Genomic DNA, 72,089 nt, shown 5'->3' with positions numbered 1-72,089 from the left:
GTAAAATTATTTATGTTGCGATACTAATAACCATATTAAATCAGACTTAGCAATAGTGCAATGATTAAATGACTTTAACTCACAGAATTGGTATTTTTGTAAATAAATATGTCGGTCAGGGGTATTTATGTAATTATGTATTTTCAATAATTCGGATTTGGCCCAAATTAATTAGTTAGGGGCTTAATTGAAAGGCTAAAAAGAAGTTTGGGGGTCAAATTAGAATTCTGCGGGATGAAATTGTAAGTAATTAAGAAAGTTGAGGGACCAAGTTGTAATAAGGAAAAGTTCGGGGGCCTAATGTCGATATAGAAGGAATGGAAGTCGAGGAAGAAGAAGAGAGAAGAGATGTCGGGGAGAGAGGGCGCTGAGGAAGGAGTCTGATCGGGCCGTCTGTCCGGGCGCGAGGCTGGGCCGTCAGTGGCAGGCGGCACCGAAAGACGGCAGCTCTCACACGAGGAGGAAGATGGCCAAAGCTTCCTTGCCGCCGTGCGGGCATTTTCGGCGTCGGTGGTCGCTGATCTTGGTGCCGATCGACTCCTCTCGGCCTTGGCTTTGTTTTGGCGGCGGTGGTGTCGACAGTGGTGACCGGAATCGGAGGTTCACAGTGGAGAGAGAAAATGGAGGCAGCCGAGGTTTTTGGGCATTTCCGGCGAGGTATGGAAGATCGGAGGACATATCCCGACTCTCCTCAGCTCAAGCTTCGCGATGGCACTGGTTTCGTGGCGATCGGGCTTCGTTTGCAAATCGACGGCCGTGATCGTCTGTAAATTTCTCCGGATGATCGGGTGTCAGATCGAAAAATCGGAAGCAGGGATCTTCATCAGCGCGTCGTTGTGAGTCCGATGGTGTGTCCAGATCGTCGATCGGACTCCGGCAGCCAGAGGCGAGTCGACCAAGCGTCTCGGTAATTTTCTCTAGCCGTTGATCTTGGAAATCCTTTGATTTTAAATTTGTGTCTATTGGGTTATATTGGGTATTTGATGATATTTGTGAGTCAAAATAATTTTCTGTCAGTTTGCCTCCCTCGTATTTTGTGCTGTGTGGCGGAGTCGGGAAATAGTGAAGTTTGGGGACCCGACTCCCGTTGTTTAAATTGTTGGATATTTGGAGTATTTTCCGGCAGTCCTGGACCCGTTTTACGGGGGTAATGTTCGTGTTGTAGGGGAGGTTCACGGGATTTTCGGTAGAATTCTCCTAGTCGAGATTCTTAGTCGATCCTAGGAGTCTAGACCTAGGATTAATGATCGATTGTTTCAGCGTTTTGATAAATTGTTTTCCGTGATTAGATGATCTGTCTGTTTGGCTCGCTCCAACTGAGGCACCGGAGCAGAGCTAGGAGGTCGTCCAATTCTGTGAGTTAAAGTCATTTAATCATTGCACTATTGCTAAGTCTGATTTAATATGGTTATTAGTATCGCAACGTAAATAATTTTACTGGATTATTAATTATTGAAGATAATATAAGTATTATTATAGTAATGTTATAATAATACCAAATATAGTCAGTTTGCCATATGAGTTGCCTGATGTCTTACTCTTAATTGTTAATTGTTATTTTGATATGGTTGAATGATTTCATTATACAATGATATTTATTATATGTGATGATTTCGATTTGGGGATGTGGCTTTCGTAGAACATGCCGCCTGATGGGTTACATCAGGACCGCGTGCGCACCGGTAATGATCATGGACATGTAATAAGATATTTATGGGTTTGCCCTGGTCGAGCATGGCTCTTTGGGCTGATTTGTGTAAATTGCCGGAGGTAAGGTCCCTGGTCGAGCATTGCTCTCGGGGCGCCGGCTTATTTGGATACTTAAGTGACCAGACTAAAGGTAAGGTCCCTGGTCGAGCATTGCTCTCGGGGCGCCAGTCTTATTGGATTAAGAGAGCCGAATGACTACTAGATTTCTTATTTGGATACTTAAGTGACCAGATTGGAGGTAAGGTCCCTGGTCGAGCATTGCTCTCGGGGCGCCAGTCTTATTGGATTAAGAGAGCCAAAATGGCTGTTAGAATTTGGGTTTAGGGTTCTACTGAGCCACTCGTCCCGTAAAAGTAAAAATATATTTTTATTTATTCATTTATTTATTTATTATGGTATGATTATAATATGGATTGTATTTACGTGCATGGTTGATATATTGATTCGAATGATTAACATTTTCTGTGAAGAAAGTAATAGGGTATGATTATGGTATGATTATTTGATTATTTGATTTTAACTCACTCTAGGCGGTCTCGTTTTCTTATTTTTTAGATTCGTATTTAGTCCTCTCGCGACTCTTATTCAAGTATCCGACTCCTTCATCATCGGGTGATGTATTTGATTTGGTATGTAAATTGGTAAATCTTAGATTCTCCATGAGTAGTAATTAGTAGATGTATCGGTTGTAAATTTTATGAGTTTCGGGTCTCGCCTAATTTTCCCGCGTATCAAGTATTTATGTAGAATGTAGCTATTAAGATAATTTGTGGTTTTAATAATATAAATTTGAGATGAGATTTGTTTAAGTCAGTGAGTGTCAGGCTTACTACGGGTTTCGGTGGCCTTACGCCTACCCATTCCCTAGTGCCGGTCACGGGCCCACGGGTGGGGTCGTGACAAGGAGGGTTGTAATAGCTAGATTTAATTTCCTATACTTTATTTTTGCTTTATTTTGGATGTATGTGTTGTGAATTCTCGGCAAGGATCGTACAAAAGTAATAAAGTGAGAGGCTTGAATTTATGAGCACTGAAATTAATTAGCTAACTAATATCTAACAATCAATATTGGATTAAAAGAAATAAAAATCAACCTTAGTACTACTTTAAAATAATTAATTATATTCTAGCTAACTAAAACAAAGGGAGAGATTTAAGCGAAAGGATTACTAGGGCTTTTGATCTCACTTAGATCCTATAAGGTTTGCTTGAGGTAATTAAAAGAACCTAATGTGCTATGTGTCACTCACCTAAATTTATTAAGTTAACCCTTATCTCTAAGTGATTAACTCTTACCTTTAATATCTAAAGGATTCACTCTTTTTTTTTTAGGGAAACCCTCACTTATTTCAGCCAAGAAATACTCACATCCTACAAAACTTAAAGGCTCACAAGGCACAATTAGGCAAAAGAGTAACACTTAGGGTCTAAGAGGCATCTCTACCTAGCAAAGTTCCAAGATAAACATTTCATCAAGCACCATGAGTGCATACCTCTCAGTCAATATGACTTAATAATTAAATTCATATTTGTTGGCCAAATAAAAGAGATTAGCAATTATAATATAAATATTGAACATAAACATAAAAAATTTCAAATTAATTAAGCTCAATTCAAAACCTAATATTCACTAAGGTAAATTGTAGCCCTAGTAAGGAATTAGTTGTTCATCCTCAATAGTGTAATAAAAAAGAGAGAAATCCAGGCATCCAAAGTCATTACAAGCTTGAAAGACATAAAAATGAAAGATTGAAGAGTTGAAATGAGATGCAACTAAAGAGTAGAGAGCAATATTTCTCCAGCTCCACTTGCAAATATTTTAGATTAATCTTTCTCCTTTCTAATCGTCTTCTCAAGAGCTTGAAATCAATTTCCAAAATAAAAACCTCCAAGGAAATCTCTCAATTTTTCCTTTTTGGTGTAGATTTTAAGGTTTCTTTTCTTTCTCTAATGGCTATCAGATGTTCTTGCCCCTCTAAGTGTCTAAAAGATGGGTATTTATATGGCACCTTGCAATTGCGCACGTGTCCTTTAACTAAAATGAAACTTCCAGCTTTACATGGACCATGTTGATTTTGTGCATAATATGACATGGACCATATGAAAAGCTCTAAAGTTGAAACCCGTATGACATGGACCATGTCGGTTTCTCTTTATGATTCGATAGGGTTTGTGTCACAAAACAGTAGCTTCCTAAGAGAACGACAAGGACCGTGTCATTTCCCTTCATTGACCGATATAGGCCTTGTCAAAACACAATAGCTTTTCTTTAGAGTGACACGGGCCATGTTGAATTTGTGCATAAAGTGACACGATCCATATTGGATGCTTTATCACACAAAATCTTGGATTCTTGATGCATTCTTGTCTCTTCTTGCTTATCCTTTCTTTCACATTCTTTTTCCTCAATTTTTCTTCTTTTGCTCAAATCTACAACAACGAGAATGAAAAGTGTGAGAGTAGTCATATTCATCTTAATTTGCATCAATTTCTATAAATTTTGGTGCCAAATATATCTAATTTGTATGTGAAATAAATCCAGCTTAAGGGTGTCCTTTTGGTGCCAAATAGATATAATTTGTAGGTGAAATAATACCCTTACATCAAATACTCCTACGCTTGGACATTTGTTTATCCTCAAGCAAATTGAAAAAGAATCACCACCAATAGGATATCATGCAAAATTTATAAAAATGAACAATTGTAAAGTACCGATTGAGTTTTTTCCAAAAGTTTTCATAATTGACTTCCAATGAGGGTGTTATTGTTTTGGAATTAACTCACATATATCCTCAGATATAGTTGATTGTTCTTATGCAGAATATTCACAAATAGAAAATCAAATCCCATATCGACAAACTCTAAATTAATTCCAAAACTTATATGAGAGGATAAAATTACTTCTATCTTAATAATGACTATGGAAGAGCGAGATAAAACTAGTGACAATGGTTAAAAAAATCCAACTCTCATCAACCTCATATGCTATAGGTGACAACCTATCTCCACTAATGTAAGCACTTATAAAGATTAAAATCAATTAGGACCAAAATCGAAATGAAATTACGTACAAAGTCACTAATAATCTACTATTCTTTACAAAGTTAAAATGGCCCCTCAATCCACCTATTAGCATACTTGATGCTAACCGTTTGATTAGACCAAATTTCATTGACTAGCTCAGGAATTTGAGAATAGTTCTCAATTTTGTATGCAATTAAGTCGATCATATGAATTCCTTAAAGGTCAAGGAAGGTGAAGGATCTCGTAAAATGTAGGATCCTTAAAAAGGATAAGATAGTTCTCAAAATTAAGAATGGATCAAGTGTTGCTACAGTTGCCATAAGAACTACTTATGTTATTATGTAAAATAATATTAAAGCATTGCTTATATGTACCTAATGTATAGAAAAACATCATTTTACTTTCTGCTTTAGTAGTTAAGAATTATGAATTCAGATTTATAACTGATGTTTGTCAAGTTCATTTCAAAAATGAATGTATTTCATATGGTACCCTAACTAATGGTCTCTATTATTTGAATTTATATGTAAATAAAATTGGAAACACATAATGTGAACATAAATGTCATAGTAATCAAAGAACTAAATCTGAGATACTTGTGACATCTAAGATTAGGTCATATTGTAGAAGACAAAATCATTAAATTAGCTAAAATGGGATTAGTAAATTCCATTGGTTTTGAACTATATTTGGCATGTGAAATCTTGTCTTTAAGGTAAAATGATAAGATCACCCTTTACGGGATAAGGGGTATGAGCCTTAAATGTTTTAGGACTGATACGTAGCGATGTATGTGGACATTTTAACATTATGGCTCATGGTGGTTATAGTTACTTCATTACCTTTACTGATGATTTATCATGGTATGGGTATTTATATCTTATGAAGTACAAGTTTGAATCTTTTGAGAAACTCAAAGAATTCAAGGCTGAAATGGAAAATCAAACAGGCCTAAATATTAAAGCCATTTGATATGATCGAGATGGTGAATATTTAAGCATTGGTTTTGATAAGTTCCTAAAGAAACATGGCATTGTTCCACAACTTACTCCCCCTAAAACACCACAATTGAATGGTGTATTCGAAATGAGGAATCAAACCTTATTAGACATGGTATGATTGATGATAAACTTTACTAATTTACCCACTTCTTTATGGGGATATGCCATCCTTACATCATTATACCTTTTGAACAGAGTGCCTTCCAAGTTTGTTTCTAAAACTCTATATGAGATATGGAATGGAAGAGAACCCATTCTTAAACATATTAAGTTTGGGACTTTCCAGCTTTTGTGAAAAATCTAAAAGCAGAGAAATTGGAAGCTCGATCTGTTAAAGGCATATTAGTTGGGTATCCTAAAGAAACAAAGGGATATTATTTCTGTCTTCCCACTAATATGACTATTGTTATTAGCAAGATGCTTTATTTCTTGAAAAATAATTTATTCAAGATAGTAGGAGCTAAAGAAAGATAGAATTTGATGAAGTGTCATCTAAACAACAAATCAGTCAAGAACCAATTAATGAACCAGCGCTTATCAACCCTGTCATTACATTATCTCGAAGTTATAATAGAAATTCTCATCTATTAGAGAGATATGGCATGCTTTATGGGAATGTAAAAGAGTTGTTCATTTATGGAGATGCAGATCATATAGATGATCCTACTAGTTACAAAGAGGTAATATCAAATATTGACTATAGTAAATGGCATGAAGCAATGAGATCAGAAATGGATTCCATGTATAAGAACGAAGTCTAGGATCTTGTAAACCCTCCTGAAGCTATAGTACCAATAGGGAATAAATGGGTTTATAAGAGAAAGATTGGTTCTGATGGGAGGGTTGAAACCTACAAAGCTAGGCTAGTGGTGAAAGGGTATTGCCAAAGGAAAGGATTAACTATGAGGAAACTCTTGCCTGCAGCCATGTTTAAATTCATTAGAATTTTATTAGCCATTGCTACACACTATGATTATGAGATCTCGCAGATGGGTGTCAAAATAGCCTTCTTTAATGGATACATTGAGGAGAACATCTATATAGACCAACCTAAGGGTTCTGAACCCAAGGGTACTCATAATCAAGTATGCAAGCTTAAGAGCTCCATTTATGGCCTTAAGCAAGCTTCAAGGAGTTGGAACATTCATTTTGATGATGCAATCAAATTGTTTGGTTTTATAAAAAACATGAACAAACCATATATGTACAAGAAGGTTAGTGGGAGTGCTATCTATCAGCACCCTTTTTCCGGATCTAGATATTGAGGGAAATATGGAAAACCCTGTGATGAAAGTTATTGCCTTCTCGAGTTTTGGAAAATAAAGAAACACAAATCCAAGATAAGGTTAAGGTTAATCCATCTGGAATTACTTTCCAAAATCAATTTGGACTCAATGGTCAAGAAAAAAATTTTGAGGGTCAAAATGAAGGATTTCACAAATTCAGGGACCTAATTGTAAATGTTTTTAAAATTTTCCTTATGTAGAGCGAGACAATGCTGACTGGGGATCTTTCACTTCGATGTCATTTTTCTCAATGATATTATGTCCAGATATAGATTCTAGAAGGTCTTTGGCTATAATCATGAATTTTAAGTGATGATTATTTAAATTTAAATAATTAAATTTGGAAATTTATGAACTTATTTTTTTAAAGAAATAATAGGAATTATTGTTTACTTTGAAACTCTACCTCTATAAATAGAAAGAGGCATTTAGGGTTTCGAGGAGGACATTAAAAATATACTCAGAGAATATACAGAAAGAAAAAGCAAGATAAAAAGGGAGAAAATTATTGGTCGTTCTTTATCATGTAGAAGACTAAAGAAACACTAAGAAAGAAGGACATTCAAAAAAGAATCTTTTCTGGAAACCTTTTCTAATTGATAGAAGATTTTCAACCTCATATCCAACACTAGATTTTCAGCCAGTCTTTGATTCAACTGCATCCTCATCACTTGAGACTCACAAAACCATCAACTACAGTGACAACCTAAGGGTCCCTCCAAAAATGCATCCGTCATCATCCTAAACCAGTTTCTTTTTTCTTTTTTTTTTCTCTTTCTTTTAGAAACATGATTAGGCCTATTATTGTTAGTTTTTTTATGAATAATATTATTAGATTAGGGTTTTCTTATGGATCTGCATGTTAATTGAGTTTTGAAATCTAATAACAAGAACACTATGGTTTTGAATATGATAATTTTGCCAATTAGGTTTTTGAATCTAATTAGACATATGCAATAGGATTAATGATTAGATTTAGATTGTCATCATGATCCAGTAATTAAATATTTTTTATAGGATTACATGATTAATTTACCATGTTTGTTTATTGTACTTCTAGTTTCTAGGGTTTTTATCATTTTTTTAGGGTTTTGATCAATCAATTGATTTATGTTGTCTTTGTTCCTTTTCTATTTTATCTCTTTTATATCTAGTTAATTTTACTCTCTATGCATTTGAAATTCGACTCTAGGGATGTGAGGAATATACTAACAAATCAGAAAGCCTACTTGGAACCCCTAGAGCCCATCGGCTCTATACTTAGTACTGGTTGGCTGTGCAATATTTTGTCATAATTTTTTTGATGTACTTTGTGTACTCTATTAGATTTTTACATCTTTTTATTTAACAGTTCTAGGTGTAGGCCGAGTTGTAATAACTAGGTTAATTTCCTACATCTTATGTTGTTTATTTCTTACTTACTGTATGATTAAATATGTGTTATGTGATTGATTCATTAAAACCGGCCACATAGACTTATGATTAAAATTAGACCTAACATGAACATTGTAGTCCAATAGGCTAACCAACATCAATTGTGCTTAAATTCTAAAATTTAAGTAGACTTAGTGGGCCTTTGCATATTTTAGTTAGGATTGGGCTTTATTAAAATTAGGTTTACAATGAACAAGCCTTATCATAATAAGTGGTCTATTAGGTCATAAAGGTTGGAAATCAAAAGCATAATATGTAATTAGGCTAGACTAAGTGGACCTTGTATATAATTAATTAGTGAAATAGTCTAACAACTCCAATATGGGCTGGGCTTAAATAAAATGGACTAGACCTAGGTGAACTACGTGTGTTATTTGGTATGCCTGTGTATGAATGCTTTGTTTATAGGGAATAACTTGTTAAACAATAAAATTAAAGGCTAATACACACACACAAGGAAGTTGCCTTCCAAATCCATTTCTAGATTTTGTGGGGTAAGCTATGGAATTTGAGAAATGCCACTCATTAGTAAAAATGTCCAGTTGATTACCCGGGTGGCAACTCCCATCTCCATGCTAGTCTCAATGACTAGTTAGCGTGTTCCAATTAGGTTGAAAGGTCTTATAGTGCCATAGTCGCTAAAGATACTTGGGTGCGTGCCCGAAACTGCCGCCCACAGTGGTGACTCTACTAGGAATAAGAGAAGCTGATTTCAATGTATGTTTATTTTTAATTTTATTATTTAACAGATTATTCTTACATCACTACACCATTATCACACATTGTACACTTTGGTCCCTATAGCCTCAATGGTTTTGGTTAGTGGTTCTTTAGTTCCCTCGAAACCCTAGAATTGTGACACTGGCTAACCATCACTTATAAGTAATGGGTGAATTTTCTTTGTCACTTGGACCCTTGAGTGGGGAGACGAGCCAAAGAAGAACACCTTTTACTTGTAGGAGCCTTTTATCCTTACTTAAGACTCAGCTCATAGTAATGACTGTAGCAATCTGCCCGAGGAACCTTATTGCTTACTATATAAGATGTTTTTTCTTATAAGTATTTTAAGCCCAAGTATTGAAAAGCCTTCACCCAAAAAAGTAGAACTAGGCTCTAGGCCCAAAATACGCAGGCTTTTATACTTACACTGAGAAGCATTACCTTATTTGTTTAAATCTGCTTTAAGAGCTTCTAGCGTGCTCGTAGGACCTACTATCCCCTGCTGATAGGAAGCCCATACCTAAAATCCTAGGGAAGAAACACTCACCATGAACTGCTTGTAGGAGTAATAAGGTCAGAATGATGAATTGTATACTATTGTGAATGCTAACCTCTTCTTTCTCTTTGTGCATTGCATGTGCATCATGCATCTCATGCATAACATGCATCATAATAACGTTTGTCTTTAGCTATATAGATTCTCCTGCGGGTTGGAAGAGACAAGAAAATGGGAGATTGGAAAGAGTGTTATTTTGTGTCATGGAATCAAAGAAAGATATTTAAAAAGTATCTTCTATGTCTTACTTATTCAAGAATCAGAGTTGTGCTAGAACACCTTGAAAGACCAAGACGACAAGCTATCGAAGTGATGGCCAATAAAAGAGCTAATATATAAGACATTAAGATCTAAAGAATGCCGTCATTGACAATTTAAGGGGTGTGATTCAAGAAGAGCTCTAGCAACTCTTAGTTCGGATGGTTACAAACCAAGCATCAGTTGCTGCTCCCATCGTGCCAGTTAATCCCCATGTTGCTGTTGACCCGATTATCGTTACTGTTGAGACTGCTGCTACCACTACAACTGCTACTGTTGCTACGACTAATGCTAATATTGAAGACCTAGATAGAAGGGGAGTGCCTCAGAATTTTTGGGACTTTGATGAGTTCATACTAGACCAGGCTAAGAGGGAGACTACCCTTGCTACCATTGAAGCTATGACTGGCTTGAGTGCCTGCTTAAAAAAATGCAGGGTATGCTAGAAATCAAAGGTTTGGACCCTATCAATGAATTTAAAGAGCTAGTTTTGATGAGAGAAGATAAGCTGCCTGCAAAGTTTAGAATGCCTGAGATGAACAAGTTCAACGGGACTAGTGACCCGAAAGTTCATTTGAAGCACTATATAACTATCATGGGAACTACTCAACTGAGCAGGACCCAAATTGTCAAGCTGTTTGTACTATCGCTTGATGGACCTGTTGTCAATTGGTACCACAGTCTGGAAATATCTGGAAAAGCCGAATGGCATGATTTATGCAATTCTTTTATCAAATAGTATGACTACAACACTCATTTGGAAGTTTCAATCAGGGATCTCGACTCCATTAAGCAAAAGTCAAATGAGTGCTGCTCTGATTTCTTGACCAGATGGAGGACTGATGAAGAACAAGCCCTTTAAAAAGGACCAAGTTCATGTGGTGGTCTTCTTCTAAGATGGATTGCAGATGATGAGCCCGAAAACCTTCATGGACTTATATGACGATGGGCTATAGGTCGAGAAAATCAAGAATGACAAAAGAAAGATTATGAGAATTGATCGAAGGGCAAACTACCAGGCTAGAGGGAGTACAACCCTAGATGTGAATGTTGTGCAACAACTAAGAAAGTTCTCTAACTTCAAACAACCTCTCTCTGAGATCTTTCAAAGATTGGTACAGAATGGCAATGCCCCAACCTACTATCCTAAAGAACCCTCCAAACCCTAACGCAGCCGGATCCAAACCCAACACCTATTGTAAATTTCACCAAGCACCTGGCCACCATACTGACAACTACATCCAGCTAAAACATAAAATCCAAGACCATATCAATGATGGAAAGCCCGTTGACCCTGACTAACCTAATGTATATCAAGTCTATAAGTTGCAGATAATAAAGTTTAAGCTAAGAGATTACCTCTCTGATGCTAGAAATGCACTGTGTGCGTTCAATTTTGCTAAAAGATGAATCTCCTCTCCCTACACAAGCTTAAGATAGTTTTGGCAAGAAATTAGAGCAAAAAATCCCAATTGGGTGCTATTTTAAAACTAATTTAGAAGATGAAGCCGGCAAATCTAGAAGATGAGGCCGCCATTTTAGAACTAATTTCACGCTATTTGGTTAAGAATTGGGTGAAAATTTGAAGAAAGAGTAAAAGGGGTTTTGAGAGAAAAGTAAAGGAAAATGGATAAAATGAATGAAGCGTGGATGTAAGGCTATATATAAATCCTGAAGGGTGACAAAAATTTCATTTAGGTCCCCGACTTATTAAAATCACGTTTTAGTCCAAAAGAGTTGGTATAAGGCTGCAGAAGACACATAGAAGCCTAATTAGTACCTCGAGGTGGAAATTTCTAGAAAATTACAAGATAAGTACCTGACCTATATAAATTTTGCTTTAGTCCTTAAGCAGGCCAAATACCAGTATAACTTTTAGAAAGCATCAAAATGAATCAGACCGTACTCCGAGGCAGGAAATTCAAACCGAAAGTACTCGAAAATGGAAAATTATAAAATTGACCCGAAGAGGTAAATTCTTTCCGAGAATGGAAAATAGTTATAGGAAAGTCTCTACAATCATCAATTTAATAGGCATGGTTCCTAATTCAACGGGGTAGTTCCCAAATAGCAGGCGAAGTCCTCAATCTAAGCAAATGAAGTCCTCAACCTAAGCAAGCGAAGCCCTCAACTTAAGCAGGCGAACTCCTTGAAGTTCAAGCGGAGGTGGCCCCCACATTGAATCAATAATCGAATTTTGAGCTTACGAGGCATGGCCTTTACAACTCACATGATATTCTTTTATCATATCCTTGAAATTTATGATTTATCTCAAATTATTTAAATGCATGTATGCTCATAAATTTTGAACAAACCAGGGGCAGCTGTCAGCACCTCTTTTTCGGATCTAGATATCGAGGAAAATACGAAAAACCATGTGATAAAAGTTACTGCCTTCTCAGGTCTTGGTAGATAAAGACAGGTGAACCCGAGATAAGGTTGAGATTAATCGAGCTGGAATTACCTTTTTAAAATCAATTTGGACTCAACTGTCAAGAAAAATAAAGTTCAAGGGTCAAAATGAGGGATTTTACAAATTCAAAGACCTAATTGTAAATTTTCCAAAACTCTTCCTTGTGCAGAGCCAATCAGCTCTATTTAGAGCCCATCAGCTCTATGTAGAGCCGATCGACTCTACACGGTGTTGATTGGAGCTTTTTCACTTCAACGTCATTTTTCTTGATGCTTTTACGTTCAAATACAGATTCTAGAAGGTGTTTGGCGATAATCATAGATTTTTAGTGATAATTATTTAAATTTAATCAAATTTGGATATTTATCAACTTATTTTGTAGAAAAATAATAGGGATAATCATTTCCTTTAAGGTTTCCTTTAAAACCTTACCTCTATAAATAGAAAAGGCATCTAGGGTTTTGAGGAGGGCATTTAGAAGATACTTAGAGAATATAAAGAAAGAAAAAATAAGAGAGAAAAAGACAGAAAATTATTAGCATTCTTTATCATGTAGAACACTAAAGGAACACTAAGAAAGAAGGACATTCAAGAAAGAATCTTTTTTTGGAAACCTTCTTTAATCGATAGAAGATTTTCAATCTCACATCCAGTACTTGATTCCCAGTCATTCTTTGATGCAACTGCATTCTCATCATCCGAGACTCGCAGGATCATCAACTACGGTGATAACCTAAGGGTTCCTCCAAACATGCATCTATCATCATCCTAAACCGATTTCTTTGTTCTTTTTATTTATCTTTTTGTTATTTTTTTAGAAACATGATTATGGTTATTATTGTTAGTTTTTTTATAATTAATATGATTAAATTAGTGTTTTCTTATGTATCTTCATGTTAATTAGGCTTTAAAATCTGATAATAAGAACACTGGAATTTTGAAGTTGATAATTTTGTCAATTAGGATTTTGAATCTGATTAGACATATGCAATAAGATTAATGATTATGTTTATATTTTCACCATGATCCAGTAATTAAATATGTTTAATAGGATTACATGATTAATTTACCATTTTTGTTTATTGTACTTTTAGTTTCTAGGGTTTTTCATCAGTTTTTAGGGTTGTGACTAATCGATTGATTTATGTTGTCTTTGTTCCTTTTTTATTTTATTTCTTTCATATCTCCTTGATTTTTACTCTCTAAGCATGTGAAACTTGGCTCTGGGGATGCGAGAAATATACTGACGAATCATAAAACATGCCTAGAACCCTTAGAGCCGATTAGCTCAATATAGAGCCAATTGGCTCTACATTGAGCTGATCGGGTCTATACTTAGTACCGATCAGCCATGCAATATTTTGTCCTAATATTTTAGCTTTTGTCGAGTTTTGATGTACTTTGTGTACTATATTAGATTTTTAGGTCTTTTTCTTTAACAGTTCTAATTGTAGGCTAAGTTGTAATAGTTTATTTCTTGTATCTTCTTTTATTTATTTTTTGTTTACTGCATGATTAAATATGTGTTATGTAATTGATTAATAAAAATGGGTCACATAGACTTAGGATTAGAATTGGACCTAACATAAACATTGTAGTCCAATAGGCTAACCAACATCAATTAGGCTTAAAATTTAAGTAGGCTTAGTAGGCCTTTGCATGTTTTAGTTAGGATTGGGCTTTATTAGAATTAAGTTCACAATGAACAGACCCCTACCCCCCCCCCCCCGCCCCCCCCCCCCGCTTGAAAAAAAAAAAAAAATGAAATTCTATAGACTAAAATTTAACCTATTAGTCTATAAAAAATAGCCTAATAATATTTAACCTTTTCATAATAAGTAGCCTATTAGGTCATAAAGGTTGGAAATCAAAAGCATAATGTGTAATTGGACTAGACTAAGTGGGCCTTATACGTAATTAATTTGTGAAATAGACTAACAACTTCAATATGGGCTAGGCTTAAATAAAATGGACTAGACCTAGGTGAACTACATGTGTTATTTGGTATGCCTATGTATGAGCTCCTTTGTTTATAGGGAATAATTTGTTAAATAATAAACTTAAAGGCTAATATACACAAATAAGGAAGTTGGCTTCCAAATCCATTTTTGGATTTTATAGTGTAAGCTTCCTTATGGAATCTAAGAAACGCCCCTCATTAGTAAAGGTTTCTCAGTGATTACCCGTGTGGCGACTCCCATCTCTACACTAGTCTCAATGACTAGTTATCGTGTTTCCAATTAGGTTGAAAAGCCTTGTAATGTCGTAGTCGCTAAAGACACTTCGGTGCGCGCCCGAAACCACCGCCCACACTATCACTTTTCTTGTACTTTACATTGATGACATATTGTTAGTTAGAAATGATATAGTCATGTTGACTTTCATAAAAATATGGTTGTCAAAGACTTTCTCCATGAAATACTTAGGTGAAGCTACCTATATTCTAGAATTCGTATCTATCAAGATAGATTGAAAGGACTACAGGGCTTCCTCAAGGTCTTTACTTAGACAAGGTGTTGAAGAAGATCAACATGCTTGATTCTAAGAGAGGATTGTTACCATTTAGGCATGATATTCATCTTTTTAAGAGTATATCTTTAAAGGAATCTATGGAAAGAGATCAAATGGCCAGGGTTCTATATGCTTTGGCAATTGGTAGTTTAATGTATGCTATTTTGTTACTAGGCCATGCATATCCTATGTTGTTAGTGTGACTAGCAAGTTTCAGTCTAATCTAAGCGAGGAGCACTGAGGGGCGGTCAAGAATATCTTTAAGTACTTGCGAAGAACTAAAGATATGTTCTTGACATATGGTGGAGCAGAATTGAGTTACATGGTTATATAAATTTTGATATTCAATCAGATATAGATGATAGAAAGTCTATCTCAGGGTTTGTATTTATATGTAATGGATGAGCAGTAAGTCGAAAAATTTCCAAACAAGATACTACTGCAGACTCCACTGTAAAGGCTGAGTATGTTGTTGCGTCTAATGCAACAAAAGAAGCGATTTCAAAAGTTTATAATAGAACTCAGAATGGTTCCAACCATTGAGTAGTACCCCTCTTTCGTGACAACAATGGGGCTATTACACAAGCCAAGGAACCCTTGTCTCATTAGAAATCCAAACATATCGAAAGACACATCCATATCATATGTGAAGTCATTGGTAGAGGCGATATAGCCATTCAAAGAATAGATTAAAACATAATGTAGTTGATCCCTTTACTAAAGCTATAACGCAGTTACAATTGGATCGCCATCTTGAAAAGATGGGTTATGGATACTATCCCGAGTGGCTTTAGTATAAGTGGGAGATTTTTAGGTTTATGTCCTAAAAGTCAATTGGACTTTTACTTTTTGGTTCATATATTGTGATATTATTATGTAATGAATATCATTTTATTAGCGGCAGCTGTCTTTCATTCATTTTTGTAGTAATAATTATTGAATGAATCCAATAATATTTATTAAAGACTCCATTCTCAAGTGTTAAGAATATGAATGATAGATGATCTTTAGTATAAATATTATTAAATAGTTCTTGATCAGAGGATTAAATATTGGACAACTTTAATACGGAAGATCAACATTATGTGTTTAACCCTATGATTAGTATAAGATACTAATATATAGGATGGTGACTCTCGTGCCTTTTATTATGAGTTACTAAGTTAATCATTATGGGTCACTTATGAGACAAGTGGATTGAATGTGACTTGAAGAAATAATGAATCACATGGATGATTTACTTAAGTCATTGATTCATTATTAAGTAATGATGCTGTAACTAATCCTTAGACTTGAGGTGATAGAGTTGTCTCATCATATATATGTAATTGGAATTTTCTTATGCTTTAGGTATCTGTTCATAACTAGAATAGGTACTTGTAGATAGTGCTCTAGTTGCATATGCACGGAGGCAGGTATTCATTAATAAGGAATCCATTGCCTTGAGTAAACAAGGGAAATATCCTATGCGATCCGATAACATCTTGACTATAAAATCCTTGGTCAAGGTAATTATGATTAATGGAAAAGGGATTTTCGCATTAATCATATTTAATCAAGATGTATCTTGAATTTTGTCATAGAATGGAGTTAATGGATTTGACTATTCCATAATCCTTACTTGGTCTGAATATTGTTTAACAGAAAAATTTAATTACACAGTAATCATAAATAAAGGGTTCATGGATAATCAATACCTTTATTATTAATTGGGTAATTATAATATGTTGTTAAATGTCACTTGCAATTTATGGGAACGATTAAAGGACAATTGATTAATTGTTCCCTTAGTTGATTAGAGTGCTTTAATTAAAGTTAAAGAGTTCAATATTAAGATCCCATTGCCAATAAATAATGAATCTAGAAAGTAACACACGTTAAGATCAACTCAAGCATGGAAAGGCACTTGACTTGTACCTCGATTAAGAACACAAGCATCTTCAAAAGTTAAAGTTCGTGCCTAACTAATGATAATGTATACTATATAAGTGTTATATATTAAAGGAGCTTGACACATGCCATCACAAAAGAGTTTGTAATGACATGTGCTTGTACCACAACTTAACAATGTCATCACAAAAAGGGTTTTATGATGACATGTGTTAAGAAAGTAGCTTGACACGTCTCATCAAAAAAAAGTTTTATAATGACATGTATTAAGAATATAGCTTGACACGTGTTATCACAAAAGGGGTTTATGATGACATGTGTGAAGAAAGTAGCTTGAGATATGTCATCACCAAAAGGGTTTTATAATGACATATGTCAAGAAAGCAGCCTGACACGTGGTGTTAGTATAACTTGGTACATTTCATCACAAAAGAGATTTATGATGACATAAGCCAACATAGCTTGACACGTGTCATCACAAAAGAGGTTTATGATGACATGTATCAATAGAGCTTGACACATGTCATCATAAAAGGATTTTATGATGACATGTGTCACTACTACTTGACACATGTCATAACAAAAGAGTATTATGATGACATGTGTTAATATTGCTTGACACATGTCATCACATAAGAGTTTTAGAATGATATGTGTTTGTACAATTATGTTAAGGATTATTAATCCTTAACACTATCTAAAAGAGTTTTTTGCTTCTATTATTATAGTCAAAAGTAAACATACTTACTATCAAAACAAGGTTATCATAATAGAAAATTTGAAAGAAGAGAAGGAGTTCTTCAACTTTAAGGATTGAATAGCTTTACTTGATTGGTTGTGTGAGATAATTTAGAGGATTTGCAATCGAGAATCTCTATTTGATCCTCTAATAGAAATATCATCAAAAATTAAGAATTGAATTCTGTTGTTCAAAGGTTGTGGTATTTTTCTTTAATTTTTTCACGTTTGTAAAAGAAAATTTATTTCTTTTTAAAACTTAAATCATCAATTACAAATTCTAACCTTAATTTACATGAGATGTGAAATCTTTAGAACTTTTGATGCGCCCTTACATTTGTTTTCCAACATCCCATAAACTCTAAAATTTCCAAGTTATTGAGCATCTGAGAATTAGGGTTAGCTCAGTTTGCTCCAGATCAAAAGCTCCAGTCATCATTACTATCCATGTGATATTACCTTCCACCATTAGATTATACTTATGATTCATTATCTGCTTCAAATGGTTGATAAGATAATAACCACTATTCAGCTTTACCCCTCGTCTCATGCACTAGAGAATATACAAGTAATTTCTATATACCTTCTGAATGCCTATGCCTTAGCCAAAAATTGTGCATGACATCAAACGGTGCATATACCTTAATGTTGGATCTTTGATGCTAGAAGCAGTGGACTTAGCAAGTGTTTTTAGATGGAAATAGGAGTGTATAAGGAATTAAGGAGGAAATTTTGTAAAGGAGATGAGAAAAAATGTGAGGAAGGACAAGTTGTTGACGACTAAGCTTTGAAGTTTAAGAAGAGATGTTGCCCTAGATTCCTAAAAAGATGGCTTTTACATTTTTTCTACATCATGTCCCACATGGACCGTGTTGCACACAAGGCAAATCCTAAATGGATTGTGACATAAAACAGAAGGTCCTCCAAACTTGATATGGATTGTGTCACAAAATAGAAGGTCTTCTAAAATCTAACGTGGACCACGTCATAACTGATTGCAGACTTGGGATTTTACTCTTTCCATCCCTCATTCTCTATTCCACGCTTTGCCCAAATATCATATTAATTAAAAATTTCAATAGAGCATGATTCACAAACACACCAACACATATAATATCTCAAATTAGAACAATGAACAAACAAATAGAATAAAAAAATTTAAGATATCACCCACGTTGGTGGTTCTTTCATTCTTTATTCTTCATTCCATGCTTCCATACTCTGTTCTTTCAACCTACATCGAACACAAAATTGAATTTAGCTTGATATTATTTCTTTCAATAAAATTAAACTTACTATTCAACTAAAACTCAGGGTGCCTCCCAAGAGCGCTTGTTTAAGGTCATTAGCTCGACCCCTTTCTTCACTTTGGTTTGAGCAGAGCCATTATAGCTACATGGTTTAGGAATGCCCTTCCCACATAAGCCTTTACTCTTTGTCCATTAACCTTGAACCTTTTGCCTTTAAGATTCTCCAACTCTATTTCCCATACGAAAGCACTTGCACCACTTTAAAAGGTCCAGACCATCTTGATTTGAGCTCTTCGGGAAAAAACTAGAGTCTTGAATTAAAAAGCAACACTAACTGACCTTCATGAAAAGTCTTCTGAATGATCAAGTTATTGTGCCATCGTGCCACCTCTTTGTCCTTTCCTTATAAAGTTTGGCATTATCGTAGGCTTGATGCCTCAATTCTTCCAGCTTATTTAGTTGCAGTAACCTCTTCTTTCCAGCTTCCCCCATATCAAGATTCAATGTCTTAATAGCCCAAAATGCCTATGTTCTAGTTAAATGGGCAAATGGCATAATTTATCATAGACCAACCTATATGGGAACATCCTAATAGCTGTCTTGTGTGTTGTTCGATACGCCCATAATGCATTTTCAAGCTTTGTCATCCAATCCTTCTAAGAGGAGTTGACCATCTTTTTAAGAATCTACTTAAGCTCTCTATTAGAAATTTTAACTTGTCCGCTCATTTGGGGATGGTATGGAGTCACTACCTTCTGGTGCATGCCAAATTTAACTAGAAGAGCTTCAAGATAGCAATTACAAAAGTGCATCCCCCCATAGCTAATTATAGCCCTCGGTATTCCAAACCAAGTAAAGATAATACTCTTTAAGAAATTCACTACCACCTTGGCTTCATTTGTAGCTGTAGCCTTGGCTTCCACCCATTTCTTTATAGTTATCCACCACCACTAGGATATATGGACAACCAAAAGACAATGGAAAAGGAGTCATGAAGTATATCCTCCAAACATCAAAAGGTTCCACTTCTAATATCAAATTTAAAGGCATCTCATTCTACTTCAAAATATTTCCCATTCTTTGACACTGATCACAATATTTCACAAAGATTTGAGCATCTGTAAACAAAGTCGACCAAAAGAAACCATATTGAAAAACTTTTGTTGCGGCTCTATTAGCACTAAAGTGACCCCTACAATCCATTGGGTGATAGTATTCTAAGATACTCTTCATTTCTTCTTCTTGAACACATTTCCTTATTAACTCATTGCTACAAGATTTAAACAGAAATGGCTCATCCTAAAAATAGCTCTTCATATCATGTAAAAACTTATTTCTTTAGTGATAATAAAAATCAAGCGGTACAATTCCATACACTAGGAGATTTACAAAATCAGCAATGGAACTTTCACTTCCTCTAACTTAAAGAGCTTTTCATCCAAGAAAGATTCATTAATTGGATTAGACTCATCACACATTTCGCTCCTATGCTCCAGCTAAGACAAGTTGTCCGCCACCATATTCTCCGAGCCATTTTTATCTTTGTTCTCTGAATCAAATTCTTGAAGTAGTAGAATCCACCGAATTAACCTTGGTTTCACATTATTCTTTGCAAGAAGGTGTCTAATGGCAGCATGGTCTGTGAAGACCGTCATCTTCAACCCTAGCAAATCAGACCTAAACTTATTAAATGCAAAAACAATAGCCAACAGCTCCTTTTCTATGGTTGCATAATCCGCTTATGCTTCATTCATTGTTATACTAGCATAATAGATGACTTGAAGTTTGTTTTCCGTCTGTTGACAAAGGTTAGATCCAATGGCTACATCACTAGCATCACACATAAGTTAAAATGGTAGTGACCAATCTGGAGTGGCTAGATTTAGAACTGATATGAGTGCTTTCTTCAACTTGTTAAATGCAAGAAGACAATCATTATCAAAATTAAATGGTTAGTCTTTAATTAATACAGTGGAGAGAGGTTAGAAATCATAGAAAATTCTTTAATGAAACATCGATAAAATCCAGCATGACCCAAAAAACTCTTTATCCTCTTCACCATAGTTGGTGGGGGAAACTTCTTTATGACTTTGATTTTGGCTTTATCCACCTCAATCCCTTCCCTAAAGATCTTGTGCCCAAGCACAATCCCTTCTTCAACCATGAAATGACACTTTTCCAATTCAATACTAAGTTGGTCTCCTTGCACCTAGCAAGTACTTTATGAAGATTCTTTAAGCATTCATCGAATGAGTCTCCAAACATCGAAAAATCATCCATAAGCAATTACATGCAATCCTCCACCATATCCGAAAAAATAGCCAACATACACCTTTGAAAAAAGTCAGTGCATTACATAGGATAAATGAAATCCTCCTATAGGCAAAAGTCGTATAAGGACATGTAAATGTAGCCTTCTCTTGATCTTCAAGAAGAATCACTATTTAGTTGTAACTGAAGTAGCCGTTTAGGAAATAATAATACACATGACTTGCAATACGCTCCAAAAGTTTATCTATGAATAGAATAGGGAAATGGTCCTTTCTTACGACTACATTCAGCTTGCGATAGTCAATATATACTCTTCATCCATTGACTACTCTTGTGCAGACCAGCTCATCTTTCTCATTATTTACCACAGTCATCCCCCTTTCTTAGGTACACACTAGATAGGACTAACCCAAAAACTATTTGAGATTGGGTAAATCATTTCAACATCTAAAAGCATTTCAACCCCCGCTCTTACCACTTCTTGCATATGTGGATTCAACCCCCTTTGATGCTTTACTCTTAGCTTGTGGCCTTCCTCCAAAAGAATCTTGTGCATACAAAATGAATGATCAATTCCTTTAATGTTAGAAATTTGCCACCTAAAGCTTTCCATCTACCTTTCACCTTTTTCATCACTTATTTTCCTTGCCCCGGAGTAAGATTGTTTGAAATGATTATTGGGAGTGTCTCATTAGGTCCAAGAAAAGCATATCTATGTCTAAATGGTAAAGGTTTTAGTTTTAAATTTAGTGGTTTGTGGATGGAGGTGGGACTTAGCATTAAGTTCTTTCTCAACTCATCATTCATCAAGATTTTTAGGTAAAACAAATTTTATGAGTCATCTTCATTTCCCATTTCCTCCATTGTGCTCTCAATTTCTTTCACTTCTTTGCTCTCTAGGATTGCTTCCTCCCTAAACTCCTCCCAACTTCATCTAGAATCTCAACTCTTATATAAGTAGCTTCTTCCTCACCCTTATGCTTTATGGACTGAAAAACATTCAGGTTCACTTTCTCATCTCCAACTTTCAATACAAAATTACCATTGAGAACATCAATAATGATCTTACCGGTCATCATAAATGATGTCCTTAAGATGATTGGGACTTCTTTATCTTCTTTGCAATCCAAGATGAGGAAATCCACTAGGAAAAATAATTTTTCCACCTTGACAAGGACATCTTCTACTATTCCCAATAGTTCTTTCACCGAACAATCCGCCATTTGCAGGCACACTCTTGTTGGTCACATATTACCTAGTCCTATCTTCCTAAAAACAAATAAATGTACAATATTAATACTTGAACCTAAATCTAGCAAAGCTTTCTTAAATTCAATATTACCAACAGTGCACGAGATAGTAAAACTCCTAAGATCTTGAAGCTTTTATGGCATTCGCTTGAGCATAACTACACTACATTTTCTATCACTGAGATGGTGTCGTACTCCTCCAATTTCTTCTTGTTGTAGATATTTTATCTTAATTTGCATCAATTGTTATAAGAAAATTTGGTGCCAAATAGATCTAATTTATATGTGAAATACCCCTACATCAGTATGCCAAATATTTGCTATCTGATTACCTAATTAAAACTGGACATATAGATATTAGGTCTTAAAATTGGACCTCGCATGAAAATTTGTAGTCCATTAGGTTAATAAGATGTTAATTGAACTCAGTTAAAATCGAGATTAATTTAGTGGGCTTTTGCCATATTTTAAGTAATTAAATAGGGTAACTTAGAATAGGGTCACCCAATTGGGCCTTAACTTATAAAAAATGTAATCTATTTAGGTTAAAAAGGTCTTGAATTTAAAAGGCATAATTAGTATTTGGGCTAAACTAGATGGTCATGCACATAATAAGTAATCCAATTAAGTAACAACTTTAAATGAGTTTTGGGCTTACATAAAAGACATAAAAATTGAATAAAACAAAGCTAGAATGACAAGTGCTAGAAGCACTTATTTTTGAATTTTATTTTACCTCGATTTCATCTCAAATTGAGTTTAATTTGTTTGTTAGAGTTTGTTTTTAGCCCCTTTTAGGTACTTGGCAAACTTGCATGAAAAGAGAAAGTTTTAGCTTCAAAATACAATAAAAATCAGCCAAGGAGCACTTGATTATCAAGGAATAGAGTGTCAAATGGGCATGACATGGGAAGAAACTTCCCGTGTAAAGTGAAAAAATTAGCATAATGAAGGAGTGCAAGACAGGGGAGTCACACGTCCATATGGCCTTCCCATATGAGAAGGAAAAAATGGTAGATTGTCCAAGACATGACACGGGAAGAGCACATGCCCTTATGGACAAAGGATATTCTCAAGAATGAATTTTAGCTATGGACGCCACACGGCTGTGTGATGCCCATGTGGTCCCCGTGTGGATCTTAAAAACACACTATTTAAAAGAACTTTCAGGTTTTCTTTAAGAGAGTTAGGTCATTTTTCCATTTATAGAGAGAGAAACACTAAGAAACTTAATCTTTCTTTCATTTCTAGGGTTTTGATTGGTATTTCTCCAGGAAGAACATCATTTCCTTCATTGTTTTTGAAGATTGAGGATTCAAGACTGAAGATTTTCATTTCTTCTCTTCTATGATAACTTTGAGATCTTCTTCACCTAATCCTTATTTCTTTATTGTAATGTCTAGGAACTAATTTTCTTGTTATTTGAGTTTTGATGAATACTAATTTTTTTTGTATGGATTGATTCAAAGTTAATGCAATTAATATTTTCTATGAGTTGTGTTGTTCCTTTGATTACTTAATTATCTATTTCAACTAATAAGTCGATGTATTAATTGGGATTTATTCCTATAAATTGATTAGAGCTAACTTTTTATGAATTAATCACATCAGACGGATTGAGGATTGATTGAGATACTAGAGATAGATCTATAAAATCCTTTGGTTCAATAGTTCCTTACTCTTAATGCATGACCTAAATGAATGGGTTTGAGAAGAGATTCCTCTACCTTCTCTTAGAAATTAGGGGTTTAATCACTTGAGAAAGGTTTAAATCTAATTTGGTGGAATGCCAACTTAACTCTTGATTTGAATTAATTACTATTTGTTTCATGAAATACTTAACTCGTTAAGGGGATTTACTACCTAAATAGGCTTTATCCTTGATAAACTTACCAATCATTTTAATATTTTTTTCAAGATTGTTTTACTTTTAAATGTAATTACATCCAAACAACATTTTGATTGCTAAAAGCTTTAGAGTATGATTGAAGGTAGTACTCACAATTAGGTCTCCAATGGAACGATATTCTTACTCATCATTATATTACTTAATACGATCGGTGCACTTTGTTGTGTGCAGATAGCACGTATCAAATTTTTAGCGTCGTTGCTGGGGACTCTTTTCTATTATGATATTATTAATAACTCAAAAGCTAGTGATTTAGCATTTTAATTTTTCATTTGATTTATCTTTATTGTATTTGTATTTTCTCTAGGTACATGAATCTGTGTATGACCCGAGCTAGTTCGATAGAACTATTCGGTTACGAACTAGAGTTGAAATGAACTTTGAGGAAGTAGCAAAGAGAAGAATAAAAATGAGCTTTAGCGGTAACGGTGGCTGAGTTACAAAACTAGAATCAAGAAGGAGAACCAAACCAAGAAGAGAAATATTTAAGAATGGCAGTTCCACCTAGAGAGAGAACCATGCAAAAGTACGCATGTCCAACTCTTAATGGGGCTAAATCGAGTATTGTTAAGTTGAGTGTTACGGCAAACAACTACGAGATCAAGCCCAATATTATTCAGATTGTACAAAATAATTGCATATTTGATGGCTTGCCCAATAAGGATTCAAACACCCATTTGGATGATTTCTAGAGATTTGTGATACCTTCAAGATTAATGGGATATCGGATGATGCTATTCGATTGAGGCTATGCCCATTCTCATTAAGGGATAAGCCAAAAAAGTGGTTGAAATCATTTTCAGCTGGGACATTTACAACCTGGAATCAGTTGGCTGAGAAATTCTTAGATAGATACTTTCTACCTTTTAAGACGATCAAGTTGAGGAATCATGTAGCAAAGTTTCTTCAGTAAGAGAATGAGACTCTATACGATTGTTAGGAACATTTTAAGGATTTACTGAGAGCTGTCCACACCATGGTTTACCTCTATGGGTACAAATTCAAACATTCTTTAATGGACTGAATTATGCAAGTAAATAGTCTATTAATGCTGTAGCATGTGGATCACTGAACAATAAGACTCATGAGCAGGCTATGGATCTTATTGAGGATATATGGCAGTCACGAACTACTAGTGGCAAAATCCAAGAGCGCAGGTTCGAGTCAAAAGTAGTGGAATCTATGCAGTAGACCCTATTGTAGCTATGAATGCATAATTCGAGGCCATGAGCAGAAAGATGGATGCTTTGAGTATGTCTTCATTTGGAAGACAAGCACAAGTTATGACTTATGATTGATGTGGGGGTGGTCATCAAAGTCAAGATTGCCAAAACAGCAATACCTTCGCTAAGCCAGAGGCAGGTTGATTATGTGAGAAAAGCTCCTAGGCAGCAGAATAACCCCTATAGCAATACCTATAACCCGAGGTAGAGAAATCATCTGAATTTTTCTTGGAGGATTCAGAGTCAGTAAAGACCTCCACCCCCAGGTTTTCAGCGGTAAAACCAGCAATAGAGTCCTCCTAGAATAAGTAATCTAAAGGAGATGATGGAGAATTTTATCTCGGCGTCCGGAATAAGGTTTCAGAAAACTAAGACTACTCTTAGAAATTAGCAAACTTCAATTCAGAATTTGGACAATCAAGTGGGGCAAATCGCAAAGCTTTTCAGCGAAAGGCCTCAAGGAAGTTTGTCGAGCAACACAAAATCTAACCTTAAGGAAAAGCATAAGGTTATCACATTGCGAATGGTAAAGAGCTAAAGACTAAGCTGAATGAAGTATATGAGAAATCTTCTACGAGTAGAATGTTGATGATCAGAAAAAAAAATGTACACAGGCTGAAGTAGAGGATAAAATAAAAGCAACACCCAAGCCTACCCCTTTTGTGAAGGAATATCAACCTAGAATACATTTTCCAGCCCGTCTTTAGAGAATAAATTGGGTACACAATTTAGTAAGGTTCTTAAACTCTTTAAGCAATTCCATATTAACATACCTTGTGTGGAAGCTCTATTGTAGATGCCTAAGTCTGCTAAGTTCTTAAAGGAACTCCTTTCTAACAAGAGGAAGCTCGAGGAAGTATCAATGGTGCAACTATCGAAAAAGAGTTTAGTGATTATTCAAAGCAGACTACCAAAGAAGCTAAAAGACCCAGGGAGTTCTACTATTCCTTGTTTTATTGGTAATCTAAATGTTAATAATGCACTTGCTGATATGGGGGCTAGCATTAGTGTTATGCCTTATAATTTGTTCAAGAAACTATAGAGAACCTAAACCAACAATCATGAGCATTCAATTGGCTGATAAATCTATTGTATACCCTAGGGGTATCATTGAGGACCTGTTAGTAAAGGTTCAGGAGTTTATTTTTCCTTTGAATTTTATAGTTATGGATATGGATGAATCTGTTGATTTTTTCCTTATTTTAAGAAGACCCTTTCTTGCTACAGCTAGGGCCATCATTAATGTTCATGATCGTAAGCTTATTCTTAGGATAGGGGAAGAGCAAGTGACGTTTCAGATCCCTAACACCATGAAACATCCGCTTGTACTTGATGACATGGATGTTAGTAATGATAGAATTAAGCATGAGACTATAAATTGTATTTCATCTATTCTTGCTAAAGATCCTTTCAAGTTATGTTTGGTACAGGAACATGAGAAATATGGGATGCCAAGAGCTTTGGAATAGCTAGCCTACCTTGAGGCAGCAAGGCTAATGAGAAAGCAAACATTCGAGCCTATAGAGATGCTGAAAAAGAGGAAAGGATGAAGCCCTCCATTGAAGATCCTCCTGCTTTGGAACTCAAGTAGCTTCTAGAGCACTTGGAGTACGCCTTTCTTATGGAAGGATCCAAGCTACCAGTAATAATTAGTTCTGCATCACTGAATGATTAAAAGGCTAAGTTATTGGAAGTCTTGAGAAGGAGGCAGAGGGTAATATATTGAAAAATTACAGATATAGAGAGAATTAACCCTTCCTTTTGCACACATAAGATTATTATGGAAGAAAAGTTCATAACTGTGGTGCAATCTCAAAGGCGTCTCAATCCCAACATGAAGGAAGTAGTGAAAAATGAGGTGATTAAGCTCTCAATGTCAGGATTATCTATCCCATTTCGGACAATTCTTGGGTAAGTCCAGTACAAGTAGTGCCAAAGAAGGGAGGCATGACAGTTGTGGTAAATGAAAATAATAAGCTAATTCCAACAAGAACTGTGACAGGATGGAGAGTCTGCATCAACTATAGGAAGCTGAATGATGCCATAAGGAAAGATCATTTTCCTTTACTATTCATTGATCAAATGCTAGAGAGATTATCAAGGCATGAGTACTATTATTTTCTAAATGGTTTATCGGGATATTTTCATATTCTAATAGCCCCTAAGGATCAGGAAAAGACCATGTTCACATGCCCCTACAAAACCTTTGCATATAGAAGAATGCCATTGGGATTGTGTAATGCACCAGCCACATTTCAGAGGCGCATGATGGCTATCTTCAATGACTTAGTTGAGGATATTATGGATGTTTTCAGGGATGACTTTTCTATCCATGGAAATTCATTTGAAGAATGTTTGGAGCATTTGAAAAAGGTATTGGTAAGATGCGAGGAGACCAATTTGGTGCTAAATTGGGAGAAATGCCATTTTATGGTACAAGAGGGCATTATGCTAGGACACAAAATCTCTAGGAAAAGAATTGAGGTGGATAGAGCCAAGATTAAGACTATTAAGAAATTACCACCTTCCTCATCTGTCAAAGCTATTAGAAGTTTTCTTTGGCATGCAGGTTTCTACCGTAGGTTCATTAAAGACTTCTCTAAAATAGCTAGACTTCTTATTCGACTTTTGGCGAAGGATGTTGACTTTATATTTGATAAGGAATGTATGGCAGCCTTCACCTCCCTAAAAGTCAAGCTTTTTAATGCCCCAATTATGGTAATGCCAGATTAAAGTCTTCTCTTTGAGCTAATGTGTGACGCAAGTGACTTTGCTATTGGAGCCATTCTTGGTCAGAGGAAAGAATATAACTTTTAGCCTATCTATTACACGAGTAAAAAAAATGACTGACATGCAGGTGAACTAGACCACTACTGAAAAGAAACTACTTGCGGTTATTTTTGCTTATGAAAAATTTCTATCATACTTTATTTTGTCATAAGTGATAGTATACACTGAACATTCAGCATTGAGGTATTTCTAATCTAAAACATATGCGAACCAAGATTAACATAGTATGCTGACTTTGCAATTATTTAGTTGCAAGGGAACTTCCCAAAAAACACTCTTATCAAAAAAGGAAGAAATTCTTTAGAAAATCATTTGTATTAGTGTTTGGGTCCTTGTTGGGTAAACCATCAAACATGAAATTTTTTTGCATCATTTGAATAATGCTGGGCGTGATCTCAAAGTTGTTTGCCATAAAAATCAGCCTCACAAAACTCGATGTGGCCCCATTAAGAGTTGGATGTGTGATAATGCTATTTAAATAGCTACAATCTAAGGCAATGAACCTATCAATACAGACTAGCACAAATGGTGAGTATCAAGGTCGTATTCTCGGGAAAGGGTGAACCTAGACCTACTGTAGCATCTTATGTTATCTAACCTAAAGAAATCAATGAAGTGTTGTTCTATGATTAATTATGTACAAACAAGTAATTAAATGTCAAATTATCTGAAAGGATTTAGGAAAACTCTCGAAGGACAAAGATTAAATTGATTATTAATTGCAATTACCCGTGGATGAAATCTTAACTGAATTCGGTCTCCCTCTCGAGATAACCGAATTCCTAAACTTAATAACCTAAAGTTGGAATCTCTTCCTAACAATCGATTATTTGATTAGCATTAACGTTTAACCCACCTCTATTAAGCTTTGTTAATTCTTAATCCGGCTAGTCGATTACCCTTGTCTCTAAGTGATTATTAACCAGTTCTTGCTATTCAGTTTTCCGATTACTAAACGAATCTCTCAATTACATAAAGCAATCTAAATTCCACCATTCATAACGTCTCATGAATAAAGTGACTTCTCATTAATAATAAAAGCAAGAAGAATCAAGAATTGACAATCAAAATCTCATAACATTAAGATTAATCCACAAACATAGGAACCCCAATTGGGTTCAACAATTTAGCTACTCATACTAATAAGCATCACAAAATAAGGAATAAAATCAGAAAAGTAAATTAAAAGCATGTACACCCTTCTCTTTCAAGTTGGATGAGAAACCCTAATTTTCCAATTCAAAATATCAAACCCTAATTTACCTCTTCAATGCTCTCAAATCTTGTCTTGATCTTCAAATCGATGTTGAAACAAGTGTAATCCTTCTTTCAATTGATGAAATTGACCTCCCAAAGTCGACAATTGAGGTCCATAAACAAATGAAATGAGTGTGTATAATGGAAATCAAGTCAAAAAATTGAACCCCCATTCACCAAATCGTTTTTGCCTATATAGTCCTTTCAAAGTTCAGTTGTGTTGACCTCTTCCAGGCCGTGCCCAAGCCGGTGCTGAGCCACCATAGACCGTGGTGGAGGCCGTGGTGGCTACAGAAACCATGCCAGAATGGCACTTTTAGGGCAGCTTCTTGACAATTCAGCACGACTGGAGTCAGGCTGTGCTCAACCTCGGAATGCTATTCCTTGCTCAATTTGATGGATTATGTTCCGTAATTGCGCGTATTTTCCTCGATTACTGACAATGTCCTTCGATAATGACCTAAAACGTGAAAGGAACCAAAAGACAGGTGATTCTAGCATAAAACGAGATAATTATGCACAAGAATGTAAACAATTGGGCATGTAAATATGTGTAATATGATGCCTATCAAATCACCCCACACTTAAGCTTTTGCTTGTCCTCAAGCAATTAATAACTCAATACATGCACAAGCTACAATCACCCCTTAGAATCCATGCTAAAGTTCACAACTCAACCCTATTCAACATATAAAGAATGGAACTCAAGTAACTAACAAGTTATACACCTTTAAGAAAGAACTATAATGATGTCATCTTGAAACACAACTTACATAACAAATCAGTATTAAAGACTAAGAACCATTGCCTCACAGGAAGCTCTCAAATCACTCACAATGTTTACAGGTAAGTAAGAAAATTCCCTCAATGCAGCTGCACAAAACCTGTTTACCATAAGCTTGCTCATAAATCTCATCTTCGCTACTGCGAATAATTGAATACCAAAATCAAAGGGTCTTTTCAAGGGTTGTAATGAGGCTGAGGTAAAGGTACGAATATTTGGATAGAAGTGTAAAGTATACTGAAAAATTATGCACTAATTGAACTGAATGCTTCAAGAACTAAGTGCTAAACAATAAAAGTATTCACTAAGCCTCATTTGAAGAAAGGTTGCTCACAAGAATTAGATTCATAAGAGCTAAAAGCTAAGAAGTAAGTAATAATTTTTTTATTTTTTTTCTTTCTTTCTTCTTTTCTTTTTGATATATACTATGTATATATATTACAGCAGCTTATGTAGGCGCTACTGTGGTTATTGACATAAATAATAAGAATGAATATCCAATTTTGGATTGAAAGGAGCATTAAAGAATAACTGAAAAGATTAAGTGAATTAAAAACAATGTTAGGCACTATGATTCCAGAAACATAACACATAATTACTCAGTAGACTGGATGAAAGGAAAGACAGATGTAAAGAATGGTGTATCCATAGTGATTAGGTGTAAATTATGAAGAAAAGGTTACGGCTCAAACTGGCTGACTAATGAAAATAGAGGGTAGGCTTTTGGCAAGATGTGGTGAAATCCTAAGTTGCCCAAATCATCTAATGGTATTCAAAAATTCATATAACCGCAACAAGCAGCAGAGAGCAAGTTCTAAAAACGAAAGTAAGTACAACGCACACTCAAACAAGAAAATTCATTAGCATAATGTGCAATGGATGCTTAATTTTTTTTTTTGGTTCAAAGACTCATATTTGAAGTGGCTAAAATTTGCAATTAGTTCCCAGACTTATCAATTGAATCATCACATAAATTGAATACGAGGTTGACATAATCAGAGTTTACAGTCAAAGGTTGTAAATTCGAAAGGAACTCAAGTAACACCAGTTTAACCTGGCCAAATTGACATGTTGAATACAGTGAAATTGCTTTCAAGAACAGAAGATAAAGAGGGACAATCAAGTACTAGTGTGTGAATTAAGTCATTAATTATGAAAGAATAAACTAAACTTGAATGTCATGCAAAACCTAGGTCCTAACATCCTAAGCATGGTCCATTATCATTGATTTTAAACAATTGAGGGATACCCACCCCACACTTGAGTATAACACTGTCCACAGTGTTAGAAAGATTAAAACTGGGTATAGCATATAACTCCCACATCATAGTTCTTGAAGATCATACTTAGTGTTCATTTCAAAATAGGAAAACATAGTGTTCTACTAAAACAAATTAACATGAAAGGAAAAATGAAAGGAAATAACATAACATTAAGCATGCAGAAAGAAAGAAAATAAAATAATATAAAATAAAGGAAAGAAAATAAAAAGAAAAAGGAAAAATAAAAGTAGCACAAGTTTTTATTTCACTGCTGAGAGTCTGCTGATGATGTATCCTCACTGGTTGGATCTGCTGGAAGATGAGGAGTAGGGAAAGTCGCTGAAGGAGGGGGCGGTGGTGGCTCAGGGTCTGTGAAGCATCCTACCAGATCAAACTCATATCATCGATGAGCCACTGATTTTGTGCTCTAGCGTCCATCATCTTTTTCATCTGCTCCACTATGAAGTCTGTCTAGGTGGCCTGCCTCTCCAACCCGTTCATAAGCTGCTGAAGCATACTGTTCAAACTGCCAAACTGTGTCCTAGTCTCCTCTTGAAACTGCCCAAATTGAGTATAGTGATGCTGGTGTGGATTGCAGCTCGATCTAGTCGGTCAGCTAAAGCACTAATCTGAGCACTTGATGTCCCTGCAGAATAAGAGGATAAGGCTCCAGATGGAGGCATAAACACTCTAGTTGGGTTAGGAATCCTAACATCCGGGATCCCAGCCAACGGATCTTGGGCTCCTCTAGCCGCTGCCTCTCTAGCCTCCCTGACTATTGTGTTCATAAGCCTGCATTCTATACCATGTGGATGTCTAGTAGCCGTGATCATCTGCATGTTGATCATCTGTTTGATCCTTAGTGGTGTCATGTCACCAATATTTGAAAGCTCTGACAGACAATCGTCCAATACATCCAGTCTCTTGGCTAACCTAGTCACATACGGGCCAAAACAACATTGCATCTTCTTCTAGGCGTCTATTATAAATGAACAGACTTGTCAAGCCAACAAATATCCCAAGTCTAGCTTCTTCTGATGTTGCATAGCCCAAAGGATGAAGACATCAGTCTATGTTACCGCACCAAAACTATCTCCTCTGCTTGTAATAGTGTAAGCTAATAAGGTATGGAGATAGCGGAGATGATCCGAAAGGCTAGATGCCTTAGACCTGCATGGGTAGTACATTTCCGGCCTAAGTACCAATGAGTCCCACATGGTGTCGTATGATATTGGGTTGATATAGAGACATCCCTGATACTCCTCTCCCGAGATCTCCTGTTCAGTCCATAATCCAAATGCATGCCGAATTGTGGGACTGACATTGAGAACTTCCTTCCCCTAAGTCTGAAATAAACTGCATCAGGCTGATGCCAATTTGTGATATGTTGCTACAGGAAGAAGGTGCTGAGGAACTCAATCGTAAGCTCACGGTAGGTTGGCTCAATGATGTCGAAGAATCGCGCATATGACAGAGTCTCGAATAAAGTGCGCACATCCTGAACCAATCCTACTCTTTCCAAGGATACGAAGTCGATGCAACGACCCGCCATCACTTGCTTCCATCTCATGACTTGGAGTCGACTTTTGTTATCTGCATTAGGGAATGTCTATAATGGATGACGACCAGGTGCAGGTGGGTTCACAACTGGTGCTCTTCGAACTCAGACTAGTTGTTATTGCGGTGCTGGTGCTGGTGCTGGTTCTGGTGCTGTGGAGGAAGATGTTGCTTCGCCACGCGATCGCTTGCTAGTAGCGATGTGTTTCGGTTGCTTTCTTCGGGATTGATCGCGGTCCGTCATATTACCTAATGTAATGAATCATTAGTTATTTGTACAAGAAATCAAGTTAATAAGAAATCCTACCGAAAATTAAACAGCATAATGGCTATGATTCGACTAACAGAAAACTTTAGACTTAACAAAAGACTAAAGCTTCAATCTCCTACATAAACTAATTAACAAATACATTCCAACCTACTTTATCATGCACCAACTAACGCAACTTTATGCTAACAATTATTCATAATAAAATGCCATAGAAAAACTTTATTTCCGCAAAACCCCCACACTTATCATTTTCATAACCGAATTTACAGCAAACATAGCAACTAATGTAAATTTAATCTAACTAAGGTCATATTGAAGCAGTGTAACAATGTAAAACTACCAAAACATACTAGTACGTCCTAAATAAAGTATATGCATAAAAGAAAAACCAAATTAAAACAAATAAAAGCAAAAGTTGAAGAGACTTACTTGGAATTGCTGAGAAAGGTAAGAAGGATGAGAGAAATGGAAGAAAACAACACCTTGGAGCTTAGAAAGGGGTAACAAAATTTTTGAAAGCTCCCCTTTTTATAGGCACGGGGTCAGCACGGGCGAGGGCAAGGCCGTGCTGAGCCCTAAAGCTTAAAAGTTGCAAATTTTGGCACGGGTGGGGGCACGGCCATGCTGACCAGCATGGCCTGGTGTTGCTGCCCATGGTGCCTTCGGAAGCCATGCTGAATTAGCTAAGTTTTCTTTGTGCTTTATGTGTTCTCTCACCATGGGCTTGACTCCGGCCGTGCTGATGAGCACAACCTAGTGTTGTAGCCCGTGATGGCCACGAAAATCGTGGTGAAAGTGTTGATTCCGGGCTTTCCTTTGCCATCTCGAGTCGCCGAACTCCCTACCTACATTCGACACATATACATACACATTTAGGTCGTAAATCAAGTAAGTAAATCAAACGGGAAAGTTACACTTCACCGATTACTAAAAATCTAACATAAGTTATTCCAACACTAAGTTCATACAACTATGTTTAATATAAAAAGTAATTGTTCTAAAGATCAATAAGCATGCAACGAATGATAACATAAAAATGGACCGAAGAAAATAGCATAAAACTAGAATGGGAATGCCTCCCACGGGCACTTTTTTTTATTCTTGAGTCATTTAGTTGGACTCAATATGAATCATCATTGCAGGTACATCATCATGTTAACCCGTTGCTCAGTCTCTAACGAGTTTCCATGATACACCTTGAGCCTATGTCCATTGACTTTAAAATCACCCTTCTCGGGATGATGAAGCTCGACTGCGCCATATGGGAAAACTTGCTTAACCACGAAGGCCCCCGACCATTGACTCTTAAGCTTCCCTGGGAACAACCGAAGACGTGAGTTATATAGCAATACTCTATCTCAACTCTGAAACTCCTTGGGACCTTTGAGCCTCTGATCATGCCACTTCTTTGTCTTTGCCTTGTAAATTGAGGAGTTTTCATACGCTTGTTGCTGCCATTCCTCCAATTCACCCAGTTGCCACTGTCTTTCCTTACGTGTAGAATCAACATCAAAATTGCAAGTTTTAAGGGCACAAAGAGTCCTGTGTTCTAATTCGACAGGTAAATGACAAGATTTCCCATACACCAGCCTATAGGGCGTAAAGCCTGTGGAGGTCCTATATGCAGTTCTAAATGCCCATAATGCATCATCTAGTTTGGAGGCCCAATCCTTCCGACTTACACCCACAGTTCTCTCTAATATATGTTTTAAAACCTTATTAGTAACCTCAACTTGCCCACTGGTTTGTGGGTGATAGGGAGTGGAGAACCACTGCGTTACACCATAGCGCCTGAGTGCCTTCTCCAATTGAACGTTGCAGAAATGCGTTCCCTTATCACTAACTAGCGCTCTAGGTGTGCTGAACTTAGCAAATAACTTTTTAAGGAACCTGCAAACAACTCTAGCATCGTCAGTAGGTAAAGCCCGTGCCTCCAGCCATTTGGACAAATATTCAATAGCTACTAGGATATACTTATTACCATTTGAGGAAGGGAAGGGTCCCATGAAGTCAATACCCCAAATGTCAAATATCTCAACTGTCTGCATACTGTTTTGGGGCATCTCATCACGGGCAAAGATATTACCTGAGCGCTGACAAGTGTCGCAAACCTGAACAAAGGTTCTAGCATCCTGGAAGATAGTTGGCCAATAAAAGCCTACTTGATGGCCTCCTGCAAGTCCTTTATGACAATGCCTCAAGATCTGGAGACTCTCTTCGCCATAAACACATCGGCGGATGACATGGTCTGCACACACTCGATATAGGAAGGGATCTTCCCAAATGTAGTATTTCAAATCGGCAAAGAATTTCTTCTTTTGTTGATAAGTCATACCCTTTGGTAAGACCCTAGCCACAAGATAGTTAGCATAATCAGAACTACGGAGAATCAGAATATACCTTTAATGAATACAAGTGCTCCTCTAGAAATCGATCATCTATCGTGCTCTCATCAAGTGCATCCAAGCTCGGATTCTCCAGTCTGGATATGTGATCTGCTGCCAAATTTTTTGCGCCCTTCTTATCTCTAATCTCAATGTCAAATTCCTGCAACAATAGAATCCATCTTATCAATCTTAGCTTAGCATCATGCTTATTAAAAAATACCTCAAAGCTGAATGGTCAGTGAAGACGATGGCCTTTGATAAGACAAGGTATGATTAGAATTTGTCGAAGGTATACACGACAGCCAACAACTCTTTCTCTGTGGTAGTGTAATATTCCTAGGCTCCTGTTAACGTCTTGCTAGCATAGTAAATGGGTTGGAACTTTTTATCAAACCTCCTTCCAAGCACAACTCCAACTGCATAGTCACTAGCATCGCACATTAGTTCAAAGGGCAGCCCCCAATCAGGCGAAGCCATGATAGGGGCTGTGGTCAGAAGTTTCTTTAATAACTCAAAAGAAGATACACATGCATCATCAAAAATAAAAGGTGCATCCTTAACTAGCAATTGAGTAAGAGACCTAGCAATCCCAAAGAAATTTCTAATGAATCTTCTATAAAATCCAGCATGGCCTAAGAAACTCCTAACAGCCCTAATAGAACTAGGGGGTGGTAGCTTAGGTATTGTTTCTATTTTAGCTATATCGACTTCCATCCCCGCATATGAAATCTTATGCCCTATAACGATTCCTTCTCTCACCATAAAATGACACTTTTCCCAATTTAGCACCAAGTTAGCCTCAATGCACCTAGCTAACATGCGTTCTAGATTTGCCAAACAGTGAGAGAATGAGTTACTAAAAACAGAGAAGTCATCCATAAATACCTCCATCAACTCCTCAATCATATCATCAAAAATGGCCATCATACACCGCTGAAACGTAGCCGACACATTGCATAGGCCGAAAGGCATTTGTCTATAAGCGAATGTCCCATAGGGGCAAGTGAAAGTTGTCTTTTCTTGGCCTTCAAGTGCAATTAAGATCTGAAAATATCTTGAAAAACCATCAAGAAAACAGTAAAACATGTGTCCTGCCAATCTTTCTAACATCTGATCAATGAAAGGAAGAGGGAAGTGATCCTTCCTAGTTGCATCATTAAGCCTCCTGTAATCGATGCATACTAGAAATCTTGTTACCGTCCGTGTAGGTATCAGCTCATCCTGCTCATTTTGAATTACTGTCATGCCTCCTTTCTTCGGCACAACCTGCATAGGGCTCACCCAAGAACTGTCAGAAATAGGGTAAATTAATCTTGCATCTAGGAGCTTAATTACCTCCTTTTTCACTACTTCCTTCATGTTCGGATTAAGCTGCCTTTATGATTGAACTACTGCTCTATAGCTATCCTCTATAAGAATCTTGTGAGAACAGAAACTTGGGTTGATCCTGGGAATATCAGCAATTTTGTAAGCGAAGGCCTTCTTATACCTCTTGAGCGCATCTAGAGTTTTTGCTCGCTCCTCAGGTGTTAAATATGCTACAATAATCACCGGTAACTTTTCTTCCTCATCCAAGAATCCATATGTTAAGTGCTTAGGCAGCTCCTTCAATTCTAAGGCCGGGGGGTCCTCAAAAGAAGATTTCACTTTCCGCACTTCTGACTTGTCAAGAGAAAGAAAAGGATCAGTAGAACAGCTAGGCTCAGTAGCTAATAAACTAGCGAGCTGCTCCAACACTTGCTCGTTGGACAGCTCCTCCTCCTCTCCTTGTAAGGCTACTTGCAAAGGATTATCAAGCAACAATTCCTGTAATTGAGACTCAACCAAATTATCCATAATATCAATAGAAAATACAACATCATCATGGTCTAAAGAGTGTCTCATAGTAGTCGCTAGGTCGAAGGTGATGGTCTCATCGTCTACCTTAAGTTTAAGCTTTCCATCACAAACATCTATTACAGCCCTAAATGTTGCAAGAAAGGGTCTACCTAGGATTAAAGGTACAGTACTCTCACCTTCCATATCCATAACTACAAAATCTACAGGAAAAATAAACTTGTCTACCTTAACAAGCACATCTTTGACTATACCCCTAGGAATCTTTATAGTTCTATCAGCTAATTGAATGCTCATCCTAGTGGGTTTAGGTTCATTCAAACCTAATTTATCAAACAGACTAGTGGGCATTAAATTTATACTAGCTCCCAAATCAGCTAATGCACCACTAATAGGCAAATTGCCAATGACACAAGGAATAGTAAAACTCTTTGGATCTCTTCTTTTTAGTGGTAGCTTGTTCTGAAGAATAGCTGAACACTCCTCGTTCAAAGTCACGACTTGCTCAAAATTTCCTTTAGGAACTTTGCATACTTAGGCATTTGCGAAACATCTTCAACAAAAGGCAGGTTAATCCATAGTTATTTAAACAAGTCAAGAAACTTACCAAATGACTTATCAACCTTCTCCTGCTTAAGTCGAGCAGGGTAGAGGACTGGTGGCTGGTACTCTCTCACAGGGCTCTTCCACCTTTTCTCCTCCCACTGTCTCAGGCTCGGGCTCCTGCCTAGCTTGCTTATCCTGCATACAAACATCCTCATCATCAGCCAAAGGTAGAGAGCTAGACAATTGCTTACCTGACCGCAAGGTGACAGCCTTGCAATGCTCCCTAGGGTTCGACTCTATTGTGCTAGGGAGCGATCCATGTGGCCTCTCAGACAGCATCTTAGAAATCTACCCAATTTGACTCTCTAAATTCTAGATAGATGCCTGCTGATTTTTAACGGCACTGTCTGTCTGCTGGAATCTCGTCTCCGTCAACGTGACAAACTTCATCATCAGCTCCTCCAAGTTAGATTTCTTTTTGGTGGAGGAGGTCATGGTATAGCCTCATCATGCGCTCGAAGCTGGTAGACCCTAGGCGTTGTTCTTTCTCCACCCAAAATTTGGATGGTCACACCAGCCGGGGTTGTATGTGCTGCTATATGGGTTGTTATACTGTCTAGGGGCATTACCCATATAGTCTACCTGTTCCATGTCAGCAGAAACAATAGAGGAAGAATTATTACTAGAAGCAAACATACCTCCCACATTACAGTTTGCACTATAGTGCGGGCCACCACAAAATTCAAAGCTTATTTGGGCTGCATGAACCGGCATCTGAAGTTGGTCTAACTTCTTAGTCAGAAGCTGCACTTGAGCTGCTAAGGCTGCTATGGAGTCTAGCTGGTTGACCGTTCCTTGTTTGACCGGCCGACTCCTAGAGGATTGCCACTAGTAGTTGTTCATGGCCATCTCATCTATCAGGTTCTGCGCCTGCTCCGGCGTCTTGCTGTTTAAAGCTCCACTTGCTGCAGCGTCCACCATTTGCCTCGTAGCAAGGTTCAAACCGCTGTAAAAGGTCTGAACCTGCATCCATACTGGTAGACCCTGGTATGAACAGTATCTCAACAAGTCTTTATACCTCTCCTAGGAGTCGTACATGCTCTCATCGTCCATCTGCACAAAATAAGAAATGTCATTTCTCAATTTAGCAGTTTTAGCTGGAGGAAAATACTTGTAAAGAAATTTTTCAGCTAATGATTTTCAGGTTGTAATAATGTGTGGTGGAAAGGACTGCAACCATCTCTTTACTCTATTCCTTAAAGAAAATGGAAATAATCTCAGTCGAATGGCATCATCGGTAGTTCCATTTATCTTAAAAGTGTCACATATCTCCAAAAAGTTGGCTATATAGGCATTGGGATCCTCGCTTGGCAGCCCCCCAAACTGTACACTATGTTGTACCATCTGGATCACATTTTGCTTTATCTCGAAATTGTTAGCTGCCACCGCCGGTCTGAATGTACTCGTTTGTGTCCCATCCAATGATGGTCTAGCAAACTTGTACATCATTCTGTTTGCATCCGCTGCGGCATTTCCATTGTGATTCTCCATCCCCTCTGGTCTATCTACAGGTACCTCAACCTCAATCTCCTCCTCTTCTAATTGCAAACGCTTCCTTAAAAGTCTGAGGGATCGTTCTGGATTAGACAGAGGCTCTATAAGATCAGAGTTTGAGCTCCTAGTCATAAACTACCTACAAGTGGAATGTGGCGACCAAAGAACAACAATAGTTAAAACAATGAAAGAATAAAATAAAGCAAAATAAAGACAGAAAAGTAAATATGGCTAAATTAACAAAAACACAAGTTCGTTCTAGTTCACACAAAAAGTAATTCCCCGGCGACGGCGCTAAAAACTTGATAATGCTATTTACATAGCTACAATCTAAGGCAGTGAACCTATCGATGCAGACTAGCACAAATGGTGAGTATCAAGGTCATATTCCTAGACCTACTGTAGCGTCTTATGTTATCTAACCTAAAGAAATCAATGAAGTGTTGTTCTATGATTAATTATGATCAAACAAGTAATTAAATGTCAAATTATTTGAAAGGATTTAGGAAAACTCTTGAAGGAAAAGCAAACCCTAGGGTGCCTAAGTTAATTGGATTTTTGTAAAGACATAAATTAAATTGATTATTAATTGTAATTACCTGTGGACAAAGTCTTAACCGAATTTGGTCTCCCTCTCGAGATAACCGAATTCCTAAACCTAATAACCTAAAGTTGGAATCTCTTTCTAACGATTGATTATTCGATTAGCATTAAGGTCTAACTCGCCTCTATTAAGCTTTGTTAATTCTTAATCTGGCTAATCGATTACCCTTATCTCTAAGTGATTATTAACCAGTTCTTGCTATTTAGTTTTCTGATTACTAAACGAATCTCTCAATTACATAAAGCAATCTAAATTCCACCATTCACAACGTCTCATGAATAAAGTGACTTCTCATTAATAATAAAAGCAAGAAGAACCAAGAATTAACAATCAAAATCTCATAACATTAAGATCAATCCACTAACATAGGAACCCCAATTGGGTTCAACAATTTAGCTACTCATACTAATAAGCATCACAAAATAAGGAATAAAATCAGAAAAGTATCTTTCAAGTTGGATGAGAAACCCTAATTTTCCAATTCAAAATATCAAACCATAATTTGCCTCTTGAATGCTCCCAAATATTGTCTTGATCTTCAAATCGATGTTGAAACAAGTATAATCCTTCCTTCAATTGATGAAATTGATCTTCCAAAGTCGACAATTGAGGTCTAGAAACAAATGAATTGAGTGTGTATAATGAAAATCAAGTCAGAAAATCAAACCCCCATTCACCAAATCGTTTTTGCCTATATAGTCCCTTGACAAGACGGTGAAGTCCAGCCGTACGAACTCGCGATTCGGTTGTGTTGACCTCTTTCAGGCCATGCCCAAGCCGGTGCTGAGCCACCACAGGCCGTGGTGAAGGCCGTGGTGGCTACAGAAACCATGCCAAAATGGCACTTCTAGGGCAGCTTCTTGATAATTCAGCACGGTCAGAGTCCAGGCACGTGCTCAACCTCGGAATGCTAATCCTTGCTCAATTTGATGGATTTTGGTCTGTAATTGCACGTATTTTCCTCGATTACTGATAATGTCCTTCGATAATGACCTGAAACGTGAAAGGAACTAAAAGACAGGTGATTCTATAGCATAAAATGAGATAATTATGCACAATAATATAAACAATTGGGCATGTAAATTTGTGTAATATGATGCCTATCAACGTGCCTACTCTTGTATGGTTCTCTCCCTAGGTGGAGCTACCATTCTTAACCGTTCCCCTTCTTGGTTTAGGTCTCCTTCTTGATTCTGATTTTGTAACTTTAACACCATTTTGGCTATAGTTCATTCTCATTTTTCTCTTTGCTGCTTTCTCAAAGTTCTTTACAACTCTAGTTTATAAGCGAATAGTTTCGTCGAACTAGCTCGGTCATACACAGATTCAGGTAACTAAATAAAATATAAACAAAGATAAAATCAAATGAAAAATAAAAATGTTAAATCACTAGCTTTTGAATTACTAATAATATTACAATAGAAAAGAGTCCTCGACAATGGCGCCAGAAATTTAATACGCGCACACAGCAAAGTGCACTGATCGTATGAAATAATATAATGATGAATAAGAATATTGTTATACTGGGGATCTAATTGTAAGTATTACCTTCAATCATATACTAATGTTTAGCAATAAAAATGTTGTTTGGATGTAGTAATATTTAAAAATAAAACAATAAATAAAGATAAAAAAATTGGTAAATTTATCAAGGATAAGCCTATTTAGGTAATGAATCTCCCTAATAAGTTAAATATTTTATGAAATAAACAGTAATCAATTTAAATCAAGAGTTGATTTGGCATTCCACAAAATTAGGTTTAAACCTCTCTCAAGTAATTTAACCCCTAATTCCTACGAGGAAAGAGAGAAATCTCTTTTCAAACCCACTCACTTAGGTCATGTATTAAGATTAAGAAACTATTGAATCAAAGGATCTTGTACATCTGGCCTCTTTATGCTAGAATATATGGAAAATAAGGAATAGATTTGTATTTGAAGGTTGTGTCCTTGACCTTCTCTTAACTATTTATAGAGCATCTTCTGGCATAGGAAATCGCATTAGCTATGTAGGATTGTTCCACTAGATCACCCTTTTAACTTGGCCTCATCCGTGCTGACCAGAAGTGGTGCCCTCTAAAGTTGGGAAGCGTGAAGTTCAATTCTAATGTTGCTTTTTTTTTATTAGGGAAAGTTGTGGCGATTATATGCAGGAATTTTAAAGGCGAGTTTATAAATGGTGCATCCAAAACGATTCAAGCCAGCTCTCCTCTGGTTGCTGAGGCTTTGGCCCTCTTTCAAGCGGTTGCTTTGGCGGTGAATATGGAAGCAAGAGACTGCTTTTTTGAAACTAACAATATCATTCTAGTTAAAGCTATTAATTCTAATGGCGATTGTCCTTGGAAGATTGCCCCTATTGTGGCTAATATTTTGGAAGTTTTACTTAGGTTAACTAATTTCCCTGTCAATTTTGTCCCTAAACATTGTAACAAGATTGCAGATTTGGTAGCCTCCTTAACTTTACATAACTCTATTCCTTGTAGCCTAGTTACCTTTATTAGGGTTGAACTTTCTTAAAAAATTTAATTCAGTGTTAAAAAATTCAATTTTTATTTAAAATGAATTTCATAATTATTATTTAACATATTAAATATAAAAATTCATTTACAAATGAATTATATTTAGATTAAATAAAAATTTATTAAAACTAAAAAAATAAAAAATTATTAACAAATGAAATAAAGTTTTAAAAAATTTTAATCAAACTCATATGTGCACAAATTCATTAAGAGGAAAAATTGAACTATTGTGTAACCTCGAGTTTGCCATTAATAAGGATGGCAATCAGACGGGTATTTTTGGGTATTCGATCCAACCAAATCCTAACAGAACGGATTCGGATAATAATAAATGAGTTTGAAATGGATTTAAAATTTAATTTTACTATCCTTATCGAATTCGGATTTGAACCTGCGCGTACCCATTACCCGAATCCGGTTATGTTAAAATTTATTATATTTTATTTTATTTTTATTATTTAGAATATTATTTTAAATTTTACTAAATTTATGTTTGAATTGTATTAATATATTGAACATATAATATTAAATATTTAAATTTGATAGTTTATATTTTTTATTTTTTATTTATATTAATTTTTGTTAATATATTTTAAAATTTAATTATTATAAACGAATTTGGTAAACAAATACCTATTTAATTACTCGAATATTTATATAAATTAGTAGAGTACTAACTATCCATTTAAATATTTATTTTTAATAATTATTTAATTTAAATAAATTTTAATCATGTTCAAATAGTATACGGTATTTCTATTTAAGTTTGTGATGAATTTGTAATATAAAGATAAATTTTTAAATAAATTTAAATATGTATATTGTAATCCGGTTGAAATTTGAATATTTTTTAATGGATGGATACCCATGCAGTGCTATTCGCAGGCATCAACATCCTGTTTTGAAGATTTGACTTAGATTAAAGACATTATAGCTTTATGGATAATAGTAAGACAGGAGTAAGCTAATATACAAGTGCTATCTTATTTCTTACTTACACATTGTATATGAGACGAATTTTTGTTCAGACTGGAACACTAAAAATAATAAAAGCCGCCTAAAAAGTGCAATAACTCATGGCCTTTAACTAAATATATGTATTCTAATTTTTATTTAACGTGTCACTAAACTAATACCACATTATAGTTTTAGCAACTTACCTTATCTTTTTCATTTGTTTACATCTGTGACTAGCACTAAGTAATTATCATTTTCTCTCAAAGTCTCAACCTTCACACACTTGCTCAAAATTGTCTTAAAAAAGGTAACAAATATATAGTCGACCGAATTAAATATATAAAAAGAATCTCATTACAATCGTGTTTCTTAAGAAAAAAGAAAAAAAGAAAAGAAAGAAAGAAAAGAAAACATACACACGCACACATATTACGCCATAGACAACTTGTTGTCATTGATCTTACCACCCATCAAAATATCTGTCCTCTATAAAAAGCCTTACAGAAAGCATCCCATCTCCATTCAAGAAGAGACCCATCAATAGATCCTTTCCCTTTACTGTAATCTTCTTCTTCTTCTTCTTTTCTCTGTGTATAAGCAAATTAGCGTCGTCTTCACAAAATGGTACGTATAGAACCCATCTCTCTCCCTCTCTTCTTTCTACATTTTTAATACGCCTATCAGCAAGTTCTATCTATTTTAAGCATTTTTCTGCTTGTATTCATCTGCATCTGCACGTTTCATAATATACAGTAACGGTTTTCCGGCGAGTAAAATGCGGTTTTGAAGGGGGGGAAAAGGGCAGTTTTCCGGCGGTTCAAATTGCTTTTTGTTGTTATTGTTTATTGTTAGTTGGGTTGAGCAGTTCTCTTCTTTGTTTTTTATTGGCGTGTATCCTTTTGTTTGCTAATTAATTTCTTGATGCCAAAACGAAAGGAATATTTGGTGCTTTTCAGTTCCGTAATCGACTAATTAATTAACGGCAATTTTTTAAAATTCATAAACATGTACACTTATTAATTACGCGAGTTTTTTTTTAATTAAGACAAAAATGCTTATTGTTGATATTGGTACTCGAGAATTCTTATTGCCACTCTTTCCCTGTCTAGATTTTGCAAATGGGAGCCTCAGTAGAAATTTTCTTTGTTTCTTTTCTTTTCTTTTCGTTTTGGACTCTATTTATTAGTTTTCTTGATTTGAAAAATTTGTTATTGTTTCTGAAAATAACGATATTGGCTCTAAAATATTGAAGTAGTCTATCAAAGTTGTAAAGTTTGAATTAGAACCACGAGTAAAGTCGATTAAACAATTAAAAGAAATTTTTAATTGTATTGTTTGTATTATTTTCATTGCATTTTAAAAATAAAGAAAAGAAAAACCCCTGCTGATATGATTGCGAGCCTTCTAACAATTTGTTTGGTTAAAAAATAAAATTTAATTATAAATTTAAATTTTATATAATTAAGTCTATACCGAAGGTTGTAATTAAATTAAAATTTAATAAAATAACTTAAATTTAAAATAAGTTTTATATTAGTTTGTTAATATATTATATAATTATAATACTCAATTTTATTATTTTTTTATTTTTTCTCTCGCGTCTTATTTTCAAATAAAATGAATTTCAATCGAACATAAAAAATTATTATTATATTTGATAATATTTCATCTATTTTAAATATATATTTATTTAGATACGATAATAAACTAATATAAATGATATATATTTATTACTTTAATAATTGAGTAAAATTAATTACTAAAATATTTTATACTTTAAATTTATTTTTAAATTTAATATTTAATTTTTGTTTTTTAATTTTAATAGATACAACTATTATTAAAACATGTTCACGTGATTATAATTTCAGCGATAATAATAATAAAGAAAAGAATTGAATTAGCATTAAAATTATTAACTTATCACAAAACTAAAAATAGTGTCATTTAAGTGAATAAATAAATCTCTTGCACTTATATTTTTTATTATCATTTATTATAACAATCGGACGCATTCTTTGAAGCTTAATTTTTTAAGATTTCAAGCAAAAATAATATTTGAAGAAATTTATTATAAACTGTCTAAAGTTGTGTTGATGGCTCTATAATAATTTGATTTTTTTATCGTTGAAATTATATTAAAATTAAAATCAATATCAAAATACTTTGTTAATATTTTTAAAAAATTAAAATTACGGTGCTTGATTTAAAAATAAGTGCAAAATACATTATTAATTAGTAATTAAGTCAATTAAATATGTGTCACTCTTTTAATATTAAAATATAAAATATTTTCATATACATATGTCATTCAACTATTTATTACATATACATTTATTATAAAAAATTTCTATACATATTATTTCCATCATGACATGCTTTTTTTATATATATTTTCTATTTTTAAAAGAGTAAATCAATTTGAAACAAATTTAGAGATGGAAAAAGGATTATCTACTTTTATCTTACTAAACATTTGAATGGATGTTTGTTTAGAATAGAATGTCAAAAGTTTTCCCTAAAAAAGAAATAATAGGTAAATTCTATTTTAGAAAAGGTTGGTGAGCATGATCTTACTTGGATTTTCTTTTGTTTTTGTGGTTTCATTTCATACTACTTTTGTTTTCCTTTTAGAAAGTATATATAATTAAAAATGTATGCTTTTGGTTAGTTAATTAGGCATCTTAATTATTATCTATAACAAACTGTCGTTTTTCTTTAATAGTCAAAAGGATTAGCATGCCTTACTTTATTCTCATATACCTATAAATGCATATATAAAAATATACCTATAAATAATAATATTATTATTATTATCATATATAATAAGATTGAAAAAAGAAAAAAGAAAACGGACGGGCTAATTATATAAACATGTATATAATAAAGTCCTAAACTATTTTTTTTTTTTATTATTCTCTAACAACTCTATATTTTATTGTTATTTTTTTTAGAAAACTCTATAATTTATAGTTCCATCTTCTATTCGTCACAATGTTTGTGGAATATATCATTTTTTGTATTTATTCGTTTCTTTTTCTTTCTTTCTTTTACTTGTTTATTCTTATGCACATCCATTCACACGGTATTGAACGGCGGAATCAAGGGGCCAGGGGTGGCCATGGCCTTTCCCAGCTTCCTATGATTCTTCTTTTTATCCCTTTATGTTCTTTCTTTTTTTAATATATTTTAGTGCCATAATTTATACTTCTTCCGTCCAATTTGATAAGACATTTTCTTTTATTCCCATAAAAATTATGGGTTGTTTCTCTTTTTAATTATTAATTTATTAATTAGAAATATAATTTATTAGTTGAAATAGCACCCAATTTCTACTTGATTAACACTTTAAATTTCACTTGATTTTGAAATTATAAACTAGTATATTGAATATTTTTGAGTTAAATATAAAATTTATTTTATTTAAATTCTAAAAATTACAAATCAGTTGGCAAGTTTATCACAATTTAGATTATCGGATATTACATTTAAAAAAATTTATTAAAAATATTTTAGGAAAGATATAGTTAAAAATAATAATATTAATAAAAAGTTAAATTTTCTAAATTAAAAATAATCTATTTAAAATTTACAAAAGAAGTATACAAATAAAATAATAATAAATTCCATCGCATTCATATGACGATCTCTAATAATGGTACAACTATAAAAGAATCATTTCTTTCACATTCTTTGAACTTACGGCTATATTTAACTAGTTTTCTGTGTATGCGGCTATACATCACATTTACGTTGAATTCTTGGGATCGGGATGTTTAAATAAATGCAACCGATTTTTTCTTTATTTTTCTTTTATTTTATATTTTCTACATGATTTAATTAAAATATATAAAATTTATTATTTATAAATTTAAAATTTATATATTTTAAATAGAATGAAAATTAATTTAATATTTTTAATCATAATCAAATTTAAATATAATTAATTATAATTAAATTAAATTCTAATAAAATAGATAAATAAATTTTATAATAATAAATCAATACATTTCATAATACCAAAATTTTTTTTATTTTATTATTACTATTTTATTTTTTTTATATTTTTTTAAATAAAATAAATTTTTTATAAATTTAAATTATTTTTTCTGTATTTTCTCTCTGACAAATCAGTCTTTACGCACCTCCTCCTCTTCGGAAGTTCAGTTGCTTGCCTAGGGGCAAAAACTTGATAGCCAAACATAGGTTTCTTTCAATAAATTTTTGTGATTATGTGTATTGTAATACAGTTGTCTGCCCATATGTATTTGAATGAAATTTATTACCTTGAATTTAATGTGCCCCATCCGTACTACAAATAATTTCAAGCCCTTTAATATTTAAAAGCTCCTTTTCGAGCAAGAAAAATTAAAATAAAATTGCACAGTCAAAAAATTTTAAAATATGTAAATGTAATCAAAATTCATAAATGATGAAATAAATGAATATTAAAAATTTTACTGCTAAAATTGATAGCAGATAGAAATAATATTAAAATAAAAAGATATTAATAATAATTTATCATTCAATCAGAAAGGTAGATTATGAAAAATCAAAATTTCCAAAATAAAAGATTTTTAATTTTTAAGATTTATAAATTTTGATTTTCTTTTAACTTGTGAAATGAAAAGTTTAATATAAACTTTGTAAATTTTATAAAATGTCTATCTGAAAGCTCCCTATCTTTGATTTGTGTTCTCCGAATTTATTATTACAGAAGAGCAATGATTAGATGCATCAAACTTATTGATCACATATATATTAAATTGATGACTTTTATATTGTGAACAAATGTGTATTTGTCTGTGGCCTAAATGTTATATGATGCGTGACAGGTTTCGGAGGTCAATAAGGATGATCCGTGCGTTGTCTTGACGAAGCCTTTGTCATTAGACGGTGATTCTGACGTTTATCGAGCTCCTAATCTTGTTCGACGGATTTTAAGTCTATTTAAAAATATACGGCCAGGATCTGATCTCACCAACTTTCAGGTATCTTAAAATAGTTAATTAATTAATCTTTTTTGCGTTATTCTTTTTCGGATTTCTGGGAACTAAAGTTACAATAAGTTAGTTATCTACTTCTGCATTGTACTACGAGCTATCACTAGTATCTTGGTTTTTTTTTTTATTCAAAATTTTGAGACTTTACTTAACAAAATTTTAGTAAATAATAAATTAAATATATATGATATTAATTTTAATAGATGACAAAAATTAGCAATTTTAGGATCAAATTTAATATTATAGATTTTCCTTATCATAATCTTTTTAAGATTCTGTTTCATTAGCTGTATTTAAAATTAAAATAATTGTTTAATTAAAAATTAATTTATTAGTTAATATATATAAAGTAGTAATGGAAATATAATAGACATAAATAATTACACAGTACTTCTATATCTGAGTGTATAATTTATTGATGCATGTCAAATATAAAATTATATTTTAAGTTTTTTAATATATATTAAACATGTGGTATACAAATATGGTAATAATGTGTAACTTATGTTATTTGTTATATTCTTAATACTAATTTATACTAATATATTAATATATTAACTAACAAATTAATTTTCTAATAAAATAATAACTATAGCCCTAGAATACAATATATTAATTAATTTATAAATATATTAACTACTAATATTTAAAAAGGTAGATGATCCTAAAATTTTAAAAAAAATTGTTAAAAATACATTTCTAAATATTAAATTTGATATAATGTTCGTCAATTATTTTATTTATTAATTTATTATACATTTGTTAATAAATTGTTTTATATAAATAATTTTTTAAAAATAAAGAAGTACAGCCTTAAATTTTGGAATAAAATAAAAATAACAGTTCATACAACAAGAATTAGGTAATTTCAAGCCCTAACCTCTTTTTAGAGGATATAAGAATATATCAAACATATTATGTCAAGAATGTGACCTCTTTCATTTGTTAAAAGTATAAACTTGTGATATATCTTATTCTCAAGGATTTTCTGCTTTTCTTTTTATCACATGATAATTAAAATTAATTAATTTTCGTTTATCGACCCCTATCTATATAAAATGAAAAAGACGCATCTACAACATTTTCTAATTTAATTCGATAGATAACCCACTATCCATACAACAATAAATATCAACAGTAAAGATATCAATAGCAAGACACCAGGCCTCCCCATAAAACCCTTTTCTTTTAGAGTTTCTTGAGATAATTACTGTGTATCGCCCTACTTTTTATACTTAACTCTTTAATATTTAAAACTAATATTTTTTAATTTTTATTTTATAATAATATAATAATCATTAATTAAAGTAAATTTTATACTATTATCTCTTAATTATTAACGTAATATATAAATTACTTTTTATATTTTATTTATTGTGTTAAAATAAAAATTCATATTTTAAAAATAAAAAATTAAATTGATAAAAATACAATATAATCTTAAAAATTTATTGAAATTAAAATTTTAATATAATAAAATATAATTTCTATTTTAATAATATAAATTAAATTATATAAATTTTTAATATTTTACTAAACATAAGTACTTTCAAAATTATTAAATTTTACTAGGATTAAATTATAGTAAAAATAAAAGCAAATGAAGAGCATTAGTTAATTATTTTGTTATTTATGTTAAAATTAATTTTTACTAAAAATTAAAACTCTGATATTTAATAATTAAATTAAATTTTTTATTAATTTAATTTTTTAATTATTTTAATTTTAAATAAAAAGATAATAATTTATTTTATTAAAAGAGAAATCTAATGCAATAAGCAAACTATAAAAAACAATTTGTTTATACACTAAAAACCAGAAAGCAAATATTATAAAACTAAATCTAGGTAACTATTATTTAATAAAAATTTTAACAGAATAATAAATTATATAATGAGAGATTTATGCACTAAAAATTATAAATAAATAATTTAAAATTAAATCTAATGAATAATTATTTAATAAAAAATTTAAAATAATTTTTTAATATAAAATTATAAAAAAATATAATTTATAGATATTATAAAGTAACTAATATAATATAAACATAAATAAGTTGGTCAATTTCATGTCCCCGGCCCATATAAATATGTATATAAATGCTATTGGCCCCCGGGCCCCTTGGCTCCGCCTGAGGTAACAAGTGAGGTTGTGAGGGGGTAAGGAAGTTGACATGGAAAGATAAGGCGATTTGACAAGTGAAGGACATTTTCGGTCATTTAGAATTGCTATCGAGTGGTAGAGATAAAAGTCTCCCTAAGAATTCTAATCTTCAACCTAAAAATTAATTATGGGCCAGCTTGATATTTCCACTGTTATTTATATTTAATTATAGATAAAACTTGAGTTTAACAGGTGAATCCTCTTATGTCAAATACAAGGCAAAAATCAGTGTCAGTCTAAGTCTCCCTAGTATTCAATACTCAAAAATATCTATATTGATTTTCTTTGTTGTTGTTTCCTAATGTCATCTTAAAAGCAAAATACTCTGAGTTCAGATGTTTGATTTTTCTTCTTGCACGCTATAAAGAGGCACAATTGTGCACAAAAAAAAGAAGATAGGATTTTTAATTAATTTTGGATTTAATATGATTTTTTTAATTTTAATAATATCATGCATAGATTTTTGTAATATTTTAAATAAATCTATGAAATAAGGAAAATTAATTATATATATTAATAATTTAAAAGGCTAAATTTCATATTAGGTCACATGTCTTTAATTAAGATTACCTAAACTAATAACTACTTATAATTGATAAATACTAATATGAGGTCTTGTACTAATTCTCAATTCCTTAGTATATTATTGTGTATTAATAATTAGATCCATGATTAATCTTAAATTGCTTAAGTTTCTTACTATTTTATTATATTAATATATAGTCTTTATAGATAATATTCATGCACGTTTATGATTTAGTAATCACTTTTAATAATTAAAAAATTTAAAAATAATTTTTTATCACTATAAAAAATAATATTTCCTCAGTTCGTCCCCTTACTTATTAATTTTTTATTCTAATTAAATAAATAATTTCTGTATTGTTTGAATATAGTAAATTTACTAATAGCATACTAATTCTTTAATGAATTAGGTTAACTTGGTGATTTGTTAATTTAATTTAATAACATATATTATTAATAATCAATAATTTATTTATTACAAGTCTAATTTTAGAATTTGGATTATATTAGGATTTTTAATTATTGAATATAATTAAATCTAATTCTAGAAATCCACTTTTGTTACCATTTTCAATATGTAGAATTTTATAGAAAAATATAATATCTTTGTATTCTTTGTGCTTAGTTTATATTAAAAAAAATTAGGATTTTAGTAAGTATGATATTAGTTGCGTTGTCATAATTATTTTTATTATTCGTAATTATTCCAATTAGCTACGTTTTAGCTATGAGTAATAAAGTAATTTATGATAAAATATAGTTAATATACTTTATAATAGTTAAAACATAGTTAATATAGATTCAAAATAAATTTTTAGGTGTATAATACCTTATAATAATAATAATAATAATAATAATAATTAGTGCTAAATTGAATTCTATTAACTCAAATATTACTTAATTAATCTAATATTGACTCTAATTGGACTATAATTATAGAACTACGTAAATATACCTACTTTTATATAAGTATTACCTACTTTTATATCTTAAGACTGTAACGAGGATTATAGATTTATAATATGATAAAAATTAACATAAGATCATTTTTTTATATTTGTATTGATATATTAAAATTTTTGCAGCGTATTGACTATTAATTATAATCTCAATAATAATTCACAGTATTTAAATATAAAACCTAGATAAAAATTTAAATAATAGCTTGGATAATTTTTCTACAATGCGGAAATTTTGAGAAGTAAATTCTTAAAATTCCATTTAATTATATTTATTCCAACTTAAATATATTTTAGATAAGGAATGCTAGCAACAATGTTTCTTGTATACCCTTTTATAATAAGTAAATCTCACATATTTCTTTTAATGAAAATTATATATAATATAGTTATTATAGAAGAGAAAGGAAATTAAATTAAATTATAATTATTGTTATATATTGTAATAAATTATAGATTACTAGTAAAAGTAACAAATGAGGTAAGCTCATTATAATAAGTGTTCAGAAGATAGCAATATTTAGCATTTTTCGTTTTAGGTATTTAAATTTAAATAGAATGTATATTATAATAAAAAAGTTTAATTTTATAATTTTTCAAATTAAAAATGTATCGTAAAATTATTAATTTACAGTTCTTTAAACTTAACTAATATACTTTTATAATATATGTGAATTTTAATATTTCTTGAACAATATAATTAAGTTTATTTATTATTAATTATAAAAAGAATCAGTTTAAATTTTATGAGTCATAAATATCATAAATAAATTTACTATACTTTAAAGATTTTATCATTATCTTAATATTAAAAATGCTTGTGATGCTAAATAGAAAAGAAGTTATATTTTTTATTTCTAAATAATAATGAGTCAAATAGATAATATTTGCATGCAAATAATGTAAGTAAAAAAACTAATACACTGCTCATATCTTAAATTTTACTTTTTACTTAATCTAAGTAAATTTCCTGTCTTTTTATTCTAATTGAACTATATTTTAAATAACTGAATATTTAAATTTATATCATATGATAACATGATGAAAATTAAGAATCATATAATATTTATAAAATTATTTGAAATGACCCTAAAGGTCATGATTTTATTGGCAATTAGGCCCTATATAAATATATTATGATGAATGAAGAAGCTTAGGATTAGAAAATCAGCTCTAAGGGAAGATCTTGCAGTTTCATTTTTTTTTTTTAATAACTAATTTTGTTTCTGCAAGTGCAGCTACCACCTCTTTTCAACATTCCAAAGTCACACCTCCAGTGTTACGGTGAATCTGTGTATTGTGTAAGTAAAGATTTGCTGCATAGTTGCAACAATGCAGAGAACCCATTAGATAGATTTGTAGCAGTAGTAGCATGGTGCATCTCTGTTCCTCGTCCTGCTATCTTTGGTGCTGCCCCTTATAACCCCATTCTTGGAGAGACTCATCATGTCTCTAGAGGAACCCTCAATGTTTTACTTGAACAGGTCCTTGACTCTTTGCTTTTTGCTTTTCTTTTTATATTTTATCCAAATATATATTTGAACACGTAACTTTTTCTAGTAACCTTAACACTTTTAACTTTTCATTTAACTTGATATATAATTTGTTTTTTTACAGTATTTAAACACTTTGTAACGTATGGTTTTCTTAAATAGTTTTATGTGTATTGCGTATAGATATTTAATTATTTTTAAAATAAAAAGTTAAACATCTGATAGATTTATTTAAAAATTGAAAGTGAGATTAAAAATAAAATATTCAAATGTTTATTAGATTAAATTAAGAATTAAGACGTTAAAATGGCTAAATTACCAAATTTTAGATGTTTAAATATACATTTTGCTTATATTTTAGTACATTAGGGCAAGGAGATTCGAACCTAAATAAAATTGAAATATGAATTTATCGTAAAGCGAAGCTCGTGAATGTCACTTTTTGCTTTCTATATAATGAATTAGTTAAAGGTCAATTCTTAACGTTTACTAGGTATAAACATTACAATAAATAGGATAGTGACACATAAATATGAATATTTTGATTTTAATATTGAATAGTTAATTTATACTTAATAATTTAAATTTAATAAAAATATATCACTTATTTATCGAGTTGATGTATATATAGGAGACATACATTTAAAATAAATTAAAAAAGACTTCCTTTAATAAAAACTGAATTTTTAATTGATAGCCTAAAAAAATGATAGGAACTCTGAAATATGTATTTATATAATATTGTAAATTTGAGATGAATTAACTTGTTGGTTGATGATGGGTTGCAGGTTTCACATCATCCACCAGTATCTGCACTCCATGCAACAGATGAGAAGGAGAACATTGAGATGATTTGGTGCCAACATATAGTTCCCAAATTCTATGGTATTATTTCCAACTTCTTATTATCCCAAGCCCACTTCTCTGTCTACCCTAAGCCCAGTTTCTTCCTTGCCATAAGGATCAGGCCCATTACTCATTTTTTAATAATATAAATCAAAAATGGTTTTTTTTTGTTAGAAAAAATAAATCAAATGCTTTAAAACTGAACCAATTTTTATCATTCTGAATGAGGGTAAATTACCCGGCTGATATTAAACCTTGAGGACTGTATATCAATTTGATACTAAAATTTTAATTTTAATCAAAATGATACCAAAAGTACAGGAAAAATATATTAATTTTAGTTCAAATGTCCAATTTCTGACAACGGATGGTAACGTGGCAAGTTGAGGAGACAAAATTAATTGACGTGGCACATGCTGAGAGGGCAAAACAACTGAAATATACCTCCTCATCTTGCCACGTCACCATCCGTTGTCGGAAATTAGACATTTGGACTAAATTGATATACCTTTTTTATACTTTTTATACTATTTTGATTCAAATTAAAGTCTTGGTATCAAATTAATATACAGTCCCAAGATTTGGATTGATCTAGTTGCTTTGACTAGTTTAAATATTATATAGGAACACAATTGTATTTATGGTTTATAAGTTAAAATGATTTTGTAAATAAATTCAAAAAATTTAAGTAGTTAAGTGAATTGATTTCTAATGAATTTTGAATTCTTATTAAATTATACAAATAAAAAAATAATCAATTTTTTTACTTTTTTAATAGATTCAATTTTTTTTATATTTCAAATTGTACTATTTTTACATTTTATAAGAGAAATGATGGAGAAACATCTCCCTTTTATTCCTCTCTTTTCCTAAAAAGTTTTAATAGACAAGTATTATTAAAAGTTGTTTCTCTTTTATTTCTTTTCATTTTCCTATATCACCCTCTATTTAAAATATGCGTCTATTATATTTATATAATATTCATATTGCGAAAGATAACTATAATGATATTGATAATATTGATAATATTGATATATAAGCATGGTAAAATATTTATTATATAATTATTAAATATCTTATTAATTAAATAATAATTCCAATCCTGAATTATAATATTTTTAATATATTTTTGATATTATATTAACTAATAAATTAGCTTGTTAATTATACGATGCTTTTTAACCTGAAAATAGGATATTGATCACATTGTTATATTAAATTAATATAAATATAATTAATGCATCCATTATTATGTAAATTTTAACATAATTTTTGTATTAATTGTATTAATAAAATTCTAAAATATTAAAAGAATTTTAAGGAAGACATTTCAAAACATTTTAAATTATTTTTTAAAATATGTTAAATAATTCTGATTTTTATTAAATTAAATTATATAATCGTTTATAATTAAAATAATATCAACCATAGTATAATATACCAATAAATGACTAATTAAATTTAAATAAGAACTTGATAAATATCATTGAAAGCGTAATGATTTAGTCATAAGACTCGCCATAAAAATTATTAATTTGCTCTAGTTTCTATACTTTTAAAATATAGGAGAATATCAAACTGGATAATTATATATGTATGACTTAATTTTCTAATCTTAATAGAATTAATTAGTGCTTAATCACCTAATTTTAATGGAATTAATTATTAATTATGATTCACTATAAATTTTTGTAAAAGTTGAAGAGAAAAAATAAAAAAAAAGATATAATTTTTTTTAATTTTATTAATTTATTTATTCATGCGTATATTATTTTATCCTATAATATTTTTATATACATTTTTAATCTTATAAGATATTGATGAGTTACTTTGTATTATTATCTATGTATATCTATAATAAAGCTCAAATAATTCAATACAAATTTTTATAAGAGTTAAAAATAAAAAATCATAAAGAAAGAAATACAATACTTACAATTTTTATTTTATTAATATATTAATTTATATGTTCATTTATATTATAATAATATTTTATTGATAAGATTGTTTATTATTTATTGTTATATTATATATTAATCTATTAAATAAGATTATATTATAATTTTTATAATAATAATTTAAAGCGTAACACGAATTATTTAGTGTATATATATATGTATTTTGTAGCTTGAGTGCTAAGATTTCTATAACTCAATGGTATAGGTACTAAAGTGGAAGGTGAGGTACATGGAAAAAGACAGCTTAAGCTGCATAAGCATGGAGAAACATATGTGATGAATTCACCAAATCTTTTGATAAAATTTCTTCCTCCTGGTCTCGACTGGGTTGGCACCGTTAACATCCATTGCCAAGAAAGTGACCTTGAAGCTGAATTATGTTTCTTAACTACTTCTTTCCTTCGGCGGAGGGAACCCCACTCCATAAAGGGAAGGATCTACCAATCCTCTTCTTCCAAGACTCTTTATGAGGTTAATGGTCATTGGAACAGGTACTTCTTTGGTTTTCTTGACCAAAAATTCTTAAATAGAATATTAATTATATATCTCATATGATATTATTTACTAAATATTATACATTTATTGGTTAAATTATTTTCTTTATCTAATTTTGATAGATTATTTTTTAAATCGTTTAAAAAATATAAACTATTTCTTTAGTTTAAAATTAAATATCTAAAACACTCTTTATTAGTTAACATAAATACCAATATTTATAATTAATTTTTATTTATTTAAATTTAAAATTATAAATTACTAAACAAAATTTCTTGTATTCAAGTCCACCAATATCTAGATTACCGTATATTGTATTCAAAATTAATTTTTATGCAAATTCAAAGTTAGACGAAGAAAGTAATGTTATATATCACCAAATTTTTTTTTTTGACTATTATGGTAAACAAAAATTTATTTTACTTTTTTCACTGCGATGACCCCAGTTACCTAATTTGGATGCAGCATTGTGACAGTGAAAGACATAAATAATGGCAAAGAGTCGGTCATATACAATGCAAAAGAAGTAATCTCAGGGTTAAAATGCCCGGTAGTTAAAGATCCTCAGGTACTTTGATACTCAGCTAATTATTTTGTATCAATGGCTTTTTTTTTTTTTTTTTTTAATTCAGAAAAAGTTAATATGTGTGAGAGAATCTCTTTCTAGTGGAGTACAGCTCACAACACACCATATACACACTAAGTCTCAAGGGAATAAGGACAATTCCAATCTTGAATTATTTCTAGTTTCGACCATCAAATTTTAATTTAGTGTCTCAGTTCATCGTTTCACATCAATATGGCAACCATTTCACATAATCAACAGTAAAAGAAAGGAAGATTAATTTAGGAAACTCAGATTCCTATTAACTATTGATTGCCAAGTGTTTTGAGAGAATGTACCTCTTATATTTTGGAGATTAAATTCTGTTGTGATAGGGAATTTTGCAAAGTGAATCAGCTGCAGTGTGGAGTGTGGTTAGTGAAGGCATCCTCACCAAAAATTGGGAGAAAGCAAGAGAAGCAAAGAGAGGTATAGAGGAAAGACAGAGAGAGGGTGTTAGAGAAAGGAACTCAAGAGGAGAAACTTGGGTTCCTAAATATTTCAATGTATTTTATAGTAAGGAAGGTGGTTGGGACTGCTCACCAATTCAAAAATTGGTTCCACCAGCACCCATTATTGTCCCTTTTTGATAAAAATGTAATGAGTACAATCATTTAATGGTTGTTTAACCAGAGACACCATTATTGTAGCATTTTTCTCTTTTTTCTTATTTTTATTTGTTGAAAGTATAAAAATATTACAATTGAATTTTAGTTAGTAAAGTTGTATCGATCCGAACCAGATCACATGACATATTGTCTGTTTTGGCTCCTCACTGGTCTCACAGTTTTATCCCTTTGGCGGGTTGGAGAACTTCACATGATGAGAGTTTTGTTCCTTTGGCGGGTACAAAAACTTTTCAAGAAGTCACCAATCTTAAAATTTCTTTTAACCAAGTAGATCACTTGAGATATTGTCCGCTTTGGCCCCCACTGACCTTATAATTTTGTCACTTTGGCTAGTTCGAGAACTTCACGGGATGGGAGTCATGTCCTTTTGACGGGTTCGAGAACTTCCTAAGAGGTCACACATTCTAAAATTTATCTGAACCAAACACTTTTAACTTTAGAGTTTCTATAACTCCACAGCAAACAGCTAAAAGGTGCCTCATGTGATTAGTTCCAATTTTTTATATATATGTTAGCAATCATTCCTTCTCTATTTCGATGTGCAATTCGATTCATTTATGTACTGCCGTACTTTAAAGTGCTGTTATCTTAGAAGCCTACCAGAAGCCGCTCCTTGTTTAGGCATTCTATTATTGCCCTGACGTCCACTTTTTGCCATCGTCGGACTGCTTCTCTAGGTCAAACTGTCACAAAAGTCTTCATATTTAGAAAAAAAATACTTCTAACACTATTTTATCATCTAAAATGATGATTAGATAAAATCAAAAGTTTTACTATTTTATGTTAATGCACATGCATTATTCCAAGTAATATCGTAAAAGTATTCAAAGTAATATCATAAAAGTGTGAAGTGGGACGAAATAAATTACTGAAACAACCTTTAAATTAAGATTAACATTTTTTAAGGAAAAGACAGGGCAAATTATTGAAAGGGCTTTTAAATTAGGATTAACATTTTTAATTAATTACTTTAGATTTGTTAAAGCATGTTTTAGTTAACTTATTTAGAATTGTTACCTAAACCTACGTTAATTGATTTATTTAGAATTGTTAAAGAAATTGGTTACCTATTCCTACATTAAAGCAAATTGTTTAAAATTGTTACTTATATCTACTTTAATTTATTTATTTAGAATTAGTCGTTTACTGCGTGTTGTATGACCGTTATATTTAATTATAGAATTAAGTAGATAGATACAATTTAATAAAATTTTAAAATTTAATATTAATTTATAAAATTTCAAATAATAATAACAAACTAACTATTTTTAAATATATTTAATTCTTAAAATATTTTAAAGTTTAATCAATGCAATAATATAAAAATATTTTAAAAATTAGTTATTAATTAAATTTTATATTGTATAAATTAATATATCAATATAATTGATATTACTATTTTTAGAATTAAAAATTTATTACATAATTAAAAATTAATTTATTATGGAATATAGTATCAAAAATATTATTTTCTAGAATTAGAATTACTATCTAATTACATAACTAATTTATTAGTTAATATAATATTAAAATATAATTAATATGCTATTTCGTAGATAGAGTTAGTATTATTGTCTGATTAGGAAACTATATTATTAGTTAATATAATATTAAAATATAACTAATATACTATTTCTTAGAATTAGAGTCGATGTTTAATTAGGAATGTAATTTATGATTCAATAAATTAATAAAAAAACTATAAAATCATACATAAGCTTGAATCACATGTATTAAAAGTAAATACACATGTCAAAATAAAAATTTTATGTGTCAAAAATTAAATATATATATTAAAAAATATTTTAAATTTCAAGAATTAATACATATATATATATATATATCGATTGTTAACCTATACCTACATTAAAAAAAATTAACATCTAAACAATAGGATTTTTAAATTAATTAATTTACAAACCCAGAAGGATAAAATTGTTAATTAGGACAAACACTTACATATCATAATTAATTTACCTTACAACCTACATAAATTAACATTGCTAACTTTAATTTGATAACTATTGTATTAGGATTAGAATTATATTTGAATTAGAATTCTAATATAGCCATTTTTATATAAATACTACTAACTATACACAAAAAAATATTTTGATTATCTTTAGATATTTTGGTAGTATTTATATTACTTGGTTATTTTGTTTCTTGATTGTTCATGCAATCATACATTTGTCTTCCGGTAAATTCTATTATAGTAACGAGTACCTGTGTTCTACCAAGAGACACGTGCTTATTACATCTAGTGTATAAACTCACTGGGGAGTTTAGTTATGAACATAATAACGTATATTTAATTCAAGCTGATAACTCTTTAATATTTTTATTAATGTCAAATCCTTTTCTTTTGAAACTGAAAGTTGACGAAGGAACAAAGTACATTAGTCTCGTGACTTTTTTAATATCCTAACTTGAAGATGCTATCTACTCCTTTTTGTCAATTTTCTTTTAGCTTTTTAATAATTTTTTTTGTTTTATATATTTATTAACTATTAATTTATTACTTATTATTTTTAATTTTTTTTCTTATTTCCTTTTCTTTTCAGCTACCAAGAGAAGTAACATTAAAAAGAAGAATAAAGTTGCAATTTTTACTACTGATTGCCTTTAAGAAGGACAAAAACAGTTTAATATCAAAGTTATGGTGCTCTAAATGTGCTGATTAAAACAACGAAAACTCATGAATTAAAAAAATTAATTTTTAAGATTATATTACTTTATATTACTGTTATGTTTTAATTTTAAAATCTTACTAACATAATTAGTACTTTTTTAGGAAACTAAAATAGGTACTATTCTATGAGGCAATTCATTTGAAAATTTTGAAATTTTTATTCAAATAGGAAAGAATTGTGTCATTTGTAATGGTTTTTGTAAAAAAAATTAATTCTTAATTTTTTAACTTTTCAATATTCATAGAAAATTTAAATTGAGATTTAACCTAAATAAAATTGTTACAGAACATGCAGTAAAAATATCTCCACATATCTTGTCTTATGATTTTAGTCCTTTTAATGATTTTAGAAAAGCTGCTAACGAGGAAAGCGAAAAAAATGAATGCACCCAAAAGTTATTTGGCATGTTGCAGGTTTCTTAATCTAAACTTATTTTTTTAGTTTAGCAAATAAATTAAATAATTAAATGTCTTTATTTTTTTAGATTTTTTAGTTATGTTATGGAAATTACAAAAGAAATTTGACCTTTATAAATGCAAAGAAAGTATTTATTTTCTCTATTTTCATACTTTATTTTTTAAAATTTATATATTTAATCATTTTAATTACTTTTATTGATTAAAATTGGTAATAAAAATATAGGTTGGAAAAATTGCAATTAGTTTTATGGGATGATCTAGCCCAAAACGAAGGTGTAATGATTAAAGATTTAGCTAGAAATAATGAGGAGAAACAAATTGTTGCTTTCTCTAATGTTAGATCTTCATTTTATTCAAGGTAATTTTGTTTTAAAATAAATTTTATTTAAAACACATCAATCGTACATACATGCAAATACGTATACCATTTTAATATTATTATCATTTTTGTTTGTTTTATACCAGAACAAATGGTAATAAGACATATGACGCTAATGGTGATTGTGAGAAGAATTTGATTGATGTAGTGTTTCCTAATTTGATGGAGAATTCTGGATCTGCAGAATACATGACAAGCCACGCTATACTGGCAATGAGAAATGAGTTTGTTGACGCCTTAAATCAAAAGATGATACAAATGTTCTCTGGAGAAAGTCATATATATAGCAGTTATGATCAAGCAATCGATGACACAAATAACTATTACTCGAGGAATTTCTAAATACATTGCAACCAAATGGACTACCACCACACAAACTAGAACTAAAAGTCAATTGCCCAATCATACTATTAACAAATTTGGATGCATCAAATGGTCTATGCAATGGAACAAGAATGGTGTGTAAGAAATTTGAAAAGATCTGTATACATACAGAAATAACATAGGACAACATGTAGAAAAACAAGTCTTCTTACCAAGAATATCATTGTCTCCAGTAGAAAATGAAGGATACTTGTTCTATTTCGAAAGAAAGCAATTCCCAATATGACTCTGTTTTGCATGACAATTAACAAAGCTCAAGGACAGACAATTCTTAATGTTGAAGTATATTTACCACAAGATGTATTCTCTCATGGACAATTATATGTAGTGCTAGGGCATTTCAACTACTACAACAAAAGTACTAGTTAAAAGAGATGTGCCAAGAAATACAAGAATAATCTTCACAAAAAATGTAAGATACAAAGAAGTGTTACTACTATCAAGGTAAAAAAATATCGCATATGCATATATTATAGTAGTATATTCCAAGTAACATGTGCATAGCTAATACATCTTTTTATAAATTCATGTAGGAAACATACCTATAAATATACAATGTTCGAATAAAAATATATGATTACAAACAAGACCAAGAAAGTTTACAGGAAGAGTGTCTGTCCACTTTTTAGCTTAAAGTATTCGAATGAGTGAAATCTCTTAATCATAGGCCAAAATAAAAATAGACTTTCTTTAGAATTTCTTGAAAGCTTCATGTTCAATTTAGAAGAGGTGGAACAAGTGGCTCAACCTTTTCAAAGATCAATTATCGATAATAATATAGAACAAAGAGTTCAGAACAGATTTTATAGTTTTGAGACTTTTTCAAAAAAAAAATACAACTGTGTATTGAACATTTTGCATTTCCTTTTGTTTCTTTTAAAAGACTTTTTGTTGGTTAACCGTTAATTAATGTGCAATAATATTTCTATTAGTTTTAGATATTTACTAGAAAAAATAAACTATAACTAAAATAGTAATTGTATAAAAAATAAAAATCAATCTAAAAAGTAATAGAAAGACTCCTAGAAACAAGGAGAATTTCTACAAAAGACCATCTTCTTCCAAATTTCTGAAAAAGTATTCCAAAAAAGATTTTTCCAAAATTACATGCTTTAAATGTGGTAAGAAAGGCCATACTTCAAAGTATTGTAGATTTTCCAAAAAACTCCATGAGCTCCAAATAGAAGAAGAAGTTTTAGCAAAAATTTCTACTCTTCTAGTCGATTCTTCTGAATCAGAATTCTCAAACAGTGAGGAAGAATTTCAAATTGATGAAATCAAAACCTCATCAAAGTCTTCTGAAACAGATTCCGAAAGTTTTTCAAAGAATATTAATATGCTCACCAGGCAACAAGAAGCTCTTCTTGAAGCTGTTAAGCATATTAATGATCCTCAAATCCAAAAACAAGTTTTGAAAGAGATTTTAAAAACTGAATCCATTGTTCCTTCTTCTAGTAAGAACACTTATGATCTTACTATGATTTTGGATAAAGGAAAGAAGCTGAAAAACCCTCTTCCTACTATTCCAGAACTTCAAACAGAGATTAAAGCCATCAAAACAGAACTCAAGGAGTTGAAAGAAAAACAACAAAATGATTTTGTTTTGCTTCAAAGCCTGATCCTCAAGCAGAATAGTGATTCTGATTCTGATGAGGAAAATGATTTTCAAAATCTTGAAGCTTCTGAAAATGTTCCTGAAAACTTCATCAATGTTTTAAAGGAAATTACTTCAAGAAAGTATTTGATTCAAATAAAGCTTGTTTTCCCGGGTGATTTCCAGATAGAAACCATCGCCCTGTTTGATACAGGAGCAGATCTCAATTGTATCAACTGCAAGTTGGTTCCTAAAAGGTATCACCAAGAAACCAAAGAGAGGCTGACATCAGCCAATTCTTCAAAGATTAAGATTGCTGGTAAAACTGAAGCCGTAATTCTTAATAACAATATTGCTTTAAAGAATGTTTTTATTCTTACAAAAGATCTTCAGCAAACGGTTATTTTGGGGACTCCTTTTATCAATTTGATAACTCCCTTCAAAGTAACTACTGCTGGAATTATTTTCAAAGCTAAAGATGCAAAGATTGTTTTTCCTTTCTTAGAAAAACTTAAGAAAAGAAATCTCAATCTTATTAAAGCCCATTCGATTTACAATTTTGAAATCAATGCTTTGATCAAAGGAAAACAAACTCATCTTTCTCATCTTCAATAAGATGTGGGTTTGAAAAGAATCCAAGATCAATTGCAAAATGATTTTATTCAAAGAAAAATTTCTGATTTACAAAAGAAAATTGAAAATGAACTTTGTTCTGATCTTCCAAATGCTTTTTGGAATCGAAAACAACATATGGTAGATCTACCATATGAAAACGATTTTTCTGATAAGCAAATCCCTACTAAAGCAAGACCCATCCAGATGAATGAGTCTTTAGAAAGCCATTGTAGAATTGAGATTAGAGATCTTGAGCAAAAGGGTTTGATTTCAAAGTCTAGATCCCCCTAGTCTTGTGCAGCTTTCTATGTCAATAAGAATAGTGAGATAGAAAGAGGAACTCCTAGGTTGGTGATCAATTACAAGCCTTTAAATAAAGCCCTAAAGTGGATTAGGTATCCAATTCCAAATAAAAAAGATCTTCTTCAAAAGCTTCATTCTGCATTTATCTTTTCAAAGTTTGATATGAAATCAGGATTTTGGCAAATCCAGATTCATCCAAAAGACTGTTACAAAACTGCTTTTACAGTTCCATTTGGCCAGTACGAATGGAATGTGATGCCATTCGGATTGAAAAATGCTCCTTCTGAATTTCAAAAAATCATGAATGACATTTTTAATCCTTATTCAAAGTTTTGCATTGTCTACATTGATGATGTGTTAATATTTTCAAATTCCATAGAACAACATTTCAAACACTTAGAAACATTTTTCTATGTTGTTAAAAAGAATGGTTTAGTGGTTTCAAAATCCAAGATATCTCTATTTCAAACAAAGATTAGATTTCTTGGACACTATATCTTCCGGGGAACTATCACCCCAATTGAAAGATCTCTTGCATTCACTTCAAAGTTTCCAGATAGAATTTTGGAAAAAACCCAATTACAAAGATTTCTTGGTAGTTTAAATTATGTCATGGATTTTTATCCAAATTTAAACTATCTTGCAAAGCCCCTTCATGATAGGCTAAGGAAAAATCCCCCTCCTTGGACCGATTAGAACACAAAAATTGTTCAAAGCATAAAAAAGCAAGTTTTAGAAATTCCATGCCTGCATTTAGCTGATCCATCTACATTCAAAATTGTTGAAACTGATGCATCAGAATTAGGTTATGGTGGGATTCTTAAACAAATCCAAAATTCCAAAGAATGTATTATCCAGTTTACTTCTGCACACTGGAATGATACACAAAAGAATTACTCAACTATCAAAAAAAAAATTCTTTCGATAGTTCTGTGTATTTCCAAATTTCAAAGTGATCTTTTAAATCAAAAATTTCTTTTAAGGATTGATTGCAAATCTGCTAAAGAAGTTTTACAAAAAGATGTTCAAAATATAGCTTCCAAACAGATTTTTGCCCGTTGGCAAGCTATTCTTTCTGTTTTTGATTTTGAAATTGAATTTATTAGAGGAGATTCGAATTCTATCCCAGACTTTCTAACCAGAGAGTTTCTTTAAAAACAGGAGTGAAAGAATGCCGAGAAAATCCAAATCCAAATAAGAGAAATCAACAGCAAGTTCAAAGCCGATTCAAAGCCCAATAAAGGAAATTCTCCCTTCTTCTTCAAAGCCTATCAGGACTTGGACTGAAATTATCCAGGAGGAAATTAGTCAACCATATCCAGTTCAACAACAAATGGATCCTTCTAAAGCTGATCAAGCCCAACAAATTCAGAAATGGCTTGCTCAGCAAGACCCTGAATTCCTTCAAAGGATTGAAGAATATAAAAGGCAGATGGTTCAATCCCTATCCGAACCATCTTCAAAGCAAATAATTCCAAAGCCAGAAGCAACTCCAAAGTCGTCCTCCTCCTCCAACAAGGGTAAAGGTATACTCTCTATCCCTTTTCAAACAACTGAGATAGAAATTTTCCCCCAAAGTCTATCTCAAAGCTCAAATAGTATTTCAAAGCCAAATTCTCAAGAAATTGTTTTGTCTCAAACAAAACGTTTTAAATCCAATGAGTATTTGGAAAAACAAAGTTTTCAAAATATTTTAACAGTTGAGGAAGGATTCTGTACAGAAAGCCCCTCAAAACTAGTTTCAAAGATATTTCCTCCAGGATGGTATTTTAAACCCTGGAATGTTTCAAAGCCTTAATCTTACTACCAGTCTATCCTTGAGATAACTAGTTCTGCCAAATTCAAACATTTCAAAAAACATACATCCCATAAAGACCCTGCATACTCTACATGCACTATTCAAAGAATCCTTCACCCTACTGATTGGGGAACTGTTGTGCTTGAGTGAGATGGTAATCCCACCATCCTTTAAGCTGGCCAGAAAATCCAGCTATCAGGAGCTCAGCAATGGCTCTATCAGAGGTACCGCTTTGGGTTTTGTAGGCATTGGCTGCCATGGTCATTTGCTGTAAGAGACCAAGGATATTGTATTCAGACATTCCATCTATATTCCATTCATAGACGGAGGAGGCATTGAATCTAGATTGGGTTAGGATGTTGTTCCTATTTTCAATTTCTAGATCTGGAGCAGTAATCCTAGGAGTATGCAAGGTTAATTTAGGGGCTTGTAATCCCAATCTGTTGATGTTGGAGGGTTTTTCAAGCTCTGAATCAGTAGATTGATCGCTTTGGGCTTGATTTAGGGCACTAATATTCCTACTGCTTTGAGGAGTATTTGGCACTAGATTTTTGGAAGACTCAGAGGTTGCTAATTTGCTTAGCTGTTCTCTGACTGCTTTAGCAAACTCAGTTTGCTTTTGGAAATGGTCTTGGCTGGGCTTTGAGATCTAGTATGGTTTGAAAACTGGATTCTTGAGCTTTTCTGACTGGTTTGACTTTTTTGGATGACCAGTGCTGGGGATTGGAGAGGTCAAGACTACAGGAGGCTTTTGGATATGGTTTTCTAACCTGACCAACTGTTTTCCTATAGTGTGAAGACATGTGTTCGAGAAATTGTTCTGCTGAACAGTGTTTTTGACATTCTTTTCTAGGTCTTCTCCTACCAGTTTGTAAGGTGTGGCCTCTATGTCATTCTCTCCATAGGGAATGGTTATCTTCCTAAGGGGAGGATGATCAGACTAGACAGTTAGGTTTTCTCCTACCTTCCACTCAGGGGCTTTGTTCCTTACTGTGACAGGACTAATGAGCTTTTTTTTGAAAGGATAAAGGATACCATTTTCTTTGTAATATATTTGAAACCAATCAAAAAATTTGATTTGGGCTTTATTTTGAATGCAAAATTAATAGTATCTTTCTTGAATACTATCTTTTTCTTACAAAAAATTCTTAAAAAGACAAAGTTTTTTAAGATGGTTTTTCTTTGAATAAAAATCTTCATGCAAAAGTTCTTTATCTATTTGAAAATCTTTTGAAATCATGTTGATTTCTGCTTCAAGATTTTGGGTTATAGCTGATGGTGATGGTGAAGAAGGGGTAGATGTAATCTCTATATTCTCATCATCTTGCTTTGGATCATTGTAAATTGGTCTAGGGATATTGCTTTGGTAATCAACATTCTGAAGTATATTGTTTGGAACATCATATGTTAAAAATCTGGGTTGTGTTTGAGATGGAGTTGGTTCTTTATAAGGAGCATAAATAACAGAAGGTATTTTGGATACCCTTCCAATATCTATGGTCGATGTTGAAGAACCATCATCAGAAAATCGAGAGGAGGTTGATTTTCTGTTGAACGTAAGCTTTACTTTTCCATCTGGGAATTGGGTTATGTGTTTGAGGTTTGTATTTGGTTCTGTTTGCTTTGGTGATGCAGGTTGAGTTGCACCTTCGAGGATTCATTCAGCTGGAAGAGTGATGTCTTTCCATTGAATGGTTTTTGGAATGGTTGCGTTTGATTTGGATAGATCTGTTTGAAGGAACATGGTTTCTCCTTTTGGTGAATGGAGCTTGTGTTTGGAGCCAAAAGCAGAAATCATAGCTTTGTAATGAATCTCAAAAATTAATGCTATCGGAATAGATCCTTCAAGCATTTTGTAATTGTGTGTCTTTATTTGAAGAACAATGCTCTTTAAAACATTTTTATCATTTAAAGAAATTGTAATGTTTGGAAAACAATTGAAAGAAATAAGTCCTTTATTGAGGCTCGACTCAACAGTACCTAACAAGGAATCATAAAAATTTATAAATCTAGCATCCCTAAGGACTGCTAAAATTGAGGTGTCTAAACCTTCTCTGGTAAGAGGCTTTATTCCTACCTGGACAAGGCCTATGTGGATATACTTATAATCCTTTTCCATATACTTTTGGAGGGTCTTTGGATTTAAAAGATAAATTTCTTCAAAAGGCTTTGAAATTTGAATATCTCTTTCTTCATTTTTGATTGTGAAATCAGTTTTGAAGAGAGGAAACTTTGAAAATTCATAAATTTGTTTCTTTTGGACTTTGGGTATTTCCCAATCATCAATATGCTTTGTAAAATCTTCAATAGTGATTTCTTCACTATTTACTAAACCTTTGTACCTCGATGATTCAGAGGCAGAAGAATTTGAGAAAGAAGAAGATCTACAGAAAAATGGTTCTAAATTCATTTTAAAATAAACCAAAATAACTTTTTAAACAAACATGAACCACAGCTCTAAGATTTACTGCTCTATACCCGTCGGGACTTACTACTGCGCATAAAATGAATAATGCTTGTTTATTAGAAATATGATGCAGTTTAAAATGAGTTTAAAATCTTTTTTATGAAGATATGCTTCTAATCCCGGAACCCAATAGGCTCTGATACCAACTTAGAACAAAACTTAGAAACTGAGCAACTTAGAACAAAACTCAAAAACTTATCAGAAAATCAACAAGTTTATGATGTGCAGGATCCTCAGACGAGGCAAGCACAGAGCATACGCTTGATGATAGTAAAGATGTCAACTTAGAACAAAACTCAAAAACTGATCAGAAAATCAACAAGTTTCTGATGTGCAGGATCCTTAGACGAGGCAAGCACAGAGCATACGCTTGATGATGGAGAAGATGATAGATGAAGAAGATGAACTTTAAACTTTATTGATGATTACAGACTTTGAACATAAGCAAGAAATAAGTATGCAATCTTTGAAATAAACTTTGAAAACTTTGAACAGAAGAAAATATAAACTTACAAGAGGAGTACAAGAATACAAAAGGAAATTTCTCTCTCACTCTAATCTCTCTCTTTTCACTCTATATTTCTTCGGCTTTGTGGGACTTGAATAATAGAAGAGACTCTTCTTCTCTCTATCCTGAAGCCTGCGGTCTTCTAAGGAGAACTCCTCTTTATATAGAGGTCTTGAAGCTTTGGATACCTTTCTTGGAGCTTTGGATGCTTTTGTTAGTGGAGTAAAGGTGGATCCACTTATCTTTGGAATCTTGCAATCTTGCAATAATTCTTCACGCCTTTGGAGAAAGGTGTCGGCCATATCTTTGAAAGAATCTTTTGCTTTTAGCTTTTTCTTTTTCTTTTGCTTTTGACTTTTGTCTTTTTCTTTTGTCTTTTTTTTTTATATATATATTGGGCTTTTGGCCCATTACAAAATACCTCGGGCTACTATTTCTGATTTTCAACCCACGGGCATTACAAGGATATCATCTAATGGGCTTAAAAATCCCAAAACAATCATCCTCGTTGGAATCATCATCCAAGTCGATTGCCGCTGTGCTGGCGCTTGAGGAGGAAGATGATGCTTTTGATTTTGCTTTGGAAGAAGCAGTTTTCGACAATTGTTTGATTAATTGTAAGAAATCTTCTTCTGTTTGTGCTGCTGCAAGCTTTGGAATTAAAAAGGACTTATGTGCTAAGAACGTGGTTTGTTCTTTTGGAGGTGGCAAGAAGCTGTTTTTTGTAAGGAAGTTTTGGACAGCTTTGAGGGATAATTTATCTTGGTGGTTAAATTTATCCCACCATTTTACTTTGAATCTACGTGTAAGTATGATTTCTCCATCTGGTGATTGGTTGAAATGGAAATACCAGACATATACCCAGGGGAGGAAGAAATTTGAACAAAATAGAAGTAACGGGGGAAAACGTCTCTCTAATTTGTTGGGTTTGTAATTGGCTTTAAAAAGGTTAAACAAAGGCAGGACTTCTGGAATTATAGTTTCAGGGACATTACCATAATAATTCCACCATTGTTTGAACCAGTATGGGATCTTTGAAGTTTGAATGAGGCTAGTATCGAAGTAGAAAAGCCAGAAGTGGCTTTGTCCTTCGTTCTGGAGAAGAAAGGTATTAAACCAGGCTCAGATTTACTGCCCTATACCATTTTTCTGTAGATCTTCTTCTTTCTCAAATTCTTCTGCCTCTGAATCATCGAGGTATAAAGGTCTAGTAAATAGTGAAGAAATCACTATTGAAGATTTTACAAAGCATATTAATGATTAGGAAATACCCAAAGTCCAAAAGAAATAAATTTATGAGTTTTCAAAGTTTTCTCTCTTCAAAACTGATTTCACAATCAAAACTGAAGAAAGAGATAATCAAATTTCAAAGCCTTTTGAAGAAATTTATCTTTTAAATCCAAAGACCCTCCAAAAGCATATGGAAAAGGATTATAAGTATATCCACATAGGTCTTGTCCAGGTAGGAATAAAGCCCCTTACCAGAGAAGGTTTAGACACCTCCATTTTAGCAGTCCTTAGGGATGTTAGATTTACAAATTTTTATGATTCCTTGTTAGGTACTGTTGAGTCGAGCCTCAATAAAGGACCTATTCTTTTTCAATTGTTTTCCAAACATAACAATTTCTTTAAATGATAAAAATGTTTTAAAGAGCATTGTTCTTCAAATAAAGACACACAATTACAAAATGCTTGAAGGATCTATTCCGATAGCATTAATTTTCAAGATTCATTACAAAGCTATGATTTCTGCTTTTGGCTCCAAACACAAGCTCCATTCACCAAAAGGAGAAACCATGTTCCTTCAAATAGATCTATCCAAATCAAACGCAACCATTCTAAAAACCATTCAATGGAAAGACATCACTCTTCCAGATGAATGGATCCTCGAAGGTGCAACTCAACCTGCATCACTAAAGCAAACAGAACCAAATACAAACCTCAAACACATAACCCAATTCCCAAATGGAAAAGTAAAGCTTACGTTCAACAGAAAATCAACCTCCTCTCGATTTTCTGATGATGGTTCTTCAACATCGACCATAGATATTGGAAGGGTATCCAAAATACCTTTCGTTATTTATGCTCCTTATAAAGAACCAACTCCATCTCAAACACAACCCAGATTTTCAACATCTGATGTTCCAAACAATATACTTCAGAATGTTGATTACCAAAGCAATATCCCATACCGGTTTACAATGATCCAAAGCAAGATGATGACAATATAGATTACTCTTCTTCACCATCACCATCACCATAACCCAAAATCTTGAAGCGAGATCAACATGATTTCAAAAGATTTTCAAATAGATAAAAAACTTTTGCTTGAAGATTTCTATTCAAAGAAAAACCATCTTAAAAACTTTGGTTTTTAAGAATTTTTGCAAGAAAAGATAGTATTCAAGAAAGATACTATCAATTTTGCATTCAAAAAAGCCTAAATCAAATTTTTGATTGGTTTCAAATCTATTGCAAAGAAAATG

General features: G+C 32.4%; 1 protein-coding gene across 1 annotated transcript; it reads left to right on the top strand.

Annotated features, from left to right (window-relative positions):
- The first annotated feature begins 43,997 nt into the window (after positions 1 to 43,997).
- LOC8262540 (oxysterol-binding protein-related protein 4C) lies at positions 43,998 to 58,531 on the top strand. The gene is made up of 7 exons (XM_048372448.1): positions 43,998 to 44,392; positions 48,604 to 48,759; positions 53,657 to 53,902; positions 54,700 to 54,796; positions 56,921 to 57,206; positions 57,676 to 57,778; positions 58,150 to 58,531. The coding sequence occupies exons 1-7, from the start codon at positions 44,390 to 44,392 to the stop codon at positions 58,402 to 58,404; spliced, it is 1,146 nt and encodes a 381-aa protein (XP_048228405.1). The 5' UTR covers positions 43,998 to 44,389; the 3' UTR covers positions 58,405 to 58,531.
- Positions 58,532 to 72,089: the final 13,558 nt, after the last annotated feature.

This window comes from Ricinus communis, chromosome 3, assembly GCF_019578655.1.
Source record: "Ricinus communis isolate WT05 ecotype wild-type chromosome 3, ASM1957865v1, whole genome shotgun sequence".
Taxonomy (NCBI): domain Eukaryota; kingdom Viridiplantae; phylum Streptophyta; class Magnoliopsida; order Malpighiales; family Euphorbiaceae; genus Ricinus; species Ricinus communis.
This window is presented reverse-complemented; position numbering and strand designations above follow the sequence as displayed.

Coding starts and splice junctions, on each gene's coding strand:
- LOC8262540 (XM_048372448.1), top strand. Junction 54,797..56,920: donor TATAGTTCCCAAATTCTATG/GTATTATTTCCA, acceptor TCAATGGTATAG/GTACTAAAGTGGAAGGTGAG. Junction 57,779..58,149: donor CGGTAGTTAAAGATCCTCAG/GTACTTTGATAC, acceptor CTGTTGTGATAG/GGAATTTTGCAAAGTGAATC.